This window comes from Rhinatrema bivittatum, chromosome 1 (genome assembly GCF_901001135.1).
Source record: "Rhinatrema bivittatum chromosome 1, aRhiBiv1.1, whole genome shotgun sequence".
NCBI lineage: Eukaryota > Metazoa > Chordata > Amphibia > Gymnophiona > Rhinatrematidae > Rhinatrema > Rhinatrema bivittatum.
In genome coordinates this window covers 434,921,635-434,993,723 of record NC_042615.1, presented here as the reverse complement: position 1 = coordinate 434,993,723, position 72,089 = coordinate 434,921,635, and the positions used below count along the sequence as shown (strand labels likewise).

The window sequence follows — 72,089 nt, the reverse complement described above, 5'->3', positions numbered from 1 at the left end:
TTTACATTCTCCAGAGTTTTATCAGCAATAATGATTTGATTAAATTATTTGCTTATCCATCAAACTGATTCTAATTGCTTAGTGGAACTTTACATTTTTTCTGGGATATATTCCATACACGTATCACCCCCAAAAATGTATCTGGTAACGTAGAGAGTTTATGTGTAATGGGATTGTTTGGCTTAAGTCTGACAAGCTTGGTTTAGGATATATAAGAACATAAGAAATTGCCATGCTGGGTCAGACCAAGGGTTCATCAAGCCCAGCATCCTGTTTCCAACAGAGGCTAATGCAGGTGACAAGTACCTGGCAATTGGAGACCACGTGATGTGGTGAACGGGGCCGGACGCATCTGGCAACGCTCCGGGGATAGGACCCCCCTAATCCCACTCCATCCGCCCTCCTGTATAGAATTACCGGGTTCTGTTTGCTCCAACTTGTGGCTTATGTCGATCACAAATTATATGCATAAGTCGCCGGTGATTATGCCGCCGAAAACCGCGAGGAAAGAAAAGGAAAAACCCGGAGGCCTTGGAGCTAAGATGGCGGCGGACACGGAGAAAACGAGTAGCGGAGAACGGAGCCCTAGTGTGCAGCAGGCGCACCCGACTACATTAGAACTGCAAGAGGCGATATTGCAGGCATTGGAAAGCAAGTTTACTGGGCTTTCTGAGCAACTGACGTCTGTACAATCGGCTTTATCCGAATTTGCTCCCCGGCTCGACCAGGTGGAAGGGCGCACAGGAGTCTTAGAGGATGACGTGCTTGCCCTCACAAACCGAGTCCATGTTCTAGAAAAAGAACTGGCTGAACAAAAGGATAAAACTGATGATTTGGAGAATCGATCAAGGAGGTCGAATCTGCGACTGCTCGGCTTCCCGGAGTCTATTTTGGATCAGAATTTACGTTCTACATTGATGGCTTGGATCCCTGAGGCCCTTGGGTTAAGCGAACTGCAGTCTCGCTTTGAAATAGAACGGGCACACAGGCTGGGCCCACGATCTTCGGAAGCCGGGCTAAACCCTCGCCCGAGGATAGTTATTATAAAAATCCTTAATTATTATCACAAGGAGAGTGTGCTGCAAGCGGCACGGAAACTGCCTAATCTGCAGTATCAAGGGCATCGCATTCGCATGGCGCCGGATTATTCGGCGCGGGTCACAGCGCAACGGAAGGCCTTCTCAACGGTGTGCAATATGCTTTTCGAAAAACAAGTCCGGTTCATGTTGCAATTTCCAGCGAAATTGAGAGTATACCGGGAGGGGAGCTGGACAGTGTACTCATCTCCGGAGGCCACGAAACAGCTACAGGAGGATTTAAATAAGTGATGTACCTTAATTTGACAGTTCTTCTTACTGTTTATTTGATTGAATACGTGTCAGGGAGTGGGGGAGGGGGGGTCCTATGCTCCCAACACATCCCTGCGTGCTCTCGTTCAGGCTTAGCCTGTGTAGGGTTAGCAGTTATGGGGGGGAAAGGGGGGGGTGGGGGTGGTGGGGGTTTTGTTTTTTCTTGTATTATGGGGGTATCGCACAGGGAATCGTGTTTGCTGGTCTTGTTTTAGAGGACAGGGTTGTGGCTTACTATACCACCACAGTGACATGGTTTTTGGCGGAGGGGGGGGCTAGGCTGGGGGCCTCCCTTTCCTTTCCCTTTTCATTGCGGTTACTTTGGAATGCAGATTCTGCGGTGACGCTGGATAATGGGCTCTGCATATAAAGTAGTTTCCTGGAATGTGGATGGCCTTGGCAGTCCTATTAAAAGGAAAAAGGTTTTTCAACATCTGGCCCGCCTTCACACGCATATAGCGTGCCTCCAGGAAACGCACCTCAATATTCTGGAAAATAAAAAGCTTTGTAGGGAATGGGTGACTACTTGTCACTTTGCTCCTGCAGTTGGTCGCAAGAGAGGGGTGGCGATACTAGTGAACAAGAATACTCCCTACCTTATCTCTAAAGAAGTGGCAGACCCGGAGGGCAGGTTTATTATCATTACAGGCATGCTGGAAGGGCAGCCTCTCACTATTTGTAATGTTTATGCACCTAACACCCCTGATAGAAAATTTTTTGGCCTTCTTCTCTCTCAGATCTTGGAGCACCTTCAAGGCTCTTTGATCCTGACTGGTGACTTTAATGGTGTATCCGATGCAACCTTAGACAAATCAAGTATCCCTAGTAGTTATAAAGTACCAAAAGAGTCAGACATTGCTTATCTATGCAGGCAGTTGGATTTATTAGATGTCTGGAGGGTTTTGAACCCCACGGCTAGGGAGTACACACATGTCTCCCGAGCGCACCAAACCATGTCTCGTCTTGATTATGTGCTTGTGGCTTCCTCTCTCTTCGCTAGGGTTGAGGAGGCTGATGTGGGTTCCATAGTCATATCAGACCATGCTCCAACGTGGGTGTGTTTAAAACTATCACGTGAGGCACGTACTTCAGGCTCATGGCGCTTTCCGAGCAGTCTGGGCACTGACAAACAATTCCATCAGTATTTGCGCCTAAAGTGGGAGGAATTTGAGAGGAATAATCAACAGCACATAGATCAACCAATTCTTTTTTGGGCTGCGGGGAAAGCTGTTCTACGTGGCGAAATTATTGCCTATACTGTTAAAAGGAGAAAGCAGATAGTGAGCTCCATCTTGCAGCTAGAAAAGGATTTAAAAAACCGGAAACGAATGTTAGCGCAAGCTCCGTCACCAGCTACTAAAGATGCCTATTGGGCATGTTTAAATCAACTAAATTCCCTCCTTCATATGCGAGCTCAGAAGGCTCTAACTCATGCAGAGCTTAACTACCATCGTTTTGGGAATAAAGCGGGAGGCTTACTTGCCAGATTAGTAGCCACTAAACGTAGGAAAAACTTTATTAGCAGTCTCCGCACCGACACTGGGCAATTGGTTACCAAAACTTCAGAGGTTTGTAAGGTTTTACGAGATTTTTATGGTCACTTGTACACAGAAGATAGAGTGGGTTCTTTTCGGGATGAGGAGGAATTTTTTCAAACTCTTTCATTGCCGCAATTGACTGCCTCTCAATTAGAGGCTTTAAATAAACCAATTTTAGAACAAGAGGTTCAGCATGTCATCCAGCAAAGTAAGCCCCATAAAGCACCGGGTCCAGACGGCTTCCCTTCAGACTTTTATAAGATTTTACAACCCCAACTGACCAAACCATTATGTCAGTTTTTCAGGGAAGCGGAGTCCGTGGGGGAATTTCCTAGTGACTTCAATACTGCTTATATTACTATCTTACCCAAACCTGGGAAAGATCCGTTAAACCCCGCCTCTTATCGTCCCATATCGTTATTAAATTGCGACCTAAAAATTTATGCCCGTATCTTAGCGAATCGTCTGAGTACGGTCCTTCCAGATATTATTTCTCCCTATCAAACTGGATTTGTTAAACACCGCAAGCCCAGTACAACAGTTATCAAATTATTGTCGGCAATTGAAGTCACTAGGCAACAGGGCCACCCCTCTATGGCGGTCGGATTCGATTCTGAAAAAGCCTTTGATAGGGTGGCCTGGGAATATATGTTTTCTGTTTTACGTAGATTTGGGATAACAGGGAACATTCATCACAGGATCACTATGTTATATCAGTCCCCTAACTCTCATCTCATGGTTAATGACATGCTCTCTGATACCATCTCTATTCAACGGGGTGTCAGACAAGGTTGCCCCTTGTCGCCTATTTTATATGTCCTTTCTCTGGATCCCTTACTGCGGAGGTTGGGTGAATCCCCGAGGATCTCTGGGTTTCACGGTATTTCCACTCCATTTACTATAGCAGCTTTTGCGGATGATATGTTGATCTTTCTTCGCAATCCAATGCAGGCCTTACCAGAGGTGCTTGACATTCAGAGAGCCTTTGGTACCTTTGCAGGCTTGAAAATTAACACCGATAAGTCGGAGGCCTTGGATATTACGGGGACCTTGCAAGGCTCATGGGCCGGGATGTTCCCTTTAAAGTGGGTCACCTCCGACCTCAAATATCTCGGTGTTCGGATTCCAGCGGACCCATCCCAGTTATACTCCCTAAATGTAAGCCCCTTAAAGCAAAAATTGATTCGTAATTTGAATCAGTGGAGGGACCTCCCCCTTTCTCTGTCAGGGAAGATACAATTAGTGAAAATGATGGAGATATCCCGCTGGATATATTTATTTCAAATGTTGCCTACATGGCTGTCTCGTTCAGATCTTAAAGAAATTAACCGAGCATTGAATATGTTTATTTGGGGGGGCAAGCGTGCTCGCATCCCTTTACAAATGTTAATGCAGTCAAAGCAGACTGGAGGTCTGAATTGCCCGGATTTGTCTTTGTATAACTGTGCTTGTTTGCTCCGCCATATTCGGGATTGGCTCTTTGATACAGACTATGTTACTCCATTGCAATTTTACAAAGATTGGGGGGCTCCCTGGTCTCTAAGCTCTATTTTACATATGCCAGCCGATATGCTACCCCTACACTTACGTCATAGTACAATGATCAAGCCTATGCGTCAAGCCTGGAAGTTCATCTGCAAGCAACTAGGTCATAGACCGGGCATCACCGCCTGTTTGCATATTACCGGCTGTCCACTGTTCCCCCCTGGGATGACTCGTTCACTTTTCACTACCTGGAAGGAGAAAGGATTGATTTGGATCTCGCAACTATTTAGTTCTGGTTTGGCTTCGGGACATTTACTCAGTTTTCAGGAGCTACAGTCTAAATACTCGCTGCCCAACCAAGACCATTATGGGTTTCTTCAGTTGAGACACTTCATCCAGGTACAATGCGGTAAACACCCCGGATTCCCGGTATATGCCTCTGTACATAATCTGTTGCTGGGGATGGATAACAAACGTTTGAAATGTGCCCAGTATTATAAGGGTTTATTAGACCTTAAACCTCAAACACATATTCAATCCCTATTGGCATCCTGGAACTCCAGCTTGGGCACTTCAATCCCCAGCGACTCCTTTTTATCCTGCTTTGTGAACATACCTAAAATGGTAGATAATGTAATTTTCAGAGACAAACAATTCAAGTTGTTACATTTCGCCTATTACTCTCAACAGCATGCGTATCATATGGGACTCGTATCTCAAGCTAGTTGCTTACGCTGCTCAGATCCCAAACCGGATTTATTGCATTGCTTCTGGTTTTGCCCATATGTACAATCGTTTTGGTCTTTGATTGCTAAGAAAGCTACCAATCTCTGGAACTCGGATATACCGCTAGTACCTGAAATTTGGCTACTGGGCCTATATGACTCTCATGTTGACTGGTTGTCTGTGCCTCAACGCTTGCTGCTTGATAAATTGGCTTTGATGGCAAAGTCGGCAATACTATCTTCCTGGACGGTCTCTGCTCCGGATTTATCAGCAGTATGGATTCAGAAACTTCACCACTTACTGCATCTGGAACATTTATTGGCCCACACGCTTACCTCTAAACGTTTGTCCTTCTTCCAAGAGATATGGGATCCCTACTTATCCCTGTTGCCCGATGCGCTTCAAAGACAATTGGTTCCCAAGAGGTTCTCTCTGCCCCAACCATCATCATCATCACGCACATGAGGATCTCCTTGTTACTGGTAGCTCCATTGCTCTTCTATCGTGGGAGCTTGGGTTTGGATGTTTCCACACCTTATTGGTCTATTGGACAGTGGATTATCAGTGGGACCGATTACATGAGTATGCCCCTCTGCAGACGCAATTGCAAATGCAATGGTGATTGCGATCTATGATGATTCACTTCTCATCTTTGTGTCTGCCGAATACAGTTTTGGTCCCCACTGAAGTATACTGCTCAGTCATGATAACATGCTTTTGGCTATGTCCCCTCATGTCACGATTGGTTTTTGGTTTGAGCTTTAACATTTGACCACTGTTCTCCAATTTCTCCTTATTTTCTCATTATTGTTCTCAGTATTCTGATTGTGTTCCTCTGTGCATCCCCATCCTTATGGACATTCTGTTGTTTGGGTGGGTGGGAGGGGAGGGGGGGGGGACGGGACAGGGGTATAAAACTGGGAGGCGATGTGACCCTCCTTAAAATGGGGTGTTCTGTTATAAGTGAATACGTTACTGTCATGTTGACAGGATGCAAAGTTGACGGTTATCTGCCGATTCAGTCTTCTCTGCTCTCTGATGCATATTTATACTGTTATGTGTGCTTCTAGTGTACTCAATATGACTGTTGTTATCTCTGGTTAACACTCAATAAATATTACTATTCAAAAAAAAAGTACCTGGCAATTACCCAAACATTAAATAGATCCCATGCTTCTAATGCCAGTAATAGAGGTTGTTATTCCCTAAAGGGTCGATTTTAAAAGGAGCGTGAGTGCTTCTATGTGTGTGCAGTTCCTGGCGCACGCGTTATAAAATCTGATGGCCGCACGTGCATGCGCGGGCAGTGTACGCGGGGGGGGGGGGGGCACATTTTCACTAAATACATGCGGCGACGCAATCAGGTCTCCCCCAGTTCCCTCCCTGACTGTTCCAATTAAGGAGCGGACTGGGAGGGAACTTCCCTAACCCCCTGCCTAACCTTCCTTCCCTTTTCCCTCTCCTCCCTACCCTCTAAACCTAACCTAATTTTCCCAAAATTTTTTATTTTATTACTTACTGCTCCTCTGGAGCAACAGTAATCTCCGCGCTCCGGCCATCTACTGGCACACACTTCCCTGGAGCAGCAGCTAATGGCCACTGTCGCGGGCGGTCTCTGTACCACCCCACCCACCCCTCCCCGGCCAGCCCCTTTGGAGAGGCCCGGCAATTGTGCACATACCAAGGTTTGCACGCAAGGCCCAGCCATGAGTGTAGGCCTTTGAAAATTCAGCCCTAAGACAACTTGATTAATAGCAGTTTATTGACTTCTTCTCCAGGAACTTATCCAAACCTTTTTTAATTGCAGCTACACTAACTGCCCTAACCACATTTTCCAGCAAACGATTTCCAGAGCTTAATTGTGCATTGAGTGAAAAATAATTTTTTCCATTTTGTTTTAAATGTCCTACTTGCTAACTTCATGGAGTGCTCCCTAGTACTTCTATTATCTGAAAGAGTAAATAACAGATTCACATTTACCCATTCTAGTCCTCATGATTTTATAGACCTCTATCATATCTTCCCTCAGCCATCTCTTCTCCAAGTTGAATAGCCCTTACCTCTTTAGCCTTTCCCCATAGGGGAGTCATTCCAGACCCTTTATCATTTTGGTCACCCTTTTCTGTACCTTCTCCATTGCAACTCTATCTTTCTTTGAGATGTAGCAACCAGAATTGTAGACTCACCTTGGAGCAATACAGACGCATTAAGACATTCTCCATTTTATTTACCATTCCCTTCTTAATAATTCCTAAAATTCTGATTGCTTTTTTGACTGCTGCAGCACACTGAGCCGACAATTTCAATGTGTTATCCACTATGACACCTTACTCTTTTTCCTGGATGATAATTCCTAATATGGAACCTAACATTGTGTAACTATAGCAAAGGTTATTTTTCCCTATATGCATTACCTTGCACTTATCCACATTAAATTTCATCTACCATTTGGATGCCCAATATTCCGGTCTCGCAAGGTCCTCCTGCAATTTATCACAATCCGCATTTGATTTAACTTCACTGAATTGATCATCTCACTCATCTTATCCCTTTCCAGATCATTTATAAATATATTGAAGTGCACCAGTCCAAGTATAGATCACTGAGGCACTCTTCTGTTTACATTTTTCCACTGAGAAAACTATTTAATCCTACTCTCTGTTTCCTGTCTTTTTACTAGTTTGCAGTCTATGAAAGGATATCACCTCCTATCCCATTACGTTTTGGTTTTCTTAGAAGTCTCTCATGGGGAACCTTGTCAAACGTATTCTGAAAATCCAAATCCATCACATCTACTGGTTTACCTTTATCCACATGTTTAACAACCCCTTCAAAAAAAAATGTAGCAGATTTGTGAGGAAAGACTTCCCTTAGGTAAATCAATGCTGTCTGTGTTCCATTAAACCATGTCTTTCTATATGTTCTGTGATTTTGTTCTTTAAAATAGTGGAAACTATTTGTCCCAGCACTGAAGTCAGGCTCACTGGCCTATCGTTTCCCTGATCACTCCTGGAGCCCTTTTTAAATATCAGGTTTAAGTTGGCTACCTTCCAGTCTTCAGGTACAAGGGATGATTTTAATGACAGGACACAAATTTTTACTAATATACCTAAAATTTAATTTTTTAGTTCTTTCAAAACCTTGGCATGTATACCATCCAGTCCAGGTGATTTACTACTCTTTAGTTTGTCAATCTGGCCTACTACATCTTCCAGGTTCACCATAATTTGGTTCTGTTATTCCAAACCATCACTCTTGAAAAACATTTCCAGAGCAGATATCCACCCAACATCCTCATTAGTAAACATGGAAGCAAATAATTAATTTAGTCTTTCCACAATGGCCTTATCTTCCCTAAGAGCCCCTTTAAATCCTTGCTTATCTAATGGTCCAACCGACATCTGCACAGATTTCCTGCTTCAGATACATTTTGTAAAGTTTTTATTATGAGTTTTTGCCTCTATGGCCAACTTAATTTCAAATTCTCTCTTAGCCTGTCTTATAAATGTTTTGCATTTAACTTGACAATGTCTCTCAGTAATATCCTTATTAATCTATTTCACCGCTGGTACCTTATATCTTTCTTCTTGTTATTAAATTTATTTTTATAGGACCTTAAAGTACTCAGAATGTACAAAACATCCTGTTTTTACTCACAAGTCCAATTTTATTTTATTTTAGTCATCATTCTCTTTTTTCAGTGCAGTACCGCGGTAAAAGTTTGATCGAGCAGTCTGAAGTTTGAGTGGATAAGAATAATCTTGAAAAGGTGAAAAATAGACCCCCTGAGGCAGGCATCGAAACTTAGATCCAGGTCGGGGAAGTAAATGGAATACTGAGATAAGTGATGTTTTACATTCATTCTTAAAATTAAAAAAAAAAGTTGATACGATAAACAGAGACTGCTTGTATGTGGGATCTTCAATATAGTACAAGTGTTTTTGATTATATAGTGAATCTCTGAAAATGGGGATTTTTAAGTGAGAAAAAAAGAAAATGATAAATAAAATAAAATTGGACTGGTGAGTAAAAACAGGATGTTTTGTACATTCTGAGTACTTGGAAGGTCCTACAAAAATAAAAATAAATGCAATAACAAGAAGAAAGATATAAGATACTAGCAGTGAAATAGAATAATAAGGATATTACTGAGAGATATTGTACATTGTGGTATCACTTGTTGGTCCCTCAGATTATGCTGATTTTGGGCTTTGGTGATTGCATTTAACTTGACCATATTTATGATTTTTTCCTATTTTCTTCAGATGGATCCTTCGTCCAATTTTTGAAGTATTTTTGGACATGGAATACATCTGAATTGAGCTTCGAAGATGGTATTTTTAAACATTGTCCATACCTGTTGTACACTTTTATCCTTTGCAGCTGCACTTTTCAGGTTTTTCTAACTATTCTCCCCATTTTATCAAAGTTTCCCAATTTGAAAGTTTAGTGTTAAAGCTGTACATTTATATATTGTCCCCCTTCCAGTCATTAGTTCAAATTTGACGTTATGATCACTATTGTCAAGTGGCCCCACTACCATTACCTTTCTCAACAAATCCTGCATTCTACTAAGCATTAGATCTAAAATAGCTCCCTCTTCTGTTCCTAAACCAGTTGGCTCCATGAAGCAGTCATTTATTCCATCCAGGAACTTTAGCTCTCTAGCATGACCTGATATTACACTTACCCAGTCAATATTGGGGGAATGGAAATCTCCCATTATTATTGCACTGCCAAATTGGTTAGCTTCCATGATTTTTCTTAACATTTCTTCGTCCATCTCATCTTTTTGGCCAGGTGGATGGTAGTATACTCCTATCATTATATTCTTATCCAACACACACGGGATTTCTACCCATAAAGAGTTGCTGTGCATTTAGTCTGTTGTATAACCATTATCCTGTTGGACTCTATGCCCTCCCTGATATAAAGCATACCCACCTCCCCCCGTATCATAATGATCCTTCCTATCATTGTGATATAATTTGTACCCTGGTATAGCACTGCCCCATTGGTTATCCTTCTTTCCCCAGATCTCAGATGCCATTTATATCTATCTCATTATTCACTGCTATATACTCAAATGCTCCCATCTTACTTCTTAGACTTCTGGTATTGGCATACAGACATTTCAAAGTGCGTTTTTTGTTTGTATTAACAACATGCTTTTCAGTTGATAGGGATAATTTGGAAGCCTTTAGCTCAGGGAATTCTTTACTTATAGACACATGGACTACCTGTTCTTATTATTGGAACGTCTCTGTTTGGATGACCTAACTCTCCTGTTTCATTAGTATCCTTTGAAGATACTTCCCTCCAAACCATGCACGGCTGAGCAACTGTCGGCTTTCCCTCTTGTTATAGTTTAAAAACTTCTTTATCTCCTTTTTAAAAGTTAGCGCTAGTAGCCTGGTTCTACTCCGATTGAGGTGGAGCCCATCTTTTCAGAAAATACTCCTCTTTCCCCACAGGTTGTGCAGTTCCTTAAAAAAGGGAATCCCTCTTCCCTCTACCATCGCCTCATCCACGCATTGAAACTCTGAAGCTCTGCCTGCCTCTGGGGACTTGCATGTGGAACAGGGAGCATGTCAGAGTATGCCACCCTGGAGGGCACATTCTCCAGAAGGTAGGCCTCATTGGACTCAGCGTTCTCACACAGACCCCACATCATGTGACTATAAAATAACTGTGGAAACAGGAGGAGTAAACACCTGGTGAGGGAGTTAGAATCCCAAGAGAAAGTCAGTATGTTTTCGGAAAGTGTATGCGATTCTCAAAACATGCCTCTAGGTGGGCAGACGATAAATGGTTTCACGAACAGAGGCACGCGAGGAAGATGGCAGAAGGTTAGACGGAGAGCAAGAATCCTGATTCTTCAGCCACCCTCCTAATAATCATAAGAAAAGTATTTGTACTAGCAGCTTGGGACCTTCCTACGTCCCTTGAAACATTCATTGCCCTGGCTATTCATATAGGCCTGAGATTCCAGGTACAAGTTCATAAAAGAAAGACCTCCCCATGGCCACTCTCACAGCCCATCCTAGAATTGCTGAAGGCTATTGTCTTTGAAGAACCCATGCAATTGAGTAATACTCAACTCTTGCCCAATGAAAAACAGAGTTGAAGACAGAATAACTTCTGCCTCTACTGTACAGCACAGGGACACTTCTATAGTTGGTGTCCTGAGAAACCGGAGAATTCCGTTATGATAAGTCTAGCTGAGAAGGCAGTTCTTCACCATCTTGTTTCTGCACCACAATTGATGGTACCAGTGTCCCTCACCTTCGGGAAATACACAGTTCAGACAAAAGCTTGAATAGATACTGGTGCTGGGGGAAGCTTTATTCAAGATTTGCTCTTATGCCAATGTGGTTGCCCTACTACTAGCTTGATGACTTCTCAAGTTATTTCTTCCATTTATGGAGAGCTGTTACCCAGTCACATGACTGTGGCCACTATTCATCACTATACAGATAGGGTCTCACCAATAGAGCCTTCAATTCTATGTGTTACCAAAGGCATCCAGTCTCCTTGAACTTGGATTACCCTGACTCAGACTCCATCAACCATCCTTTGACTGGAGTACCTTACAGATTGACTAATAGGGTCCGTTCTGCCAAGAGGGTCCGTTCTGCCAAGAGCATTGTGCTGTCTTGTCTTTATCTCCAGGTACCTCATTCCCAACCACCTTGCCTGAAGTAGCAGACCTACCACTCCAATGTACATTCTATACCTACTCGAGTTCTGATTTACATTGTTTTCTTGCCAAAGGATCCTTGCCGGCAGATCAAGATCAGCCCTAGTCTTCATCCAAGCCTTCAGCCTTAAATGGTTCTTTGATCCAGTCCCGAAACCAAAGAATTGCTGGGTCCCATGTCAAGACCCCTAAGCTCCCAGTTGATAAAGAGGTACCTTTGTCTCTTCAGAAGCTGAAGAAAAGAGGAGGGGAACTATTATATTTGTTACTCGTGGGAAGGTCCCGTGAGCAGCCTTGCTCACCACCAGCAAGCTCTTGCAGCTGACGCATGACAGACACTGCCGCTCCTGCAATGTCTTCCCCTAGACTCACATGCGTGCAACACAGTTCTAGTTAAAGGGCCCATAGCGGGAAAAGCCTGTAGCACCCTTGGATGATACCACTATCATTTGCCCTATAAAAGGGCTCTTCGGATGCTCCAGCCTTGCCTCAGCAAGAAGATCATTTCCTGTCAAGCCTTGTCCTGTTCCAGTCTTCAGCCTCGCCTCCACCAAGCCTTCAGCCTCAGCCTTGCCTCCGTCAATTCTCCAGTTTTAGCCTGTCTTCGTATAGACTCTTAGACTCTGTTATAATCTTGGCCCATGCCAAGACTTGTTCACATGCTATTGTCATAAACCTTAGGTCCCAGCCCACAAGGTTGATCAGTTGCGCCATGGCAAGCAGGGCTCATGCTCACGTCATTCACAACAGCTATGCTGGTTAGGGCTCTTCAGCTTAGAAAAGAGAAGGCTGAGAGAGGATATGATAGAAGTTTATAAAATCAGGAGTGGAGTGGAATGGTTAAATAAAGGAGGGCTATTTTCCCTTTCAAATAATACTAAAAATGGGGACACTCCATGAAATTTAACAACCCACAGATTACCCACACAGAACACCACTGCAGCAAAGGGCAACCCTAGTACCATTACAGGGTGATCATAGAGGTAGTGCACTCACAAATCAGGGCTGGCAGATTTTTCTCCCTGGCATCAATGGGTTGGATGAGCTGGGGTTTGGCCAAAGTTCTTTTGATACCAGTCCTTCTCCTCCTTGTAGAATCTCCTGACTAGAGATCATGTTAGGGTATGATTCAGCCATCCGGGGTGTGTGTGGCTGTGATGAACCAAGCATCTCACAAGGTCAGATAAATACGGCTAGAAATGGGAGAAACAATAATCAGCTAGAGCAGAAGAGGATGTTCTAGATGCGTTCTAGAGAAGTTAGAACAGGAATATGGAAAGTCCTTCTTGGAGAAGATGACTTGGAAAATAGGAGCTATCTGAGAAGTGGAGAGAGAGCAGAGCCAGGGAGAGACTGAAGGGGGAAATTACAACCAGGAGTAACAACAGGTGTGTCTGGATGCATATGAAGCTAGTAATGAAACTATTTAGAAAATGAAGAGACTCAGGTGTGTAACCTGGAGAGGGTTAAGCCTCCATCTGCCTTTAGAAAGAGAGTCAGAAGACAGTATGCAATCTGCAGAAGGGGTTGCAGCTTGATGTGGTATACTGTCTGGGTCTTACAGTATCTCCAAGAAGTGGGACACTAAGAGTAGGCAGGGAAAGACTGTTAAACGGGAGGCTGGAAGATTGATAGTAAGTCACCAGAAAAGGGGGGAGAGCAGCCCCTGCATGAAATGATGGAGTTTTGATTCCAGTTGTAAGATACTGTTTGAATTTTGTGAGTTGTTGCCCCCTGCTATGGTGATACAGTAGCTGATGGGGTGATGTGGGAACAGTCTGAGGGGGATCTGTCTCATGGGGGCAAGTTGTGATTCATATTGTAATGGATTGTTTTAGGGCTGGGAGTGATTTCATTGAGGTTTGTGAATATGCAGGATCCACGAGGGAACAGAATAAAGAATCAAATAAAACCCAGTTACTCTTTACAATGTGCATTTTAGTGATTACTTGTTGACTAGGAGCTGGCAAGATAGAAGGGAGACAAAGGGTTGTTCCTGAGTCAACATTGCTGGGCATTTTGTAAAGAGGGCAGCAGAGCCAAATTCCAGCCCTGAAAAACAGGAGACATGGCATGCAACAGATGCAGATATATCAGAGACCTAGGTGTCAAGGACCCAGGAAGTGACAATAGAATATCCTCCAAGATGATGATATATGCCTCCCTGATCCAATTCCTCTACCTTTATCTCCTCACCTGCCTCCTCTATGTCCTCCACCTCTTTGGAAGACTACCTACGATACATGTTTTTAATCTGATTTTCCCTTTCCTGCAAGTCCCTTCTTTTACCTCCTCTCCTGGGGTCCAGATGGTCTCCCACTTCTGAATTCAGCAGTAACAATCACTCCCACGTTATAGGCTTAATTTTATATAGGTTTGCAACAAGGGAGCTAAGCCAGATGGAAGAGAGGATTTTGCATGCTTGCGTTTAGCATATATGAACTATTTTGTGTAGTGTCCATGTTATTTAGGACACAGATGCTATTAGCATATAGACATTACAGTTTTGTGGGTTATCATGTGCATACCGTTAAGGATATTGTCAGTCTGTGCACTAAAAACTATAGTGCTTTACATGTGAATACTAAAAATGTTTTAGCATTGGTTTTAGTGCATAAGGATTTCTGTGGGATTTTTTAACGTTCTTACGATTAACATCCATAACAGAATATTTTAAATTGTTAGTTGGATAGAAGGATTGGTGTTTTAGCATGTAACTTTGCATTATTTATTGAAAGGTATCTTTACATACATATATGTTGGATGCATATTTCCCAATTTTCCAAGTCAATCTGTCCATTTTACTTGTGTTCGAAACTCAAGGAGGTTTGTATGTGTGTCACACAAATCTATAGCTGCATAGTAATATAATAGGTGATGGCATGTTTGGGTACTTGTGACTTGTTGGCCACTGTTGGTCACAAGATACTGGGCTTGATGGACCCTTGGTCTGACCCAGTATGGCATATCTTATGTTCAGAAAAAGACCAATTGGCCCATCCAGTCTACCCAGTTATTTTGGTCTGTACTGCTAAAGATGTGGCCCAGCTACCAGTCATAGAAGCTTGATAGGATATTACTGCTTATCCAAGTCAGTTTTGTTGTCTTCTTCTTTGGTTCTCTATCATTTCAGGCAGATGAGCATACAAGTTCCCAAACTCAATCCAGTACCCATCAGCTTGTTGCGACCCGGCCCATGGCTGGAGCCAAGAGCCACCTCTCACCTCCTCTTTCTTCTATTTCCCGCGGCGGGAGCCACAGTGCGACACCCTGCATGGCCCGGAGGCCGCCGATCCCACCCACTTCCCATGCGGCTTGAGCTGCGCTGCTCCGACGTGGCCCAGAGGCCGCCGATACTCTCTATGTGGTATGGAGCCGCGCTGCTTCACCCTGCGCGGCCTGGAGGCCCCAAGCCGCTCAGGTGTGCTCTCGCGGCCAGGAGACTGCCCACGTTGTCCTCAGCACGGCGGGCCTTGCCGTCATGCATCAGCGGGGCTGGAGCCAAGCTGTTTCAGCTTTTCCTGCAGCCCAGGCTGCCGACGCTCTCCTCACATGGCTGGAGACGCGCTTCTGCACATCCTGCGGCCCAGAGGCCGCAGACGCACCTCACACGTGGCTGGAGCTGCCCCTGGACTGCAGACAATCATCTCTGCCGCAACCCACGGCAGGGAACCACCGCCGCTGCTGTTCCTTCGCGGCAGGAGCCGCACTTGTGCAACCCCTGCACTCCAGAGCCCGCTGACTGCGTTCCCTTGCGGTCTGGAGACCGCCAACATTCCCTCCTACCTGCCTGGCGGCAAGGGATCGCCTGAGTGCAGCCCTGCGGCTAGGAGGCCGCCAACAGCACACCCATGCAGTCCGTAGGCTGCCAAACTTACCTCCGAGGGACAGGGCCTCATCTCCGGTCTTGCCGGTGGAGCCGTCCTCAGTTCAACCTTCACGGCAGGGAAGACACCTTCCATCTCTGGGCCTATCCTGCAGCCTAGCTTTCCTCCTGCAGTCTTCTCCAAGGTCACTATCCAAGGTCCTGCCCCTTCTTCCTAAAGGGTGAAGCCGCGCCTCCTCTTCCTTCTTAAAGGTACAGAAAGTGAGTGGTGCTCTTCTGACATCATCAAGGGAGTTTTCTCTTCAGCCCTATAAAAAGGGCCTGGCTTCACTTCTCCCTTGCCTTCGCAAGGAGTCAGTTCCTTAGTTGGACTGCTCCTGGATCCTCTGTTCCAGCTTTCGGTCCAGGAGTCTTCAATGATGTCCGAATAATGTTCTGTGATCCAGTCCTGAAGTCCGGAGCCAGTTCTCCTTTCGACTTCTCTGCAGTCCAGGTTCTCCTAGGCACTCCGTTCCATGTTCTTCGTTGGAATTCCATGTCTACGTCTTAATTTTCATATGGTCTCTTGTCTGACCCTGCGTCTTCGTCTCGTCAGTTCCAGTTGTCCTGATGTCTTCTCTTCTCCCCCGATCTGCTGATATTTTGTTCTTCAGATCTTCAGATGCTCTTTGTCTGGGCAGCACAATACTCCAGATGATCCAGACTTTTATTCTTCCCAGCAACAGCATCCATACTCCAAGGCCGCTCGAGCTTCATGCAGAGCCTCACTCCGAGCCCCTGCATCCTGAGGGCTTCCTAAGCCAGAACTCCACTTTTATTCTTCAAGCTTCAGGTCATCTTCCACTTTGTTGAGCTACTCTGAGCCGCTGGACTGAAGTCTTCTCCTAATCCTCAATCCATCTGGACCTTCAGAGCCTCTTGCATCTGCCTCCACTTGATGTGAACTCTGCTTTTCCTGTCTGTCCTGGCATGTCCGCCTTGCCTTGATTGGCCGGGTGGGTGCATCTCAGTTCAGGCCTCGCTGGAGTCTTCATGTCTTCATCCTGGATCTCAAGCAACCTGGCTTGGGAGACCTCAGAACGTGGTCTGCGACCTGTCTTGCTTGGTAGTGTAGGGCGCGTGATGTGGTAGTACCACTTCAGAATTCCACCGGATAACTTCAAACCTTGTGACTCCATCTGAGTCCTCCATGGCTCATTTTAGCCTACAAAACTCCATCCCTTCATTGGATACCTTGAGTCTCACCCTTACAAGTCTTCATCTCATCATGGATTACCCTTGAGTCTAGTCTCTTCCTTATAAGTCTTTGTCTCACCTTGAATACCTTGAAGTCTCATCTCATCCCTTCAAGTCTCCGTGAAGCCCTCACGTATCCTGAGTCTTCGTCTTCATTTGTTTTCCTTTGATGTCTTCGCCCTTCTGCCACTGTCCGTCCTGTCACATTTGCTGCTTCCATGCGGCAGGTCCGAAAGGGCTATCGAGTGGCCGGAGGGCTGCTCAAGAGACCAACATTGCATTGTTGGGTCTCCCTTTATGCGATCAGGTTCGGTAGTGGCCAGGGTTCAGCGTTCCTGAATCTTCAGCCCGTGCTTGGACACTCCTCGCCTGTCACGGCGCTTGCCGGAGCTCCTCTGTGGCAGTGTTGTGGCCCAAGGGTACACGAAATCCCAGAGCTGGGTCCGCCTCCAGCGTTCCCACAACACAGCTCTTCATCATCTTACCCCCAAGCCTTGCAACAAGCCAAGCAGCCACCAAAAACAATGAGGCAGGGAAGTCATGTGATGCGAGAGGAAGCAAATATGTTTTTGATTTGTTCAGGGGTTCTTTCTTTTTCCCTCTTAAAAACTGTAACTTTATGCTGCTTCTTGAGAGATAAAAGCCTATTTGAAGCATGGCGATTATTATCCAGAATTCTAAAAAAGATCTCCATCAATATGACTACAAAAACTACTAGCAAAGAAAAAGACAAAATCAAACCAGGTAAGTCTAAGATGACTGACCCAACACCAGAGGCTCCTGCTCTATCACGGAACTACTGATGAAAGCAACTGTGTCTATGGTAATTTGAGAAAATTTGTGTGAAAATAAACGAGATTCATGACCCGTTGGCGCACATCACTAAAAATTTGAAGGAAGCTGAGTTGAGATTTTCTAAAGTTGATCAAATCCAGATATTGGAAAATTAGGTTCAAGATCAGGGAAAAGGTCTGAGGGGAAAACTCTTCATAATACCATAACCTTCAATTTATTGGCTTACCTGAGGAGATCACGGACGCTAAACTTTCAGATGTGTTAGAATCATGGCTTATGCGTTAATTATAATTGGGAGATAAACATGATTGACAGAGTGGAAAGAACTCAGATTTGGTATGTGACTTTTTACAACCTCCCATCCTCGACCAATTATTGCAAAAATGTTTGCTTCTACACACAAAGTAGATATTCCTAGAGGCTTCAGGAAGAAAGGTAACAATGTATAAAGGTCATAAGATCTTGTTATTTTAAGATTATTCAACATGGGTGCAGTAGGGAGGAAAGTTTTTTCTCTTGTCTGTTTGCAGTCAGTGAAAAAGAAAATTCACCTCACCCTTCAACTTCCAGCAAGACTGTGGTTGATCTATAAGAGAAAACCTGTTATGTTTGAAACAAATAAGGTAGTGCACACTTTCGTTCATGACTGGGGCCCAGACAGAGATCCTATGATGCAAGATTTATTTTGGCAGGCCTCAATGGGCAACCGGAGTTCTGCCTTTGCCATATATACTAAATTAGATTAGACTATATACTAAATTAGACTATTACAACTCCCTCTTGCTTGGTCTCCCTGCAATAACAATAAAACCACTGCAGATGGTACAGAATGCCGCGGCGAGAATACTTACCAACTCAAACAAAAGAGAGCATATCTCTCCCATACTGCAGTCTTTCCACTGGTTACCAATCAAAGCCAGGATTTCGTTCAAAGTACTCATGATGATACATAAAGACATTCATAACATCGCCCCTCTCAAACTGAGCCATCAATTCCGTGCTCACACCTCTGAAAGACCAATCAGAAGAGCTTACAAAGGCTCTCTGCATGCCCCCCCTACTAAATCTTCTCTAAGCAAGAGAGCGTTATCTACATCTGGGCCGACTCTTTGGAACACTCTCCCTCCTGACCTCCGTCAAGAACATTGTTTCCTAACCTTCAAGAAAGACTTAAAAACTTGGCTGTTCAATCAAACTTTCCCTGAAAACCCAAGTTCTCTTTGATGCAGGTCCTAGAACATGACTCTAAGGCCTATGCTAACAGTTATTGGACTTACCGAACTATCTCTTCACAGCCCCTCGAGGATCCATCCTAGTTTTAAATAAAGTATTTTATTTATCTTATTTTATTATTATTTATCCACAATTTTATTTTATTTTTTGCTCTCGGTTTGTTATGGTTTGTTATAGTTCCTTGTTTCCAAATGTTTTTCTGAATGTTGTAATTGCTAATGTTCATTGTATCCCCTCCCAGCGAAAGTTCTGTTCCATTGTAAACCGGTGTGATCTATATTCTTTATAGGAATATCGGTATATAAAAATTCAAAATAAATAAATAAATATCATGGAGATGATTATTGGAAGGCTTGATTTTAACCTGATTGTGATTTTACTAGTTCAACTAATCTTTATGGAGTGTACAAAAGCAGTAAGATCACTGCCCAAACATCTGGCCACATAGATCCCAGAGGTCATTGCAGTCAGCATTAAGCCAGTTGATTTCTGGGGAGTTCTAGCATTCTGGTATCAGCCTGGCTACTCCATGATCTGCAGTGTTGCTTGCTCATGGTTTATCTGCTCATTGTTTTCTCCTAACCATCTTGCTGGATATTTAATGGCCACCACAAACCTACTGGCACTTTATCCAGTTAGTTCCTAGGGAGCTGTAGCCTACTGGTACCAAACTGGCTATGCTATGCCATGGTGTGCTGTGTCACCATATTAACATTTCCACTCTGTTTCTACCATTGCCTTTCATATCTGACGCAGGTTGCATGCACTACTGAAAATGTAGATTTTCATGTGTGAATAAAAGGTTATTACCTGGTGCTTGCTGCTTTTAATTGATTTTAATAATTACTTGTAAACTGCAAAATTATTGGGTACATTTATTGGAGCCAGGTGTACTCAGATAAGGCATGAAAAGTGTGAATGAATGAGAGATCTATTTGTAAGTCCTGAATAATAATAAATATTATCTGTGTGAAACATATTGAAGTGAGCTAAGTCCGATCTTTTAATAAATATATTTCAATTAAATTGTCATTTTTTTAAACTTTAAGTCTCACGAAATCATTTTTTTTTACACAATTCGATGGGAAAACACCTAAAAATACAAGATATTGATATCAGCCTCACTGATAATTTATTAAAATATATTACTGAATCAATAAGACAGTATCCTGTAAAATATGATTTCTTACAGAATATTTACCAGTCAATACATTTAAAACTTGCAAAATTTAAGAAAGCCCATGCAGAAAAACTCTTTGGTAGGTGTATCTAATCACTACACAGTTTGACACGACAGAAGGAGACCACCAGAGGGACAATAAAAAAAAAGTTTATATATGTATCTTGGGGAGAATGTAACAATCTGCATAAGAAAGTTGGCAAATATGCGCAGATGTTACACCAATTTTCAAAGCAAATTTACATGCACATGTTCACTTTGAAAATTATTCCCACCAAAACCACCCATAATTACACTTGCTAATTTGTATGCAGGAAATTTTTGTGAAAATTTACACACACAATTTTGAAAATGGAAAAAGTATGCAGATAGGCTTTAAACCTCTCTTCTACCCCACCCTCTGGAATATCTCCGCTTAGTCTGGGTAGACTTGCATATCAGCTGCACAGTTGTATAACAAGTCATTTCCATGGGTAAAGAGCCGTTTTTACTGCCGGAAATGGCTTGAAAATTACATTCAGTTCATTACGTTTTATATCACATATTGACATGTGCAGTTGTGTAGGGTTAACAATTTTTAACCCTATTCTCTGTAGGTTTATTGCCTGGGGATAGGAGAGAAAGTCTTTGGAGAACAGTATCTAATGTTTGACTGATCCAGTGGAATTACATTTGAGCACTCTGTTCAATTTCCACCACAGAACACAGAAAATGGTGCATATTTGGCTGGGACACTGAAGAGAGAGGCAGCATTCCACATACAAGGTCCTCTTTTTCAGTAATACAATCCTACCCACTAAAAAAAACCAAAAAAAACTTGACAACCACAAACCCCAGTCTCTTAATATATTTGAGATAAGTTGATCTCCTTCAATGGCTGATAAAAGGCTATTTCTGAAGCAGAGATACTCTCATGCCTTACTGTTTTACAACCTATCACCAACTTCTAGAGGCTAGGCAATCACTATGTTTTCCTTTGCCTTAGAAGCAGGTAAGCTACTTAATTTTATGGAGGGTAATTTTGTAACTGTGTGTGGTGTACAATCTGCATGTATGATTCACATGCCAACTTTACCCTGAATTTTCTAAGCAAACTTGGGCACACACGCTAGTTTTAAACATTTGCGCATCAGTGCCCAAGTACACGCATAGATTAGCTCACTTACACTTCCTCTTTGGAGGGCAAAACTTATGTGTATTAAGTTACTCACCTAGAGCCCAATTTTTTAAACCTATCTGTGGTACAGCATTCATGTGTGTAAGGGACGCACAGAGATTATTGGTGGTATTTTAAAACTGTGACAGGAGCTGCACAATATATAAAATTCCACGTATTTCAGCTCCAAAAGCACATGTGTATGTATCAGTACATACATTTCCCATGCAAGAAAACCCAGACTTTCTCTACCCATGTTATGCCCATATATTTTATGCGTAAAATAACTGACACTGCACAAATAAACAGCCAGAATTAAATGCAGAAGCGGGTATTTTATACAATGTGCGCAAGTACTTGGGAATCACCAGTTTGCTGCTACCTCACCCAGTCCTCCTCCAGTTCACTTAGTCCCTCTAGCACTTCACCCACCAGTTCTTCCAGACCTCCCCACATAAGACTGCTGCCAGCAGACAAGTCTGATTTCACTTGCATGAGTCATTCAGCAGGTGTAAAAGTGTATGAACAAGTTTGGTAATACATACACGTATCTCTCTTCCAAAATAGCAACAACCGCTTGTACTTCTGAATGCCCCCAACCCCACCATGGGAACACCACTAGACTATCCCATTTTTCCATGGTAAAATGTACATGCAAAACCGAATATACACGCCTACTCTCAACATTTATAAAATAGCACATGCATGCATACATGCTACTTTTGCATGTATAATGCTATTTTTATGCACAAACCCTTTTGAAAATTCATTCCATATTTTTTTTAAATCAAAGAGTATGCATGTAAGATACAACTCCACCCCCTCCCTTTCCCCACGAGACTGCCTCTCTGCAGTTTGCATAAACGTATGCATGTTACAAGATTATGCATTTACTTTTACAAGGAGCCCTGGGCTATTTTATAACAGCCAGTTACACACACATCCGGGTTTAATGCACACAAATGGCTTTGAAAATCAGGCCCTAACTATCCAGCTTTCAGAAGCTCTTGTTTAAATTCATAATTTCCCTGCCATTGGCTTGCCATAGGAGGAACTCAATAAGTGCGCTCACAGATCCTTCTCTCATTGCGGAATGGATCAGACCTTTTATTAAGCTAAAGCTCAGCAGCTCAGTATCCATTAGGCTTCTTTCACAAACCTGCAGGCAGAATGGGACAGGGTCTAGCACGGACAACATCAAGAACTGGCTTAAGTCACCATCCTCCACTTTTCCCAGCGTACAAACACACACAGATATAATCTAAAAGGAGTATCTGCAGCAGTGAAAAAGCATCATATCAACAGAACAAACATTAAACACAAGAATAACTAACATAAATAGATATATAAATACACTGATAAATAAAATTCACAAGTTATTAAGACAGGGGTGGCACTTTTAGCCAGCTACAGCCTCCTCACCGCTTCATTATGGTGAAGGAGAATCCTGCCAGAACTCAGTGTGGTTGCTGCTTGGCCCAGGAGAGGGGATGTCACAGTTTTCGATCACAGTCCAGGCTCTCATGCCCTGAAGGTGAGTATTTTGTTGGAATAATCCCAGAACAGTTCCTTGAGATGTCCCTTCTGCTTGCTGCAACCCTGATTCTCCAAGAACCCCGATGAGAAAGTTTATGTACTTCATGGCCAGGCGGAGCGTTTCATTCTTGCTTAGTTTTTTGTCCGGAGGATGAGTGGGAATGAGCCTCCTCAGCTCTGCAAAAGCACTATTGACGTTCTGCTGCCTCCACCGCTCCCTTGTGTTGGTAAAAACCTTCCGCGTCATTCTCTAATTTCTGAAAATAAATAAATAAATAAATAAATAAATAAATAAAACAAACTCTAGGCAGTGAGAGACAGTTATTGAGCTGGTGAAATGAAAGTGTTAGTTCAAAACCCCAGTTCACTAGAATATAGCTAATCTTATAGCGTTTTCAAGAAAGTTCTCAAAATATATTTAGGTACTGTAGCACTGGTGCCCTATTTTCATGTGCCTCTGATTCGTGTGTGGCAAGACCTCTAGGTTGTAAAACACTGCAGGAGGAAGTTGCAGAGAAAGCATCAGTTATGCTGTGATCCTGTTTTCAACATGAGAGGTTTCCAACTCATTTCATCGCTCCTGGGTTTTAGGCATCTTTTACCAATGTCACTACATTCAGATAACTCCATCTCTCAAGTCACTATGTTGGCTCCCTATCCCCTTCTGAATACAGTTCAAGCTCCTCTTCCTCACCTACAAGTGCACGGATTCTGCAGCTCCTCACTACCTCTCCTCTATAACCCTCTTCATGAACTCTGCTCATCAGGCGAGTCACTCCTATCTATGCCTTTCTCCACCATCAACTCCTGATTCCGTGCTTTCCATCTTGTTGTGCCATGCACTTGGAATAAACTTCCTGAAATGGAAGTCTAAAAACTCACCTAAATCTTAACCCCTGGTTTTTCCTGATCACAGCCAAAGTCCTAAAGTCTCTTATCTTCAGGGGTGCTCAAACCAGTCCTACAGACACCTCCTATCCCCCCCCCCCCCCCCCTCCCAGGCATTCAGGTTTTCAGGATATCTCTAATGAGTATGGACAAGATTTATTTGCATGCACTACCTCCTGTGTATGCAAATATTTCCATGCACATTCAATTAGGGATATCCTGAAAATCCGATTGGTGGGGGGGGGGGGGGGGGGAGGCCTGTAGGACCAGTTTGAGCATCCCTGCTCTATGTTTAGCTTTACTAGATTTTAAGTTCCAGAAAGCAGGGGCCGTCTCTTATGTGTATTTGCACAGTACTGTATACATCTGATAGTACTATAGAAATGATAATTAGTAGTAATAGTGGTCAGCCTTCTCCAGTGAAACATTCACCTTGCTGGTTCACTACTTCATCTGTTCAACTGTGACTGTAAAGAACCCAAACCCATGGTCAAATGTGTAATGGGTCAAGTAGGTCCCCTCACTAGCTTAAGCCCTGTCTGTACCTTGCATGAATCTCTCCAGAGGCTTGCCTGGATTGGTCAGCGGGTTGTGCATGTGAAGAAGTATGGAGTTGGTTTGGTTTTTGAGCTGGAGTTTTGAGAGGAGTTGTGTGACTTATGGTCCTTATCTTAGCCCCCCCCCCCCCCCCCTCCCCACCAAACTTGATCCAGGGGAAGAAACTATGCCCTGGCCAGCACCCTGCATTCTGGAAGGGACTGGCTCGAAGAGAGCGGAAGAGGAGTTGTTGAAAGAGCTGATTATCCTGTCTAAGAGTTGGGAGCCTGATCCTGATCCTGCCCTAAGGAGGATTTTCACCTCTGCCTTGGGAGGTCAGGATAAGGCGCTGTGATTCCCTGCCACTCAGCTAAGGAGAGGCAGCAGTGACCTGATAGAGAGGAAGAAAAGTATTTTTTTTTTTGCAGAGAGTTCTGTTCTTTGTGTTTTGGGGAGAAGTTTCTCTGCCACCAGTTCCTGCCTTCTGACAAGGAAAAGATTTTGGATTTTGAACACTTTTTGGGACTTTCTACTATCAGAGGTCCAGCTTATACCATCAGAGAGAGATATGAGATCCCAGTCCCCACTAGGAGCCCACTCTCTATCACTCAGAAGTGTTGGGTCTTTTCCTAGTGTCTGCCATCCTAAGGTACACTGACTCAGCTGATAGAACCGAGGAAAGAAGTACCTATGGATTGTTGATTTTTGAAAGAGGATCAAACGGAGAATTTTTTTTGTGAACTGGTTGCAGTAAATTTTAGTTTAACACCCCACCAGATTGTCCAGTGCCTTAAGAGTTAGAGGTGTCTAAAGCAAGAACATCCTGCCCACTGCCAACACCCGCAGAAAAATTATAGGAACCATTGGTCAGAACATCTCGTCTGTACAATAACACAATGGAGGATACAAATATTCAATCTCACAATGTTGTTATACACAAACCAAAAAGAGAAAGCCCTTACTTTTTTAAATAAATTTAATCATGTCATGAATTCCCTACTTACATAATATTCAAATTATAAATTCTATAATTTGCCAAATCCCACCCTGAGTAAAATCTATGATCACACACACACACACACACACACTAGCTGTACCCGGCCACGCGTTACCGTGGCTCAGTCTGGTTTAATTTCACAATGCGCATTAGCTCTGCTCCGGCCATCCCAACTCCCTCCCTCCCTTCCCCAGAGGTGGACGGACTGGCTCGGCGACTCTTCTACCCTTTCCTCCTTCTGTGTGCAAATGTCCGGCAGTCCCTACTCCCTCCCCCCTTCCCCAGCGGCGGAGGAACGGGCTGAGCCGTTTCTCGGAGCGGCGACTTGTCTGCCCTTTTCTTCTCCCCTCTGTGACACCCTGCATGTAGCGCAGAGCTCTATGGTCCGCACATACGCGGTAGAACTGCTCTCTACTGCGCATTTGTGGTCCGTCCGTCAGAGCCCATTTATATTGTAGATAGCGTGTGTTGCTTTTACGTCCAACAGATGGTGCTGTTTTTCCCAAAAAGCATGTTTTTACCTGTCACAGGTGTGACACTATATAATATAGGTATATAAAACACACGCGAAATCAAATGCAACGTTGTGTCAAAATTTCAAAGCAATCGGTGAAGAACTTTCGGAGATTTAAGATTTTGAACAAATGAACATTTACATTTTTATTTATATAGATATATATAGATATATATATATTTGTGATCAATAATGCTGGTCTTAATCATTCTTCTAGTGTGTCCAATGTATATGAGATCACATGGACAAACAATGGCATAAATTACATTACTAGTAGTACATGAAAACAAACCAGATAATCTGTAAGAATATTTTAGATTAGGATGTGTAAATACCCGTACTTGAAATACATGTGAACAAACTGAACACATACCACAACTTACTTGACCATTGGACTCATTAGAAAAAGATTTTCAGCATGGCTTTAAACAAGACTGCAAATGCTTCCTTTTATTTTATTTTTTTTTTTAAAGGCAAAAATAGGACTGTCCATATTCTTAAAAAGTGTGAACACAACAGGCCAAAGATGTTGAATAATTTTCTTAATGGCAGAAGCTTTAGAAGAATATGGATTCAAACACACAAACCTTTTCAGGGGATCCTTGGGGCTTTGAATTAACATTGTTAGCATATAAAGTTCATTCAAACGCCTTCTTTACGACAGATCTGCAATATCCCCGTTTCAAAAATCTATCCGACAAAATCTGAGCCTCAAGTTTGTAATCACTTAGAGAAGAACATAACCTTCGTAACCTCAGAAATTGTCCAATAGAAATGTTCTTAAATGCAGCGGATGAAAGTGTTGCAGTCTGAACTGCAGGCGAAGTAGTGGACCCTTGGGCCGGCCTACCTCGAGTGATAGGGTAGGCCGGGAGGCGGAGCCAGAGGCTCGAGGTGTTCACCCGGGAACCAGGAACCCCCCAGGAGGAGCCCGTAGGGTTCTGGCACCTTGGGACTTGGGCAATAGAGAGAGAGTCCAGTGACAGGGATGGCGATAAGCCGGGATGAGAGCAAGGAAGTCCCAAGGTACTTGGTAGGCAGGAGACCGGATACTGAGGCAGGCGGAGGATAGTAACAGAGTCTCTGTGGCAAGCGGGACAGGGGCAGGCGTAGCCTGAAACAAAAGTCCGTGACAAGCAGGAACTGGGGCAAACTGAAGACTGAAGCAGGACCAGAGATGAGCCGAGATCAGTGGCAGGCAGCAGGCTGAGCAAACAGGAACAGGCCAAGATCAGGGCAGGCGGCAGGCAAGCGTAGTCGGGAACAAACCAGGGTCAGAGGCAGGCAGCAGGCAAAGCGTAGTCAAGGCAATCCAAGGTCAGCGACAGGAACTCAACGAAGACAATGCGCAACTCAGAACTACAAGGCAGTAGTGAACCTCGTTGCAAGGCGATGAGACGGCGTCCAGGCACCGGTTATATCGCCCTGGGTGCGTGACGTCATCATCGCAGGCGGGGCTCGACTTCCGGGTGCTGGACGCACAAAGTGAGCGCACTCGCGCGAGGCCGCAGCGAAACAGACAGGAAATGGCGGACGCCACGTGGAGCCATCGGCATTTTGGGATCCTGGGGTCGCGGAGCGCAGCGTCTTTAGCCGCGAAGGTAGGCACTGGTCAGGCACAAGGGAGAGGAAGCGGTGCAGACCGCAACAGAAAGGTCGAATAATGCAACAATGTGGTTTTGTCCGTTGGTTTCCAGTATATAGTAGTATGTAATTTTCCATCCCAGTTATAAATATTCATATCTAAAAAAGATATACTATCCTTATATGTAAATGTAAATGTCAAATTTGGGTCTATAATATTAATCTAGCCTATAAACTCAAACTTCTGCATGATAATTAACCCCAGCTTTGAAGTCACGGATATTGGGGCCAAGAGACACTAAGGACTCATGAAGAGCAGACGATAGAGAACCTTAAAGCATAGTAAGCCCCATAACAGTGCCTTGAATTGGTAGAAATTGAAAAGCATCAAGTGTAGGCTGGGTTATGATTGATTGTGCAATAGTGCCAGATGGGAATGCTCTTATTGCACCATTCTGTTTCTTGCCCATACCACGACAGAAACTTGAAGAGAATTCAGCTGAAAAACTTTCTCTAGGGGCATGCCCCTTTGGCATGCTACTTCAGCAGCATGCTATAGGGTGCAAATCTTTATTGGGAGTGCTCGAACATCTACAGATGACATGAGTAGGGGTGTCCTCTCACCTTCCCCATACAAGCGGCAGCTGTCCCAAGAAGAAAAAACTGCCAGTGGTGGCAAGGTACAGTCTCTCTTCACTCCCCAAGTCAAATTTGATCATATTGCGAACAGTATTGCCAAGTAGCTGCAACATAATTACCTCTCACTCCAAATCTTGTGTTCCACTAAGGACTAGATCTAAAATAGTTTCCCTTCTCGTTGTTTATTGTACCAGCTGCTCCATTATGTAATCATTTTATTTCCTCTAGGGACTTTACCCGCTAAGCATGTGATATGATACAGACTTTCAGATATTTGAAAGGTTTTAATGATCCAAAGACAATGACAAACCTTTTCCGTCAGAAAAAAATCAGCAGAACCAGGGGTCACGATTTGAAACTCCAGGGAGGAAGACTCAGAACCAATGTCAGGAAGTATTTCTTCACGGAGAGGGTGGTGGATGCCTGGAATGCCCTTCCGGAGGAAGTGGTGAAGACAGGAACTGTGAAGGACTTCAAAGGGGCGTGGGATAAACACTGTGGATCCATAAAGTCTAGAGGACATGAATGAAGAGTGGGTGGCTCGCGGGAATGACGGCTACTGCCTGGAGATAATATCCTTATTCAATAAACATACACACGGTTAATGCGACTCCAACAATGCTCTAAGCTTCAATGGCAAGAGGAAATGTGTAAAAAGATTTGCATTCACAAAAAAGCAGGGAGTAGCTTGCTTGTTACGGCGGTTACTACCCCAAACCAAATAAGCCTGATACTTCACTTTCAATACATATCCAGCATAGCTCTCTGCTTCAACGGCAGGGGAGAAAGACCGATACTTCACGCATACCCAGCATAGCTCTCTGCTTCAACGGCAGGGGAGAAAGACTGATACTTCACGCATACCCAGCATAGCTCTCTGCTTCAACCGCAGGGGAGAAAGACAGATAATTCACGCATATCCAGCATAGCTCTCTGCTTCAACGGCAGGGGAAATGAAGAAAAGTGGATCTATATACAGACAACAACCAACAAGGACTGAATTACATAGTCTGGGTTAACAAATAAGCATGGGTGTAGCTTGCTTATTGCGGTGGTTACAACCCCTAACTAATTAAGCTAGATATTCACTTAGATGCAGTTCCAACACTGCTCTCTACATTAATGGTGGGGGTGCAAGGGAAATAGAACCAAAAGGTTACTAAAAGCCAAGACTAACAGAAGTATGAGAAAAAAATAAAAAGTGCAAAGCTTGCTGGGCAGACTGGATGAGCCGTTTGGTCTTCTTCTGCCGTCATTTCTATGTTTCATGTCTTGGTGTGACATTCACCCATTCAATAGTGGGATAACTGAAACCACCCATTACTGTGCTGCTGATTTTGTTAGCCTCCCTAATTTTTTTTAGCATGGTCTGTGTTCATTCTGGCCAGGTGGATGGTAATACACCCCCACTGCTATTTTATTCCCCTTTTCACCTGGAAATTCTATCCATAAAGATTCAACATTGCATTTTGATTCCTGCGGAACGTTTATCCTGTTTGACTCAATGCCCTCTTTAATGTATAGTGCCACCCCTCCAGCCATTTGATCTATCCTATCATTTCGATATAATCTGTACCCTGGTATCACAGTGAGTCATTGATTATCCTCCTTCCACCATGTCTCAGAAATACCAATTATATCTACCTCTTCATCAAGTGCTATACATTAACTCTCCCATCTTTTTTTTTTTTTTTTTAAGACTTTTAGCATTTGTATTCAGATATTTCAAAGTATGTTTTTTTCCTTTGTATTAACTAACTGCTTATAAATTTACAGGGGTAATTTGAATTATTTCTGCTCTGTCTGCTCTTTACTTAAGGCACCTTGTCTACTTTAGCATTTATTACATCCTCAGATGCCATAATTTCTCTGTTTTCTTGGTATCCTTCAAAGATACATTATTCCGAACCATGTGCTTCTGAGCAACTGTCAACTTTCCCCCATCATCTAGTTTAAAAGCTACGCTCTCCCCTTTTTAAAGGAGCCAGCAGCTTGGTTCCTTTCTGGTTAAAGTGGAGGCCCATCCTTTCAGAAAAGGCCTTCCCCCCTTCACCACTCAGAAGGTTCCCAGTTCTTAACAAACCTAAACCCCTCTTCCCTGCACGATTGTCTCCTTCACGCATTGAGACTCTGGAATTCTGCCTGCCTTTATTACGGAGGCACTTTTTTCCACAGATTTTGCACTCGTTCTCATAGGGAACGTATGCACATATTTTCCCCTTGAAAATTGCCTTGGGAAAAAGTACTGTTCCCCTGAAAAACAACATGCGCAACTGAAAATGCAAAACCGTATGTGTAGGTGCTTCCCCTGACCCAACCCCTTTCTGAACCTGCTTACTTTTCATGTGGGGTAAATATGTGGATTAATTTGGCAGTACAATATTAATGAAAGAAGTGGTGCTGTATTTGGATTAATATAGCAGCTACATGATAATCAAAGGTTTCCCTTTGAAATTGTTTTATCATTTTATATGTTTTATGCTATTTTATCATATGCTTTATTTTTTGTGTGCCAATTGTCATAGATATGTATCTTATCTATTATGAATGTTTATTGTTAACCACCTAGTAATTAGATAGGTGGTATATAAGTTTTCTAAATAAATATATGCACGCACATTCTTTCTACCTGCGTGCAAGGTGGCCAGTTTTTCTAACAGCTTATTTATTTAAGAAAATAGACATTCATCCAGAAAAAAATGGCTTTTGGAAAATGCCTTTTTAAAATTATTTATGCATTTCCAAAACAAAAATTTACAAGACCTAAGTCTTGAAAAGAAAATAGGAAATTGAGAGCACAAGTATACAAAGAAGAAAACCACAAAACTAATCACTGCCATACAAAATTTCCAATCTAAGTCCTCAAATAGTGAGGGATATAATACACAATCCAAGGAAACAGTATAGTATATATACTGACTGAGAAAATAGATCAATAATTAAAGAAGGCCTACTTCAGGGAGTCAAGATGGCGCCCTGACCGGTTGCACTGTTTGTTTGCTGCTGGCGTATTTCCCCGATTAAAGTGTTTTCCTGCATTCAGAATGCCGCCAAAAAGAAAAGGCAGGGTGAGGAATTACCCCTCCATTACCACCCTTCCTCCCAGGCAAAAAAAATCCAACAATGCACCAAATTACCCGCACAAGAAGGGAATAGCGTTCCGGCTGTTGGAACCCTAGGAGGAGAAGCGGCTCTAACTACAGACGAAATATCGCTAAGCCCACCTGATGAGAAGCCACCACCAGAGCATAGAGAAACCTCGACGCCACGCTCAAGGACAGACTCCGAAGTAGAGATCCAGCACTCGCAGGAGGAGGGAGTTTTGCCGCAGGATTCTCTTGCCATTAGCCTCCAGGAGACAGAGGCGTCTTTGCCCAGTGAGTTCGAACAGGAGGGTGGAGAAGTGCAGGCGGGAGGTAGAGGAGTGAGGACTGCAATCCCTCCTAATCCCTCCACCAGAGCATTGGTAGGCTTGGTAAAGCCTGAGGTGATAACTTTGGAAGCGCTTTGGCATTTAACATCAGCCATAGCGAAATCCTGTGGGGACTGTTTGGATAAAATCAATGTGCTTTCTCAACAAATGGATTTGCTGAATAAAAATTTTGAAATACAGAAGCAAGTGACGGGGAAATTTGAAAAGTTGGAAAATGAAATTAAACAGGTGAAATCTGTACAAAATGTTATTATCCAAGACTGTGGGAACATCAATGGAAAAATAGAAATAATTGAAAATGTGTTAAGACATCTCAACTTACGTATATTGAATTTTCCCAGGTTCATGGGGGAATTTCCTCGTAGTAAAATTAAAAAGGTACTTGCTGAAGTACTGTAATTTCCTTCTCAAAATACCCCACCCCTGGACAGAGTATATTTTCTGCCAAATAAGAACAGACAGAATATACAGGAAACGCCTAGAGACTTTGTTAACTTGACAGATTCTTAGAATCTTCGGGTTTCAAAATAATTGAAAGAAGCACATTATTGATTACATTCTACAATGAGAAAGATCTTGCAGATGTGATGAAAGCATATTTTTAAAAAATGAATGCACTATTTATGGGTGCAAAAATGAGAATATATCCAGATTTGACAAAAGCCACGCAGCTAAAAAGAAAAAGCTTTCTGGCGTTGAAGCAGGAGACACTGGCATTAGGAGCTTCATTTTTCCTGAGATTTCCCTGCAAGTGTGCAGTGAAATTTAATTGAGACAGTTATATTTTCTTTCAGCCCGAACAGTTAAAGGATTTTATACAATCAAAAAAAGCTCAGCTGATGCTTGAGAATTAATACTCATCATATTGAAAGTAAAGGGTAACCAGGGTAGCTTATTCTTTTTTTTTTTTTTTTAGATTTATTTCCTGTGTTTTCTCCTCTGTTCCCTCCACCCCCATATTGATAGTGGTCTAAAGGATAACAAGTAAGGGATTTACCTTTGTTATAATTTATTTCCAATTATATAAACTTATTGCGTATATGATGCCATGTTTTGTACAAAGTGTATACTTTGATGTTTATTTTGAAAATTCAATAAAATATAAATTAAAAAAAAATAAAAACCTACTTCATCATAAGAGAGAACAAAATTACTGAAATTTCAGAACAAAACTGTTCCAGAGAACCAGCAATAATTTTATCGCTTAAAAATTGTCAATTGCAAGGGGGCTCATAGAAAACATAAGAAATATCCTGATACTTGATCAAGCATTTACAACGAAACTTAAGAAAAAAAAAAGCTCCCAATTACTGAACCCTAGGACGAATAATGCGAAATTGCTTTTGTTTTTTCTGAGTCTGTTTAGTGACATGAGTAAATACTTTCACTTTTAATTGCAAGAAGGTGTCAGAACAATGTGGAAAGAAAAGTCTTAATAGCCAGTTCTGATCAGGCTCGAGAACCAAAGATAGCATCAATGTGGCTAGGGTAGCTATTTCAGCATCTGAATTCTCAAGCAAAGCAGAAACATCCAGACTGGAACCTTCGGCATGAATTAAAGATGCTTGAGCATCCCCAGAACATCCCCCAGCATCCACAGAGCTCCTTTTAAAGGGAGGAATATAGTAATCTTGGAAGCAGGAGGAATAGCATTCTCAGATATGTGCAAAATTTCTATTAAATATCTCCTAAACATTTCCTTTGGACATAATGATAGATTAGGAAAATTAATAAACCGGAGCTTTTTATTTCTATATTAATTTTCCATTTTAGAGGCCAAATAGGAATTATCTTTAATTGCCTCTTGGATTTGTTTAACTTCATTCATATCAGTTCATATTGACAGAATTTGCTGACCCAGGTCCAATGAAGTATTTTCTAAAACTTGGACTCGTTTTTCCAGATCCACACAATTTTTTTTACCAAAGGGAATAATTGTCTGGAAATAGAATTACCCAAGTCCACTATAGCATCCCAAATAGATTTAAGGGAAAAAGTAGGTGGTCTCACCACAGTCAAGGGCAGCTGAAACTGAAATAAAGACTCACTCGATGGTCCAACAACAAATCTTCCATTCCCTTCCCAGTCCTTTGGTTTCAGTAAGCATTCTGCCTGGGTGCATGGAGGTGCCTCACTGCTTAGCTGCTGCAATGCCTTCCTCACCACTCCCCACTAAGAGCGTCGAATCAGTATCTTCATCCAACACTCCACATGATGCCAGGGAGGCTCGAACTGCAACAGGATTCCTGGGCAACGTTCTCTCAGCCAGGCTCAAAGGTGAAAGCAAGCCTGGAGGAGATGGGAGCACATTTTTCCCTCCCACTCCCATAATAGGGATTAAAAGAATACAAGACAAAATATAATGGGAAAAAATGCCTGAGAGAGTTCTCATGCTGCTATCTATTGGTCGGCCATCTTGGATCACCCATTCCATGGAAATTGCCTTCTTTTTATGATATGGCCCCTAAAGCTTCAAGGCATTTCCCTTATTTAAACATTTCTTATGGGCATTCATCATCTAAACTCTGAAAATAACTTGTCAGATTTCCAGTATTTCAATAACTGATCAACAGATGGAAGCAGAGGAAGCCATCTGGTCAGAACATGCTATAGTACAGTGGTTCTCAACTTTTTTTCTGTCGGGACACACCTGACAGATGGTTCTCACATGCATGACACACTGACCCATGATCGTCACAGGGCTAGATGTAAAAGTACAGTTTGCATCCATGGGAACCTCCCTGACCTACAATAATGGATGTAAAGCAGAATTATGACTTTCCCCATACAACTCACCCTACAAAAAAGATATTCTGGTTCTGGTGTCATCTCAGTAACAGCAACTCAAACTCCTTCTACTTCCAGGCTCAATAGCCCTACTTATGAAAAGACAGCAGTTTACCACCAATGCATGTTCCTCTTGAGAAAACACAACAAAAATGACTGATACAAACGCTTACATGCTAGTAAAATATCTCATCTCGGTAACAGACACAGAAACGACCTAACATACTCCCCAGGATCTGTAGTAATGCACAAACTAATCCGCACACAGTTACATCTGTATTATGGAATACACTCAAACAGGAGCAACCCTATCTATGAAAAGGCAACACTACAAATATTAAATCAGGCCCTAAAAACCAATACACCTCTTATTAGGAAAACAGAACTAGCAAGCAACTATAGATCCCCACACAGAAATAATTGTAAAACTATACTAATAAGCAGAATAAATGTTTCAAAACAGCTATGAACAGAATAACATCCAACAATTAAAAACACATAAAAACTATTAAACATTCTCCAAACACCAATAAAATATTTCAGAAAAGCAGACATCACATAATATTAAATAATTAAAATGGCAGTCAATCAAGAAAAATAAACTTAAAAAGCCACCTTTTCTTACCCCCTCCAGCAGCTCTCCTATTCCCCCTTCCATGCAGGCCGTGGCACACACCAGAAGCAGCAGTAGAAGCTAAGCTCTATACTCATGGTCCTCTTCCTTAGTGCCCATGTCTCTCACACACACACACATCATACTAGTCATGCCCCCATGACCAGTTTCTGTCTCTCACACACCAATCATCTCCCAAACAGTCTGAGACACACACCAGTCACCTTCCTGAACAGTTTCTCTCATGCCATACACACACACAGACTTCCTACTCCCCCTTTCTACTTACATATATGGGCTTCTCACTCTCATAATCACTGTCTCTGTCACACACACACACACTCACCATTCTCTCCACATGCACAGGCTTCTCATTCCCATAATCATATTCTCTCTCTCACACACACAAACACACACCAGTCACCTGACCTCTCTCATGCATACACACACAGGCTTCCCACTCCCATGTTCTCTTTCAGATATACTGGCTTCTCCCTCCCATGCTGTGTCTCACACACACACACAGGTTTCTCACTCCCATGCTCACACTCTTCACATGCACAGGCTTCTCATTCCCATAATCATTTTCTCTCTCTTACACACACACACACACCAGTCTCATTTCCATGCTTGATCTCCACGTGCACAGGCTTCTCATTCCCTGAATCACATTCTTTCTCTCACATTCACACATACCAGTCTCTTTCACACACACCATCACCTTACCAACCAGTCTCTCTCTAATGCATGCACACACACACACAGAGGCTTCCCACTCCCATGCTTTCTTTCACACATCCCCACAACACCAGGCTTCTTATTCCCATGCTTTCTCACTTCCATGCTTTTTCTCTCTCTCTCTCACACACACCAGTCACCTCCCTGACTAATGTCTCACACTCTCACATACACATCAGTCATCTCCCTGAGCAGTCACTTTCATTGTCTCTCACATATACACACACACACATCAGCTCTCTGACCAGTTTCTCTCAATCACCACAGGCAGGCTGGCTGCTTCTCTCTCTTTCTTTCTCTCACTCACTTCCTCCCCCCCGAGCACAAATGGTAGTTGCAGCAGCCTCCTCCTCCAGCCCCCGCAGGCCAAGAAAGAAGAATCCCATCGGCCATGGGAGGCTCATGCTGCTGTCTCCTTTCCCGATTACCGGCTGCTTCGATTGCTCGGGGGCCGATGCTGCTGCTGCCGCTGCTATTTTTCCCACGCGGCACTGCTCTTTCTCCTTCCCGCGCACCTCATATCACTTCCTGTTCCGGGTCACGGGGGGGGGGGGGGTGCGGGAAGAAGAAAAGGCCAGCCGCAGGTGCCACTGCTTCTTCTACCACCGCTGCCGTTCTCACTGGGCTTGAATGTACTGATAGCCCGGTGGCAACGGCAGCAGGGAAGGAAGAGCAGCGGGAGAGACCGGGAGCACACAACACACTTGCCGATGCTTGGCGACACACTGGTGTGTTGCAACACACCGGTTGAGAAGCGCTGCCATAGTAGATTGTACTACTCTTCTTCAACAAAGTCATACGTCTTCAATTGCATTGTTCTGTTCACAGAAATACTGAAATAAGCATATACCTTGAGAATATTTTCTGTATCAGTATCAAGGTTTCCCGCAGTGTACTTTGTTATGTTATGTAAAACATGAGCCACAACAATACCCTTTGGAGTGTTTTCGGTCAACACTGGTGCCCTTTGTGTAATTAACATTTGCATTATGCAGAGGGTTTAGCCAGGCCAAAACTAAAAAACTGAAGTTTGAATAATAGATATGTGTGAGGGATACTATAGGAAACTCCCTCAGACTACCTTAAGGGATTGGGCACAGCTGTCTTGCCCAGTCTTCCTTAAGATCCATACCTACAAGGAATCCTGGGTGAAGAGAGAATCTCCTCATTAGAGTATAAGAACTCAGGACCTAGAAGGGGTAAAACAAGCCCCAGAGAGCAGAGGACTGTTGGTTAATTGAAGTTAATGTGAGCTGCACTGACCGTCTTGATTGTATTTTTCCACTGTAAATTAATTGCACCTAAGGAACAGCCAGAATCTGCCTCCCTATTTCTCTGGCTGTTTTCAAGACACTATCGTCCAAGTTACATATATGGTGATAACAGTGGGTTTTCTTGCCTAAGCAGGAAGCACAGGCAAAAGCCCACAGCTGCAGAAGTAGAAAAAAAAACAATCCTGCAGGGGGGGAGGGGTTCTTGTTATCCTGGGGCCTCCCAGTTCCACCCATCCAGCCTTCATACAATAGGCCAAAGGGGCTAGGCCCACCTGTGTAGTCAGAGATCAAGCAGTGAATAAGGACCGGACAGACTAACAGGTTTTGTTTTTTTGTTTCCTCCTCCTTTCTCCAGAGAGGTATGTAATTTGGAGGCAGCTCAGTAAGCAGGGAAGATGGAGCAAGTGATTCAGGTCCTTGCTTCAGGGCAACAACAACTACAGAACATCCTGGAAGTGCAAATTGAACAGCAACAGGCATTGCAAGAGCAGGTGGTGCAGTAGCATATGGTGCTAACCCAGACAGCACAAGCTGTGCAAACCGCCGTTACCAGTACCCTCCCATGTTATCGACACTACTTAAAGATGACCCCAGGAGAAGAATGCGATGGTTTCCTGAAAAACTTTGAACGCACAGCATAACTGGCAGGCTACCCATAGGACAGGTGGGCTACCTATCTGGGGAATCTACTCACCAGAAGTAGTCAAGATGCCTTCCAAACCGTCAATCTGGAAGGGAGGGCCACATACCAGGAAGTCAAGGCAGCTATTCCAGAGAGAGCGGGACTCATCCCAGAAGCCTACTGACTGCGATTTTGGCAGTGAGATCTGCAGGCAGGAGAAAACGCAAAGAATCTATTCCACAGACTTCAAGATGTCACTTGGAAGTGGCTGCACCTGGAAGGGAAGACCGGGGTGGAGGTAGCCAAAGTAATTCTGCAGGAACAGTTCCTAGACAGCCTAGAATGGTCTATGCAGAAGTGGGTCGGCCAACACCCAGAGGCGTTCCTAAGGTGTTCGGTACCCTGAGCAGATACTTCGTTGGCATTCCCCAATATAAAATTTTAAAATTTCCTTATCAACAATAAAATATTTCAAAACAGCAGACACATCAAACACCCAATAATTAAAACTAATAAGAGAGTGTGTGTGTGTGTGTGAGAGAGAGAGAGAGAGAGAGAGAGAGACACACACACAGACACACTTCCTCCATCTCTCTCTCACACATGCACACAAAAATTGAACTGGAAACCACAAGCCAGATTCTGTCTGCAGTGCAACAATGGAAAAGCAGAAAATCACTATTCCTCAAAACAATACAATTTAAAAAAAAAATCAATCAGAATAGTAAAACCATACTAAAAAATATACATTTCAAAACAGCTGATGAATTTCTCTATCAACTTTTCTACTACAATCCAAACCTCTATATAGTTGGCAATGCTCCACAGCATGGGAAACTCTGCAAAGTTAAGCAGCGGTAACTTTATCATCCTGAGGTGACACAGGATTTGAAACACAGGTCAAATATGATATATCTACACGTTGACTGTTCAGTTAATATATTACTGACAAAATGTGCTGATGCAGAGCTCCATTTCTTTGGCTGCTGCCATTATCACAGTGGCACAGGGTATAGAAAGTGTGATGCTCATCCTTTCTGCTTTTCGCTATGAAATTGTGTTCTTTCAACCATTCTGAGTTGAAAGGCATCTTTCACTTCAACACTTTGAAATAAGGGTGATATAGGGACTGGTGCAACAGACTGTGTGAACGGTGCATTGCACAGAGTGGCAGCTTTGGGGGGTGGTAAAGAGTAATTGCAATCCGCCAGACTCAAAACTCACTTCATCTTCACATGTCTTATTTACAGTTACATATCCATGCCAGCTACTTTTTCTTTTCTTTTTTTTTAATCATGGCTTTATGTTTCTGTTTTAGACTGTATGCATTTAAATTATTTGACCCACTTTGGGGAAGATTTTAAAAGAAGCACGTGTGCGCGGTTCCCAGAGCGTGCACATGGATGCAGCTATTTTATAACGTGCACGCATGTTATAAAATATGGTTCCCGTGCGTGTGTGTGTGGGTCAGGACTCATGCGCACGGGAGAGGCAATTTAAAAAAAACGCAGTGACGCAATCGGGCCTAGACCAGTTCCCTCCCAGTCTGCTACAAGGAGCAGACTGGGAGGGAACTTTCCTATCCCCCTTACTACTCTGCCTCCCTTTTCCCCTCTCCTCCCCAATCCCTAAAACCCCTTTCCCTACCTATATTTTTTTTTTTCTTGGAATTTATTGAATAGATGAAGTAGGTTCCGCGCGCCGGTCGGCTGCTAGCATGCACTTCCCCAGGACAGGGGCCCTTGCCCAGTCCCCTCCCTTCAACCCGTCCCTTTTCGTTGGCCCGGCACTTCTGCACATATCGTGGGTTACGCACGTGTGCATTCTAAAATGCACTCTGTGCGCGCACAACCTGTCCACATGCATAACCCCTGGTATTTGCATGCGCGGGCTATCAAAACTTCAGGTGTTAAGAGTGCTAAAAGATATGTAGAGACAGAGCTGCTAGATTTTGGTTCCATACAGTCATTAGAAAGCATGACAAATTTAATATAGTTTAATTTAATTTAAAACACTTATGACCCACCTATCCACACCTTAAGTGAGTTACAATAAAAAAAACAATAAAAAATGACTTAAAACAAATTACAAACAAAATAAAAATAACTGAATCCTCATTGTTTCTAAACTCTGGTGGTACTATTAAACAACCAATGCATTATAATCAACAGAGTCTCTCCATTTTTATATTATCACTATTGCCATATTTTTAGGTCCTGGTCACTTTTATACCTATCGTTACAACTTGACTTCTAAGAAAAGTTACCTGGTCCTTGACACTGCTAGTTTATACTAACAATAAGGCCACTCTCTGTTACTTTATAAGATCGTTTTATGCTCCAGTGAACAAATGTGTTTGAAATTATTTCCTAAACTTCTAAATCAAACATAGCCCTCAAACTCTCCGGAAGATAATTCCACTTCTCAGGCCCTGCCACCAAAACAATTCTCTCGTGTTTCATTCGGTCATAGCATCTTGGTAGTGAGCACCTCCGAGAGTTTCTTATTGTGAGTGTAACTTTCAGATAGGTATATAAATCTTTATTAGGGAACTAATGCTGTGAGCTAGCTGTAAGTTTATTACCTTAAAATTCAAAGTAAGAATCTTACTGGGAGCCAATGCAAATTATGCAACAAAGGAGTAATATGCGCAAAATGATTAATGCCTATTAGTACTCTCGCAGCTGTATTCTGGACTGCCTGTAAGGCATGAATGGTGCAAACAGGTAGACCAACATATACTTCATTACAAAAGTCAAGGCCCAAGATAATCGATGCCTGAAGCACAATACAAAAAGAAACAGAAACGGACATGGTTTAGGTCTCCGCAAAATTTAAAGTTTATGGAATGAGTGCTTTATGATGTTCTCAACTTGTGATTTAAAAGATAATGCAGAATCACAAACTACCCCCTAGGTTCCTGGCTTTGGCATCAGAAATCCATCCAAAAGTTAAAAAAAAAAAAAAGGGATATTTGAATGTGGAAATCTGGACAGATACAGAATTTCTGTTTTCACCAAATTTAACTTTAACTTTTTAAGGAATAGCCAGAGTTGAGTTGTCTTAAGACTTTAAGATATTTCATCACGTGCATCTTCAACTGAATTGACTCTTGGGATCGAAAACAAAGTCATCAGCATAGATATGACAAGGATCACCCAAATCAGCTAATAATCTACAAATTGGTGTTAAGCAGATGTTGGAAAACATGGCAGAAAGATTTGATCCATGTGGGACTCCAGTTTCCAGTGAGAGCCATGAAGAGAAAACATCCTGTTTCACTACTCTTTGTACTCTTATCAGATAAATAGGACTGAAACCATGAGAAAACTGCTCCATTAATACTCAAATCAGGAGGTGCATTAATAACCAACTATTAAGGGTATCAAAAGCATAAGATGTGTCTAAAAATATTAATAGAAATTGTTTTCCAGGTTCAAAACCTCTCTGATTCTAGACCACCTACAAACAGTCTCAGTCGGTATTATGATTCTCTCTAAACCCAAACTGTTGATGATTAAGTACTTTATGTTCATCCAAAAATCTTTCAGTTGAACATAGACCATTTTTCCAATAATCTTAGGAAGAAACTAGTCTGAAATTAGAAAGATCATGTTGCTCACCTGTATCTTTCTTAGGGACAAGTCATAAACTAACTCATTTTAAAGATGATGGAAGATACCCCTCTGAGAGCGTGATTAATAAGATTCACTAAGGGGGCAGCTAACTCCTCTTAGTCCTTTCTTATTTATAGTAGAACATGGGTTCAGTGGACAACCTAAACTATTCATAGAAGTTAAATGGCTCTCGATCTCTATTTTAGTGACAGGAGCAAAATTATCCCAACAAACAGTCTCTAGCTGAAACCTGTTTTTTTCCAAAGTGTAAGTCAGAATCAAACTCTTTACTCAGATTAACCATTTTCTTATGAAAGTACAACACTAGTTTTTCACAATCTGAGGTATTATCTTTCAAGGTATCCAACGGAGAAAAGTGCACGAGTTAAATATTTTACTGTATTGAAGATTCTCAGAGAATTTTCCAACTTCTTGAATCTTTTTTATCATAATAGGCCTTTTTCTTTGTATCTACCAAACTCAGAAAGCCCGACGTTAAATAAGTATAGATTCTTATTGTTCTTTAATCTATGCCAAGTTGGAGTGGAGCTCTCTTTTTATTTCTAAATCTTGCATAAAACAAGAGACCTTATGAAGTTTCTTGGCAACTATAGATTTTATAGGTGCCACTTGATTTAGACTTTTAGTTAATGTATTATTCCAAATGTCTACAAATTGGTTAGCACCGACTACTTTAAAAGATCTTCTGATTCAGTTCTGGACATCGTCATTTGAGATTGTTTCTTAAATCAACATGTGCCCTCTTATTGTTGATCAATTCGGACCTATGGCTCTCTTGTTATGTAATAACTCCCCCTCACAATACTCCCTTTTCTTCCCATCTCTTCTCCATTCCTGATTCCTCTTCCCTCTTCTCTCATTTCCTTTCCTTATCCTCCGTGAATCTCTCAGCCTCTTTCCTCCTCCACCTCTTATCACTCTACTCCTCCTGCCTAAGATTCCTTCTTCATATCTGACCTCTGAGATCTCCTTTCCCTCATCTGTTTCCTCTCTCCCCCATTCCCAGATCCCTTCCTCTCCTCCTTTCCCAGCCTTCATCATTAAGATCCCTTTTTCTCTAATAAAGAATCAAGTAAATTAAATGGACACAGAAATGTCAGAAAATGACTAAAACAAAACAATTAAATTGCAAATATATGCAAAATTATGCAAATTTCCCACATAAATTGCTGCAGACATTTGAAAAATCTGTCACATAATTTGCCAACTCTTACCACAGAATCTTGAAAAATCTGCTGCAGGAAACCGGAGGCTCTGGTGGAGATGCACAAGACCATCAGGATTTCTCATTATATTTACAAATCCTATCCAAAATCCAGGTAAATACCCATGAGAGGTGTTTTGGTGATCATAATCCAAAACCACAAGGAGAAATGACAGACCATAGAAGTGACAGATAATGTACCAAATCTCTCTATTAAGAAAATATTTCAGCTCCATAGACTAATTAGACTTCCATCTTACCCTATATGTAAATATCAAAATTAGGGACCAGACCGCAGTGCTGTGCACTGCAAACCAGGAGATGCCAGTCTGAGTGGGACTGGCAGGTCTTAGGCGCATGGCAGAGATGATCCCTACAGGAATAACCCGTGTGTGTGTGTGGAGAGGGGAACTGAAGGCATGGGGGATGTACAGCTGTGTGCTAGCATATAGACGTGTACATGTTTAAATGTACTGTGTGTTTAGATGTTTCTGTGTGTGTGTATGTATAGTGTATAGATGTATGTGTAAAGCTTGTATATATATGTGTATATATATATATATATATATATATATATATATATATGTGTAGTCAAACAAAAAAAAGACAGAAGAAATATTTAGATAAATATTCCCCACTCAATATAAAGTATATTCCTATTAAAGAGGGAACATATAATAAAATTCTATTGCAGTGACAAAGAACTTTTTATTATAACAAATTACAGAATGTTCACGACCATATCCATTTCATGTGTGTGTACACACCCAATATAGTGACAATAGATCCCCCTTCCTAGCATTCTTCATTTTGCTGTGCTGGTAAAAGAACAATCAGAACAAACCTGATAATGTTTCTCGTTTATGGGGCTTTTCATTGTGCTGAGCTATCAAATCGGGTTTTCTGTTTCACTGTGGTAAGTAATGTGCTCGGAGACGGTTTTCTGAAAGAGCTCAGAATAAATGAAGAAATTGATTTCTTAGCAGGACATAGCATGCTTACATAGCTAAACAAGCTCAGCCAATTACTTAACCCCATTACCACAGTTGCCAAGTTACATCAGCATATTTCTGTCACATATCATTAATAAAAAAAAGTACTTATTTTGCTTTGTCCATCCGTCCATGACACTGATGCCCCAGTTGGGGAGCAGCAGTACGCAGGTGGAAAAATTCAAGCAGTAAATGTCGGAGCAGTGGGGTTTTTCCAGGCCCCACCAGTGAAAGAGAAAGAAGAGGTGCCCAGCAGTAGCAGATGAGTGGCTAGCGGGGATCCTATTTGTGTGCAGCCCTTCTGCTGCCGTGGTGCCAATGGCAGCATGGAGCTAGGTAGGTACGAGAGAAAAGGCAAAAGCAGAGCAGAGGAGAGAGAATGGAGAAAGTGAGTGAGGGGAAAGGTCTGAGAGAGTATGGGGCGGTATGAGTATGGGGGGGGGAGGAGTGTGGAGAGAGTTGGGGGCAAGAAAGCATGGGGAACAGGAAAGGAGCAAGGAGACGGGGGAATGAAGTGGATATAGAAGAGCATGGGGGAGGGGGAATGGAGAAAGAGGGAGAAATAGTGCAGTATGTGGAGAATGGATAGGGGGGCCGGAGTGGAGAGGTTGCACAAGATTGTGGGACCTCTTGTAACAACTCTTCCCCACACACACCCACTCATATACCCCTGACCCAATTCACACATACCACCTATACCCATCATACCCCGAGCAACTGAGACACACACAAACACATGCAGAGAGCAAATGCAACCCACATGAAAGGCATAGAATCGTAAAATGCATTCTTGTAAGTTACCATGCAATTCTAGACTTGTTAAATATAGCTCTCTCTGGAACTCTGTATCCCATTATTAAATGGCATTTTTTAGAAAGGTAATGATTGCAGCTTTCAATGCTGTCAGAAAAAATCATTTGAAATGTATTCTTACAGAGACTTAAGGCCAGATTTACGGGTCGATGGAGCGCACTGTTAACCCGCCATTGGATGCGCATTTTCGACACGCTAGCGTTACCCCTTATTCAGTAAGGGGCCGAAAACGCGCATCCAACCCCCCGAACCTAATAGCGCCCACAACACGCAAATGCATGTTGATGGCTCTATTAGGTATTCCCGCGCGATTCAGAAAACAAAATGTGCAGCAGCAGGCAACGGGAAAGTGCACAGAAAGCCTGTGGCTGTCAGTGGGCTCAAGAACAGACGCCGGCAAAATTGAGCGTCGGCTGTCAAACCTGCTAACAGCCGCCGCTCCAGTCCAAAAGGAGGCGCTAGGGATGCGCTAGTGTCCCTAGCGCCTCCTTTTGCCTGTTTTTACCGCTGGGCTTCATTTGAATAGAGAATCACGCGCACAGGAGTGTGGCTTGTGCGCGCGCCAGGAGAGCGGGCATTCGCCCGCTTTCCCGCGGACTTTACTATATCGGCCCGTTAGTTGGGGAAAAATAGTGCAAACAAAAAAAAAGTTTCAAGTCAGTTTGAACAATTCAGTAAAAGCACATCTTCTGCACGAGCATTTAATGACTTGCAATATAGAAAAAGTTGTCAGTAAAACATTTTCAAAAACCATGACAGGATTTTTGCCTGAAAGGGCTAAATTTAAGAAATCAGCCAAAAGTACCACAGTGTTTTTCCACTAAGCTATTGTTTGCAGGAACTTTCTGTGGCTGCTTTTTTTTCCCCCCCTTCCAGAAGCTACAGGAAATGAAATCCTAGAGCAAAAGGTGTATGTGTCCACTTCAAAACTTTGCAAACAAATATCCTGCAGCACAACAGGAAGAATAAACTATGTAACTGAGAGGATCACGGACCTCAGCACTGCGTCAAACCCATCACACATCTGTACAGCAATGTTTCCCAACCTTTTCATGCCCAAGGCACACCTACATTAATAAAAATGTCGTGTGGCACACCAGCCTCCATGGAGAAGGCAATGTGGACATGGAGAGGACTTACTGTTTATGGACAAAAGAAGAGCTAAGGAAGCACGGAAAGCCCCACCAGTCTCTCTTCTAAATTTTAAAACAATGGGAGAGGGGGGCGAAGACACGCATGAACCCGTCACAATGCACCAACTCCTGCAAGAGAAGGGAGAAGTCAATTCAAAGCAAGCTACCAGCTCAGTTTGTTACCTTGACTACTGCATATGGCTGCCAGAGCTTCTCCGCTGCTTCCAGTATTCAGAGTGAGTCACATCCAACGCTCAGTGAACGTTCTCTCCCGTCTCACTCAGCCCGGAGATGGGACAGAGGCTTGAAGGGCTCAGAGACAGGAAAGATGAGGAGTTGCTGTGTGCTGCATAAGACAGGTCCCTCTCCTCTCTGTGCTGCCCATTAATTACCACCCTCCAGGGATCACGCTGTAGCCAGGAAGAGGCAGCACGCATGATCTCACAGGCTCTCAGAAAGGAGCTCCTGCACATTTAAAGATCCACCCCTGCTGCAAGGGGCTGAGAGCAGAGCCCAGCTGCTGGTCTGGATCTGAGCATCAAGCAGGGGTGACTGTTCTGCGGCAGCCCTGAAGGCACACTGGTTGGGAAACACTGCTGTACAGCATGCTTAGGTGATGTTGCCATGAGTATAATGTTCTTCTAACTGGCTTAAGTACATGGTGGTATACAAGACATCTAAACTGTTCACCTGTCTTCAGATTAGCCTGTCCAGCTCTCATCTGGTTCTGGTAAATGTTATCTTGAATTTAATTGTAATTCCTGCCCTGCAGCACATAAAGTATCCTTAGGTGAAGGTATGGGAGCAGTTATTTTGCATTCATTCATATGCTATTTCCAATTGCGTATTGCACGTTACTAAAGAAGTCCAGGCGACCCCACGTTATATTAATATGGGCTGTGTAGGCTAGCATGTACGGATTTGTTAGACTAACATTTTGTATTCTTCAGTGTTTACATTTGGATGTGGTTGGGATTTAAGCTAAATAAAAATTGGCATTGAAAAGTACATTTTTAAGAGTTACTTTTGTTTCTGTCATGTAACTGTGTTCAGGAATCATACTGGAGTTGCAGGCTGTATAAAGTGCCTTCAGTTTTTCATCAGTTAGGTGGGTGATCAAATGTAATAAAAAAGTAAAATAAATAAGATCAAACAGTGCCTTTCTGATGTTTGGGCTGGCCTGCCTAGATACAGCTGATCCTTTCAAAACTATTCGTGGTAGAGCCTGTATGCGCATAAGTGGATGCATGGAGATTCACCCTAGGATTTTATAAACTGAGTGCTGGAAGCTGCACACTTTCATAAAATACCACGTAGTTCAACTCTGAAAATACATGCCTTTATCTCAGTATGCACAAAGATTTCCAGTGCGAGGATAGCACAATCTTTCTCTACCTCTTTTATAAACATACGGATGTATACATTACGTGTCAAAAAATATAATACGTATTCGTAAAACCCTGATTTATAGGCGGAGACAGGTATATTTTAAAATGTGCACGTGGACTTGAAGTCACCAGTTTGCCGATACCAGCGCCAGTTCACCCAGTCCATTTCCAGTTCTCCTAGACCCCCCGCTAGCTCCAGTTCACCCAGACTTCTCACCCAAACATAGCAGGCAACAGACTATTCCGATACCAATTGCACAGGTGATAAATTGCACAAATAAGCTGCCTAACGAAGTCGTGTAAACCTCTTATAAAACAGCTACTTCTACGTTTGCCTCTTGGCCCAGGACGCCCACAGACCATCTCTTTTCTCTGCAAGTAAATGTGCGCGAAAAACCAAAATTACGTGCGGACTTCTGACATTTATAAAATAGCAGGTACGCAAATGAAGGCTCATTTTCCACATGTAAACCCTTTTGGAAATGTACTCGATAGCTAGGAGCAAGACTAAAAAAAATCTGTCTACTAGGAAAAAAGTCACAGCCCACAGAAATCTGAGAAAGTCTTGCCCTGTAGTTGATGCTGTAACTTGAGAGAAAAACGTCTTCTAATCACAGCCATGCCTTCAGGTATGTTCATACCACACTTCACAGCTAATAGAAGGTACAGGATCCATTTCAAAATGGTGGTTATAGGGAAAGTCATTTTAGAAGGGACTTCTGCAGGTTGTGTGTATAAATTCTGGTGCATGCAAACTGTAGTGCAAATTTTACATGCATAGAGGAAAGGCGTTGTAAGGGGGTGAAGTCTGTTCAAATTTTTTTTATTTTAAAAAGTCTGCACAAATTCTCTTAGGAAAATTGTGGGCACTGAACTGCAGGTTTAATTGTGTGTGCATAGCTTTGCGAGATGATTTCCAAAGCAAACCTACATGCATAAGTTCAACTTTGAAAACTGGTGTACCTTGGGTGCAGAATAGCCTGCAAATGTATGCAACCTATTATAAGATTATCCCCAAAATATGTAAAACATAAGTAGTAGCAACTTTGCCATTTCAGGCAGATTGATGTATGCCAAACGATTTAGGAGCATAGACGCACATGCTTTGTGTGTCATTGCTCCTCTGGGAATTTTTTTTCCATTTCTAGACTTTCCATAAACCTTAAAAATCAACCTGCAGCTATTCTGACTTCCAGAAAACTGAAACCTTCCTACAGTTGGACCCATTTCTTAATGCATGGCATACTGTGTAGCTTCAGGACCGATCAGGTGCGCCATGGAAGAGTCACCGCTGCTTGATACTCAGATCCAGACCAGCAACTGGGCTCTTCCCTTAGCACTTTGCAGCAATGAAAGACACGCGTGCTGGCTCTCTTTCTGAGAAAAAAAAAACGTGTAATCATGCATGCCTCTCCTTCCTAGCCACAGCATGAACTTTGCAGGGTTATATAATTAATGGGCAGCACGCGGAGCATGGAGAGGAGGGACTTGCTTTATGCACACAGCACCTCCTCACCTTTCCCCATCTTTTAGCCCTTCAAGCCTCTGTCCCCATCCCCAGGCCGGGTGAGATATGGAGAGCATTCACCGAGCACTGGATGCGACTCCCTTTGGGAGCAGCAGCGGTGGAGGCGCTCTGGCAGCCGAGGTAACTGAGCCGGCTGCCTGCACCACACACTGACTTCTCCCTTCTCCCCCAGGACCTGGTGCCCTGTGATGCGTTCATGCGTGTCTTTGCCTCCTCTCCCATTGTTTTAAACTTTGGAAGAGAGACTGGTGAGGCATTCAGTGCTTCCTTGGCTCTCCTTTTGTCCGTATGAGTTATTTCCATGTTCTGGGCAGGCTGGTGTGCCACCCAACAATTTTGTTAATTTAGGTGTGAAAAGGCTGGGAAACACTGTCTTAATGAACCATCTGTATTAATTCCCTTGGGACACGTGAAAGAAAAATTTTATATATATGTATAGCCTCAGTTGCAAAGCTCATGTCCTGTGAAAATTGGAGAGTGCAAAACCCTAGCCCCAAAAGCTCCATTGGATGGAGTCAAATAGCCTGTGAGCCAGCCTGAATATATTTATTTTTACTATGGAAAAAATGTCAAATACCATGAGATATTCATCTCCTAGTTTCATCTCACAAAGTTTATTTTTAATGCAACACAAATTAGAAAGCATTCACTATGCCTCTCCCTTGGAATTAATTTATTTTGACTCCTTTCACTGTGGCATTACGGACTGATCGCTGAAACTACAGAATGAACAAATTATGGTTACATCCTTAACTCTGCCGAAAGATGCCACACATACACAAGTATTTGTGTCGGTAGTAGGCACAGTTGTCTCTGTAACGTAAGTAGAACATGTGAAGTGAATGTCTGATGCTACCCGCAAACATATGGAGCCTTAAAGCACCAGTGCTAGTAAAAGTTTCTTACACAATTCAGCTAGTGGTGAAAAATAAATCAGTCACCAAGATCCTTTTTTCTTTCTGATTTATGTTCCCTTCTCAGGATGATGTCAGCCACTCTAGCCATTATGAATCTAAGAAAATTGAGGGGTTACCATGGTACCCCCTTTAACAAGAACACTGGGCAGATGTGTGTGCAATCTGAGGAGCGGGATCAGGGTGGAGCGAGACCTCTCTCAGGGTGTACCTGAGAGAGGTCTCGTTCCACCCATCCGCTCCTCAGATTAGATGGAGTGGAACGAGACCTCTCTCAGTAAGGGATGTGGCCCCAAAACCTTATTCTTCTTCACACTTCGCACCAACACACACACACACACAGAACGAAAAACCTAAGGGAAAAAAAAAGGCTAACAATGAAAAGCGATCTAGGACTAAGAACCAAAAGCAGAAGGAATAGAGCTGTGCCTCAGGAATTTGGTTAGCACTGCTGCTTAAACCACCCAAAGCCCGACAAGAGATGCCGCAGCGTGCCTGGAAGTCTCGCGCTCTCTGATGTCTGTGCCTACCTGGAAGCAAGCAGGTGCGGGGGGCTAGGGGCCTGTGGTTACGCAGCCCCCCCGGCAGTTCCAGGAGCGCCCACCTTTCCAAGCCAGCGCTGGTGCTGCAGCGGCGCCTGGGAAGTGGCAGGGGCGTCTCGCTGATGCTGACAGCCGTGCCTGGCACCCGCCGCCTCCGAGCACGCACCGCTCGGCTGCTCTCATTGCAGTCAGCCAGGCTGCTGCCAAACTGGCTCATTTATACACTGCCTGCTCTTTTGTCTGGCGCGTGTCCCCAGTAGTCCCGCAAAGCCAGGGAGCTTGTTTTGCATCTCCTGGGAGATTCCTTTCTGTCCTCCATACCCTTTTCTCCTCCTCCTGTGCTCCCTGAAGGTTTTTTTTTTTTTTCCTTTTGCCCGTTTAAAATCATGATAGAGGATAGGGTAGCACAGCTCCCTGGGGTCGGGGTAATCAGAGTTTGTGAGATTTGTAAAAACGAAAGGTCAACCAAAAAAAAGCTGTAGGCAAAAGCTTTTTATGGGGACTAACAACGCATTTGTGACTACTAGCTTTCAAGAGCAGTGCTTTCTTCATCAGTTCATGGCAAATCTAGCTAAGAATGATGTTGCCTGAATAGACAAATGAACCTAAGGGGATTAGCACGGCAACCACACTATGTTATAAGGTCTGAAAGGTTTGAGGGAAAGCCAGAGGTCTGAAAAACATAGTAATGTCCTTTTAAAATAGAAAACCTAAGAAGAAATTGAATGGTTCATGAAATGATTTTTGTATTGCTTCAATCCAGTCACATTATTTCCCCTCTCTCCCCTCCTAAAAATGACACAATAAATGCTTCCAGTTCTGGAGGTGTCCAGTGCCAGTGCTACTTTAAGTGGGCTACGGTTGTGATCTAGAAGCTGGGCTAATCTAAGCCTGGTCAGTGCTCCCAGGAAAAAAAAAAAAGCTGACATTGCAAATTCACTGCTCTTGCTACAGCACTAATTTTAGGGTTCTAAAGCTTGTACATAAGTTCATGAATGCAATACAAAATGTACTTGAGCGTCACTGTAACCTTACAGAGAAAAAGTACAGAAAGAATATATGAGACACCCGGGGGCATGCACACACAAGTGTGAGATGTGTGCAGTGACACCTTTGCGCTAGTGCAGTTCTGAAACCTGAACACAGTTCCGCCAATTCAACTATTTGTCGAACTTTACTAGGAGAGTAAAGGGGAGGCCCTATCCTAGAGAACTGCTGCCTGGAAGGGCAAAGCAATAACTCTGCTGGCCAAGGTATCTGCCTTTCTCTTTCAACCTGCCAACCCCTCAACTGGAAATAACTGTGATGTATACAATAGCTTAAAGCGTGGAGAGATGACCATCTACTGTATCTGAATTTGCTGATGCCCTCTGCTGACAGGGGGGCAGCAGAGGAGCTGCCTCAGACAACACAGTACTCCATTTCATAAGCACCATACTTAGAAATGCTACAAAGAAGGCTGACATAACCTATTCTACTCACTTCAGAATCTGTCTTCCTACTTCTAAACTTATCATCATCATCTGTTGCTCTTTTTTCCAAATGCTATTCTTTATTTTTTAATCCAAAACACTTTAACTGCTATATATTTTAAATAAAGAACTTTTTGAAATGATGGCTCTTTGGAAGGAGCGGTGATTCCCACAGGCCTGGAGACAAACTAGTCTGATTCCAGCCTTGCTTGAAACAGTATATCTTTATTACAGCATCACACATACACAACAGTAGACTGTCTTCCCTTCAGAACAGTGTACTCTTTACTTACAGTTCAGTACTGCTTCCCTCAGTACTCACAGTTCAGCTTCATCTCAGCTCAGTGTTTGGTCAGTATTACGTTACAGGAGCTGCCTTCCTCCTGGAGACCTGGCTTGGTCTGGTTATCCCCACCTGGATCCCAGCTCTTATTCCCCAGGATCTGGTTATGCCCTCTGAGCTCCATCTGCCCTGCAGGATTCAACCCACATAGCATACTCTCCTTATTTGATTTAAGGTAGACCAGTTGTCTAGCCTGGTTCTGCATAGGTAAATAGGGGAACACTAGGGGCACTGCTTCACATATCCCTCCTCTCAGCTTGACCTATCGGGCCAAGCTTTCATACTTCCTCCTGGATTCCATCCAGAAGACTCCAAGTCATCCCATTCCCCTTCCTCTGGCTTCCCACCAGCTATGCTTAAGAATGGGGACCTAGTGACATGCTTACACCCATCTCTTAGGGTTATCCTTGATTGTGTCATGACCACCACCCAGTGTGCCGTTTGGTGCACATCCCCAGTCCTTTAACTAAGTCCTTTGCTGGCTCTGGGTTCAAATTCCACCTCGATGGAGCTTTATGGACAGACTGAGGAACCACTTGTGATGGTTCCTCTATAACCAGCTGTGTCCGCTTCTTGGCATCTGGTATCTCTGGATATAGAGCCCCTCCTTGGCTCCTCTGTATCCTCAGTTGCTGTAATCTCCACGCCGCCATTCTCTGGGTTCTCCCTGAACTCTTCCTCCAGGTTCAGCACAGCACCTCCCCCCTCTGGGTTCTCCAGTTTACACCTCTGTACACTCGGGCCACTCACACCGATTGCTGGCTCCTCTGCAGCCTCACTTGCAGGAAGTCTATGTAGTGCCACCGCTCACTTGCCTTTCTGTGAACTCTTACTCTGGGCTTCTCAAGGGAGTTGTCTCTGGGCTCCCAGTAGTGTTTGGGCACCCTACAGGGTCTTCCTAGGGACTTCCTGTAGTGCCGACTTCCACCCTCTCAATACTGCCTCCATCTGGCCAGTCTGTATTGCCCTCTCCAAGGATTCTTTACCAATCCCTTCTCAGAGCTTCTCACAGGAGCAGTCTCTGGACTCCCAATAATGTTTGGGCACCTTACAGGGTCTTCTTCAGGACTATCTATAGCGCCATCCTTGGCCAATCAGTGGTATATCCCGTTGGCCACTCTGTAGCCACTTCTTGACGAGGCTATGAGGTTCTACTCCAAACAGAAGTTGACCATGGCCCAGTGTGCTTTCTGGTTCCGTTTTTGCTCATCCCAGGCCTGCTAACTCCTTGCAAGGCAAGGCTTTCTTGTAACTTCCTATCTCCCTCCTGGAGATTCTGGATCAGTACTTGCCTCCTTCCATCAGTCATACTCTCAGACTGCTGCATTCTGGTGCTGCAGTACTCTGGGCTGCTCCATTCCATGTTTTCCTGTGGCTGCACACCTCAAACTGCAAAGTAGCTTGCTTGCTGGAACAGAGCCCCACCCTGTTCCCATTCACCGCACTCACAGCCCACTCTGGCAGCTTTTCCAGGGCCTCACCCTGTTAAGCACAGCCCTGCTGCACTAGTACTCCTTCCTCTTTTCTTTTTTCAAGTAAAAAAAAAAAAAAGCCTGCATAACCAGCATTGACTAAATCACTATTAATTCCTATCTATCTTTAGCCAGGCTTTTCCTGTTAGCCAGAACAAACCTACCACTTCCTGGCTGTTCCTGCAACCAGGGCCACTCCCAGATTCCTCTCTACCTGAATTTTTAAACTTTGGGTTTTTTCTCTTCAGTGCAGCTTCTGAGCCACATCGCTCTGTGTACCCATGAGCTCTGTACGTTTAGAGCCACAGGCCCCCTGGTGTTCTGTACTATGTTTAGAACCACAGGCCCTCTTCACAACTCTTTCTGTACTCCAAACAGACGATTTCTTGGACACTGGAGGTTTTTTTTATCTGTTCAAAGCTTTAGAAAAAATTCTCAAGCATGACACCATATGTGGGAACAAGCAGTGATTCCCACAGGTCTGGGGACAAACTGGTCTGATTCCAGCCTTGCTTGAAACAGTATATCTTTATTACAGCATCACATATGCATAACAGTAGACTGTCTTCCCTTCAGAACAGTGTACTCTTTTACTTACAGTTCAGTACTGCTTCCTTCAGTACTCAGTTCAGCTTCATCACAGCTCAGTGCTTGGACAATGTTATGTTACAGGAGTTGCCGTCCTCCTGGAGATCCAGGCCTGGTCTGGTTATCCTCACCTGGATCCCAGCTCTTATTCCCTATTCTCTGGTTACACCCTCTGAACTCCAGCTGCCCTGCAGGATCCCACCCACAGAGCATACTCTTAGTTCAAAAACTGATTCAGGAAAGATTGGGGCCATTTATTCCAGCAGGAAAACTGGCAGAAGCACATCCCACCACTGCTGACCACTCTATCTCAGTATCGAGGGCATGTTAAAAAATCATGGACTAGTAATTCCCAGTGGTCTTCCTGCTGGCATAGTGGTGGGGGCTGAGAGGTGAGGATTAAATGAGGGAAGCAGAGGAAAGAGGAGTTAAAAAAAAAAGAGAGACAGGTGGCAGATACGTGGGAAGAAGCAGGAAAGTAGATAGTGGGGAAGATGAGGAAGAGGGAGATAGAATGAGAAATTACTACTTACCTGATAATTTCCTTTTCCTTAGGACAGACAGATGAATCCAGAATCAGTGGGTTATGCATCTCTACCAGCAGATGGAGACAGAGCAGAGAATATACTCCTGCGGTGACATCAACCTGCCAGTATTCTCTTCAAAAGCTAATTGTGGACAGACTAGCAAAAACTTGATTAATAACAGATGACCATTCCAGTACTCAGCCAACAGGAAACACTGAGCTCAGACAAAGAATGTTATCATTCTTGAGCATCAGTATATTAAAAGAATCTAAATAAATAAATAAATACATACTAGTCTGGGGGACTGGACTAACACTTACCAGTAATCCCTGGAACACGTAGCCACGCAGGAGGGCCATAGCACGATCATTCAGCAGCCAAGGGGCAGGAAGCTGAATTCATCTGTCTTTCCTTAAAAAAAAAAAAAAAAAGAAAATTATTAGGCAAGTATTAATTTCTCATTTCTCAGCATCCAGACAGATGAATTCAGAACCAGTAGGATGTATCAAAGCTACTCCGGAATAGGGCGAGCGGCTTCCCGCGGTCCTGTCAAAACCTCACATGCAAAGGCCGTGTCCTCCTGGGCCAGCACATCCAGATGATAATACCTGGAAAAAGGCCTGAAAGGAGGACCACATCGCAGCTTGGCAAATATAGACAGGAGACAACAGACTAACTTCCACCCATGACACTGCCTGAGCCCTAGTGGAATGAGCCCTAACCTGACTAGGTAACGGCTGCTCAGCATTCACATATAGGGTCATGACTACCTCCTTAATCCAGCGAGGTATTGTAGCCCACAAAGCCAACTCGCCCTGTTTACCTCCACCGTGGAGGACAAACAGGTGATCCATCTTCCAGATACCTCACAATATTTTTATTTATTTATTTATTTGTGTTTTTCTATACCGGCATTCACGGGAGTACGTATCATGTCGGTTTACATAAAACAAGGGGTGATCAATACATTATAACATACATAACTAAAACATAAGAGTATACATTACAGTAGTATAAAACAAGTGCACGGAAGAGAAAGTTACAATAAACAGGGGTTATTCTAACTGGGATTAGAGTTAAAGGAAAGATAAACAAGTTTAATAAGAATTAAAACATTGTAGTGATTGGTTTGTAGTGATTGATTCCGTTTGGAAGGGAATGTTCAATTAAGTAATTGTTCTTTTAAATAAATATTTTATTTGATAGAAAATGTTCAGTATTGCTGTATTAGATTTTGCTGCAATTGCTGGAAGTGTCTCTTGATATCCAAGGGTCGCAACATGTCTCTTGATATCCAAGGGACGCAACAGGCGATATTTCTCTGCATCTCTTTCCCTATCCAGAGACGGCAAGGAAATGGACTGATTCAAGTAAAAATCCGAGACCACTTTTGGAAAGAAGGAAGGAGCAGTATGCAGCTGTATCACCGCTGGAGTCACTCGAAGGAACTTGCTCCCAGCAAGACAAGGCCTGCAGCTCGGATATTCTACACGCAGAACAAATTGCCACAAGAAACACTTTTCAATGTCAGCAATCGCAAGGAAAGTTTATGCATCGGTCAAAACGCAGGGCCCGCTAAGAAATCCAAAACCAGATTTAGACTCCACAAGGGCACTGGTAACCGCAAGGAAGGATGAAGATGTTTCACTCCTTTCAAGCAGGCCACATCTGGATGAGCTGACAAGGGTCCACCATTCACCTGACCTCTGAAACAGGCAAAAGCTGCTACCTGTACCTTCAAGGAATTAAGAGCCAACCCTTTATTCAATCCATCCTGCAAAAATTCCAAAATGAGAGGAATCTTAACCGAATGAGGAAGCACCCCTCAATCTTCACACCAAACTTCAAACATTCGCCAAACCCGAACATAGGCTGAGGAAGTAAAGAACTTTCTTGCTCGTAGCAAAATGGCCATCACCCCGCAGCAGAATACCCACGCTTCAGCAAACGAGCCCTCTCAAGAGCCATACCATTAGACAAAATCAGCTGAAACATCTCGTCTGACAATACCCATTCTCCTGGGTCCAGACTGCCTGCTGAGAAAGTCTGCTCTTACACTGTCTTTTCCAGCAATGTGCGAGACTCAGATCTTCTGAAAATGCATTTCCACCCATTCCATAAGTTGGTCTATTTCCTGTGACACTTGCTGGCTCTTAGTTCCTCCCTGCTGACTGATGTAAGCCACTTTCGTTGCATTGTCCAAAGTTATCCAGATATCTTGACCCTGCAATCTGTCGCCAAACTATAAGCATGCCATGCCATGTTCCAGAGAAACTTTTCTGCACTTCAGTACCCTTGTGCTTTCAATTCCTGACAGTGAGCTTCTCAAACCTGGAGGCTTGCATCTGTTGTGAGAACTAGCCAGCACGGTGATTTTAGGGAAAACCCTTTTCTTAGATCCGCTTGTAACCACCACTGTAGTTAAGAGCAGACCACCATCGGCAGGTGGAGCTGAATCGAATAGTCCAGAGACTGTGGGCTCCAAAGAGACAGCAGGGAGCGCTGAAGAGGACACATATGTGCCCTTGCCCATGGCACCACTTCCAGGGTCGCTGCCATCAAACAGAGCACCTGGAGATAGGACCATACTGTTAGGCATATTGTGTTCAACAGACGCACCTGCGCCAACAACTTCTGAATACAACCCTCTGGCAAGAAAATCCTGCTCTGTTTCATGTCAAACTGAACACCGAGATACTCTAGCAACTGGAATGGCTGAAGACTGCTCTTTGCCAGGTTCACCACCTAACAGAGCTTCTGCAACAAGGAGATCTTGCACGTCACCAGGAGGCGCTTTTCCAGAGACTTGGCCCAAATCAGCTAGTCGTCCAAATGTGGGTGGTACCAGGATCCCATCCTCTCTCAACTCTGCTTCCACCACCACCATAACCTTAGAAAAAGTTCTGGGCATGGTGGCCAGACCAAAAGGCAGTGCTCGAAACAGACAACGACCCAAAACGGTGAAGCGCAGAAAATGTTGGTGCTCTAGCCGGATAGATATGCAGGTATGCTGTGCACAGATTCAAGGAGGTCATGAACTCCCCTGACTTCACAGCCATTATCACTGAGTGCAATGGCTCCATAAAAAATGAGTCGCTCACAAATAACTGTTGACTCTTGAGATCCAGGATGGGACGAAAAGAGCCCTCCTTCTTGGGCACAATGAAATAAATGGAATATCAGGCCGTATTTTCTTGAGATGTGAGCACTGGAACAACAGCCCTCAGACTGAGGAGCTTTGACAATGTATATTCTACTGACTGTCACTTCTGTGGGAAGTGGCAAGGAGAAACCATGAACACACCTTGAGGAACACTGAGAAACTCCAGCGCATATCCATCTCATATCATCTCCAAGTCCCACTGGTCTGATATGATTTCAACCCACCTCTGATAAAAGAGAGAAGTGACCCCCTATCTCCTATTCCCAGGGATGGGTCAGCACACCTTCATTGGAAGGCTCAGGAGGTTCCGCTACCCGAGCCTGCACCCCATCCTGCACCCCATCTGGGACGAAAGGACTAAGATTTACTGAAAGGTCAAGACTTCTGAAAGGTCGCTCCTCTTAGGATGGAAAACGCTTGGATCCCCTAGCACAACCTCTCATGCCAAAAGGGTGCGGCAACTGCTTCTTATTCTCCAGCAACCAGGGAGTCGCTCCACTTATTGGCCATTTTCTCCAACTCCCTCCTAAACAAGAGCGAGCCTTTAAAGAGCAATTTCATAAGGTTAGCCTTGGATGTTGCATCAGCAGACCAATTTCTCAGCCATAACTGACACTTGGCCGATATTAGCGAAGCCACCCGTCTGGCTGAGCTCCAGACCAAATTGCAGCCTGCATCTACCAAAAAGACGGTTTGTGGTTCCATAACTACTCTGGAATTCACTCAGAGTCCTCGACCTCCTGACAGAGAAGTAAACAGGAGAGAGCCACCAGGGAACAACAAGAAGCTGTATGCAAGGTCATTGCTACTGCTTGAAATGCTTAAGGATTGCCTCAATTCTTCTATCATGTGCATAACAAGGCTGTTCCTCCCTCCACGGGGATAAGTTGTCCACTTGGAAACAACACACACAAGCGTGTCCACTTTCAGAAAACGTAATCACTCTCTTACCACTGGATCTAGTGGGTATAGGCCTTCCAAGACTCAACCCCCTTTGAAATTAGCTTCAGGGCACCCCACACAAGATCAATTCTTGAATGGCCTCCATAACAGGGGGGGGAAAGACTTTACGCAAAGAAACCAAAATGGGATTGTTCTTTGGCTCAGACATGGAATCAGCCCCAGGTACTCCCAGCATCTTTAATGTCTGGGAAATCAGAGCTGGTAACTCATCTCCATGAAAGAACCATAACACAGTCCTATACAGTGCCAGTCTTGGAGGAATTTCCCAATACTCCAGAAAGTAAGGATCAGCCTCATTATCCATGCCATCCAGATCCCTATCGGGAAGACTGGCTGCCAATCTAGGTGTACTTTGGTGCTTAACAGCCAGCCATGGTACAATGGTAACATTAAAAAAGCAAAAACACAATTAAGAAAACTAGAAAAATTGGAGAAAACATAAAAATACACAAACGCTAGGGATATACAGATCACAGCTCAATAAATATAAAAACCTCATAAACTTAACAAAAAAGGAATATTTTAAACATAAAATACAGAGCTTTAATCACAACCCAAGAACCCTATTTACTCTAGTCAAGAACTTAACAAAAACCCCCAATACAGAAATGAATCCTTTGAATGAATCAAAATGTAATGAAATAGCTCAATTTTTTAAAGATAAAATTGACAACTTGTCAACTTGACCCCTAATATTCAAACTCAAGAAATTAAAATGTTAAAAGAAATACCTGAATGGTCCTGTTTCGAAGAGATATCCTCCTCAGAAATTGAAGCAACAATCAAAAAATTAAATCCCGCCAACCACCCCTTAGATCCCCATCACTACATCCACGCTTAAACCAACTGCCCAATTAATCACCCCAATAAACTTATCACTAAATATATAAACTTATATAAATATATTAAAAACTGCCATTATCAAGCCTATTCTAAAAAAAAACCAATTTAGACAGATTTATTGAACAACTACAGACCAATATCAAACCTCCCATTTTTATCAAAAATAACTGAAAAAGTAGTTTATAAACAATTAGTTGAACATCTTGAACTTAATAAACTTTATCCAAATCATTTTGGTTTTCGACAACACCTTAGCACAGAAACCTTGCTGATGTCACTCACTGATACTGTTCTGAAAGGTTTCGATACTGGCCAAAAATACATACTCATACTACTTGACTTGACTGCAGCATTTGATTCGGTGAACCATGACATCTTATTAATGAGACTGAAATCGGTTTAACACATAACACAATCAATTGGTTTACTTCATTTCTCATTTCAGGTTAAAATGGGCAACACGCTCTCTGATAAGATTGAGCTAAATACCGATGTACCCCAAGGCTCTGCTTTGTCAGCAACCTTGTTCAACATATACTTATTGCCAGTTTGTCATCTTCTGGCTGGCCTTAGCCTGAATTTCTATATTTATGCCGATGATATACAGATACTTGTCCCTATCACAACACACTAGAACAAACTTTCAAACTAATCACTATATATCTGTCCTCAATTAAACAACTTCTTGGCCATATGAAGCTTGCACTAAATATGGAAAAAACTGAGATCATACTTCTGGATAGAAAACAAAAAAAAGAACTCAAATAATACATTAAATATGCCAAATAACATCAAACTAGAACTTGCAGATCTAGGAATAACTATAGACTGTGAATTGAATTTTAAAAAACATATCTCCTCAAAATTAAGAGAAGGTTATTACAAACTGCTAGTGCTCAGACTAATAAAACCACTACTAGAATTTAATGATTTCCGCTCAATGCTACAGGCTCTCATATTTTCCTCACTGGGCTACTGCAATGCTCTGCTATTAGGCCTCCCACAATCCACTTTACAGCCACTTCAGGTCTTGCAAAACTCCACAGCCAGAGTCCTAACCAATTGTAAGAAACGAGAACATATTACACCAATTTTGATAAATCTACATTGGCTCCCTATCACACAGAGAATATGGTAGAAAACCTTTTGTATCCTTCATAAGGCAATCCATGGACAGAAAACAGACTGGTTGAACTTCTCAATCCGCTTACATATTCCACATAGGTCATTGAGATCTGCTAACAAAGGTTTACTACATGCCCCTTCAGTTAATACAGCATATTTGGCTCTAGTTCGAGAAAGAGTTATTTCTATTGCAGGACAGAGTCTCTGGAACACTATGCCTGTAGAGCTAAGAGTAGAAACATAAAATATTTTTTAAAAAACGACCTAAAGACTTGGCTCTTTGAACTAGCCTACTCAGACCACCTTAAGAACGATCATTAACATCAAGAGTCCAGAAAATATATCCCCTCTTTTCTTGTGATATCTATTTCCTTTCAAGCTACGCTATCGTATTTTTAGACCAAGAATGTACAATTGTATACCTAATGATGCATTTACTTGCTTTATATCTTTGAAGTAACTTTTTCTCTGTAAACCATTGTGATGTAAATACGAACGACGGTATATAAAATATTTTTAAATAAATAAATGCCAGACATGTGGGAGGTCACCACCTGTGACTCTGGTCTGGCAGGATTGGTCAGGGCTGAGGGCTGGGCCTGGGCCTGAAGAAAGGATTGCAATCCTTGAAAAAAAGTTCCACTTAAGAAAAGGCAGAAGGATCCATGCCAAAACCAGAAGGCACCTGTGCTGTGCCCACTGAGCTACCTTCCCCTGCTGACAAACCAGTTTAGGGAGCTCCAAGGTCAGGCACCCCTTCTGGCATGTCTTTACCCAGGCCCACATCAGGCTGGGAAGAACTGGGCGTAGTAAAATCAGACGAAAGTAACTCCTCCTGAAGCCTCTAAGCAGCATTAGAACAAGTTAGAGGGAATGCCAGGCTGAGATGCCTGAATATGACAGGCAGCACAGAGAGAAGGCGATTAGGTTTCTTAGCTATAGGCACCAGTCTGTCAATATGAACAGGTGACTGAAAGGTGTGCATCCAGCTGAATTTGTGCTGTAAAATATATGCGTCCAAAGTTTAGGCATTCAAAATTTAAGTGTACAAAATTTAGGAGTACCAAAGTTAGGAGTCCCAAAAGTAAAGCGCACAACCTTGTGCATGACGAGCGCCCAAAAGGTAAGTGCCCTAGCCCAGATCATACAATCAGGCAAGCTTGTGCCAAAAACAGATGCTGTACCAACTGGACACCAAAACAGGCATCCAAAAACTGGGTGCACAATTTGAGCGCACAGCCGGGTACACTTGCATGAACCAACGGTCCTGAAGAGGGCAGCCTAACGCGCAGGAAAAATGCACAAAAATGGCTGCCACAGCCTACCACGCGGCGCACAGAGAAAAGCCTAAGAGGGGGTCTAGCCCGAAAAGGCTGCTCATCCCGCCAGGCTGCCCACATCCACTAACCTCCCTCAGGGGCGGGAACGAATGTCTGATCGGCGCACCGAGCACGGACACCAGAGAAAGGAGGAAGCCCTACAAAAAACCCTCCTCTTCTGTTCTCTGGGGGTTTTTTTAAGCTTTACCTGAGATCAGCCTGTCCTAACGGAATACAGAGTCGGTCTCTGGCTGCAGGGAAGAGGGCATATACAGTCATCACCACGCTTGGCTTCCTGCACCTGCTGCCTTTCTGCTGTTTCAACAGCTAAGTCCACAGCAGCTGAAAAAAAATAGCTACCGGACCAAGGCACTTATATGAGGGACCATGGAAACCACATCAGGAATTCTTAACTGGGGAGGGGCCATTTGGAATCACCGAAGGAGAACGGTGTTAGGATCCTGCCCATGACAGCCGTGGGCAGTCCCCTACCTTCCTTGAGCAAGGCCGCTGCCGCCGCCCCTCATGGCAGGCCGAGCTGCAACGTTCCTGGCCTTCCCGCAGTCCTAGTGCCACCGCCAGGAGCCTCTTCACCATGGCATGGTGCCACTGCTGCCGCTATCTCCATCTTCGTGGCCTGTGCGCTGCTGCCAGGGCCTCTCACAGGATGTGGGAGCTGCTTCCAGCTTTGCTCCTTCGCGGTAGGACACCGCCAATGCTATTCCTTCCTCTGGATGTCCCATAGGCACGGGAGCACGCCTCTCCTGCATATTTAAAGGGCTAGTGGTGAGAAAAGCCCCGTGGCCCTCAGGGGAGACATCAGCCTGTTCCTGAATCAGCCCTATAAAAGGGCCCTGCTTTTTTTCCTTCAGTGCCTTTGGATAGTCTTCACAGCGTCTGTGGTCTTCTTTGGATTCAGGTCCTCCGTGGTCTTCCTGTGCCTTGATGGATCTTCTTTCCGTGTTCTTCATGTTCCTGAACTTCATCTCCTTGATGTTCCTGGTCTCGTCCCTCGTCGCCTGTCTCCTGGTTCCTGATGTTCTAGATGTCCAGTTCTCCTGAAGTCTCGTGTCCTGAGGTGCCATGTTCCATGTTCCTGATGTCCGAAGTTCCTATCCTGACTCCATCTGCCTCATCTTCAGCTCTTCGTCCAGTTCCCAGGTCCCTCGTCGGTCCACCTCTCCTGGCGTACCACCGTCGTGGTCCATGACCAGCCTTTGGGGGGCTGTGTAGGGCGCCTCGTGGTACAAGGCCTTCTTCTCGTCTGCAGCGCAAGCCTCCGGAAGACTCCTGTTTTTAATGCCTTGCTTCTGAAAATCCTGAGTCTTGAATCCTGTCCCGGTCTTCGGAGTCCCTTGTGCCTGCATCCGTCCATGCCTAAGACTCTGCAAGAACCTGCTCCGCTTCAGAGTGGTCCGCGACAAGCCACAAGCGGCTGTGTAGGGCTAGCCCTGGTGCAGGCCTCTACTGAATCTTCGTCATGTTCCAGTCTCAAGTTCCACTTCTTCACCTGGAGTCTGCTTCTCGTTCAGCATGGGCCGCGACCAGCCATGGGCGGCTGTGTAGGGCGCGCTGCGATGCAGTTCTCACCCAGTACTTTCGTCTGAGTCCTGAATCTTTGCCTGAGACCTCCAAGTAACCTGAATCCTTGTCTGAGTCTTCTGAGTAACCTGAATCCTTGTCAGTCTTCTGATTATCCATGTCTTCGTCTGAGTCTCTTGAGTATCCTGAGTCTTCGTGTTCCTGCCCTCAGCCTCCATCTGGCCTCACGCACTCGTCGTTCCCAAGTGGCAGGTCTGGAAGGCTATCGAGTGGCCAGAGGGCTACTCTTGAGACCAGCAGTGCGTTGCTGGGTCTCATTGGTGCGTGTAGGTCCAGTGGTGGGCTGAACCTGCCTTGTTCCTGTTCCGGATATTCCTCGCCTTGTCTTCAGTCCAGCGTTGCTCCCGCTCCACCCGTGCTCGTACCTGCTCACCTCTCGCGGTGTGTCTTGGGGCTCCTCCCTGAACCGTGCCATGATCCAAGGGCTCACATCCTCCCTTGAGATGGGACCGTGGTTCTGCGCTCCTAACAGGGCTTGAAGGGCACGCTCCCTAACAAGCGGGGCAAACTACATTTTTCTTTCTTACTCCTTCTAAAACTTGAAGCAGTCCCCAGTAGGGAGATTCATGTCCACCATCTGCTGGAGATGGAGAATACTGGTGGGCTGATGTCACTGTAGGGGAATATATACTGTAATGTCAGCTTAGCTCAGTCTCCATCTGCTGGTAGAGGTACATAACCTACTGGTTCTGAATTCATCTGTCTGGACGCTAAGAAAATGGAAGACTGGTGGAGGCAAGGGGTAAGAAATATGGAGAGTTCGGAAAGGACGCATTATGGGAATGAGAAATAATGGGTAGACGACCAAACGGGATCCAAATGAAGAAAATAGGCAACAGTATAAATTCTGGCAAGTTAGATATAAAATGTTACTAAGAGAAGAGATTTTGAGAAGCATCTTGCCATAGAGGCAAAACCTAATAAAAACTTTATCAAGTACATTCAAAGCAAAGAGACTGTGAGGGAATCAGTTGGGCTGCTAGATGACCAAGGAGTAAAAAAAAAGGGTGCTCAGGGAGGAGAAGGAAATAGAAAAACTGAATTAATTCTTTGCCTTGGTCTTTACTGAGGAGGGTGCTGGGAACATACCCACACCAGAAATATTCTTTGATGGTGATTATTTTGAGCAACTAAAACATCTCTGTAATAATGGAGGATGTACTAGATCAAATTGACATACTAAAGAGTAACAAATTACCAGGACCAGATAGTATCCACACCAGAGTCCCGAAAGAACTCAACCGGGAAACTGCAAACCTGTTACTAGTAATCTGTAACTTATCATTTGAAATAGTCACAATACCTTAAGACTGAAGGGTAGGCAATGTAATGCCAATTTTAAAAAAAGGGTCCAGGGATGATTCAAGAAACTATAGACAGGTGAGCATGAGGTAAGTGCTGGGCAAAATGGTAAAAGCTATTCTTAAAAATAAAATGACTCTCCATATAGACAGATCTAGATTAATGGAGAAGAGTCAACAGTTTTAGCAAAGAGAAGTCTTGGCTTTGAAAACTATTAGATTGTTTTGAAGGTGTAGATCGGGGCTTCCCAAACCTGTCCTGGGGACCCCACAAGCCTGTCAGGTTTTCATGATATCCACAATGAATAATATGTATGAGATAAATCTGCATATCATGGAGACTCAGTGTATGCAAATTTATCTCATGCATATTCATTATGAATATCCTGAAAACCGACTAGCTGTGGGGTCCCCAGGACAGATTTGGGAAGCCCTGGAATAGATAAAGGTGAGCCGGTTGATACAGTGTATTGGGATTTTCAGAAGGCTTTTGACAAAGACCCCATGAGCAATTCCTCAAGAAATTAAAAGGGATAGGAGGACTGAGGATGGTCCTGGGGGAAACAAGATGGCTGCCCTGACTCGCCGTTTGTGAGGCATCTGACGGAGCCCAGCAGTTTTTGCCTCTAAAATGCCCCACTCTGGTAGAAAAAGAAGAGCCAGAGAGTGGGGTTTACCTGTTCAGTTGTCGGCTGTGGAGGCTCGGGGTCCGATGGACTTCCATGTCCAACGTGGAGGAGTTAATCCGGGAGCGGGCTCGCTGGAGGAGAGCTGGCAAGTAGAGGAAGCCGGTTCACTCCCTAAGCTGTCAATCTCTCTCTCTCCAGAGAAGCGGTGTGCCCCCTCCAACCCTGCTGAAGCACATGCACTGGGCCGGCCTAAGGGAGAGCTGGCTGAGAGAGACCTTGGAGACGCTGCAGTGCCTTCTGACTCGGTGTTTTTTCAAACAGCGCCGAATAAGGACTCAGGAAAGGAGGGGGTTTCATCTGTTGACGAAGTAAAAAGGCAAGGGGAAGATTCAGCATTTCCAGAGGCAGCTTGCCAGCCAGTGGAACTGGTAAGACCTACATCTATAACTTTAGACTCTCCATGGGACGCTATCCAGGCTTTAAATTTGGATCTGGCTCATCAAATTAATTCTGTATTCAATTCCTTTTCTAACCTGGATACTCGTATTAAATATGTGGAGGCAGAAGCGGTTGAAATAAAGAATTGTGATTTAAATAAGTCTCAGATGGGAAACATGATGAGTTTGCAACAAAATGTTATAAAGGAAAATCAAATGCTCGCCTTTCAGCTGGAAAATTTAGAAAATCAATATGGGGGGAAAATTTACGCTTTATTAAATTTCCCCAAGGATTCTACTGTGGCCCCAAAAGAAATGTGGAAGAGATTTTATGGAAAACTTGAAAATTCCTGAGAAAGCTTTGCCACATATTTCACATATATATTATATACCTTCATTTAAGAAGGGCCCTGAAAATATGAATGAAGCATCGGAGCTATCACCTATAATTAAATCACCCTTGGATGTTACAGCACTTTTGGAAACCACCCAAAAAGATCTGGTTAAACCTTGCCACATTAATAGTTTCCTTTCTGATGGAGTCTGATAAGGACTGGGTCCTTAGAATGTTTTTTCGCCATAGGTTGGAGCTTTTCCTAAATATGAAGATTCATGTTTCCAGATTTTTCAAAACAAACTCAAAAAAGAAGAAAGCAATTTTTGCTACTCAAACCGAAAGTCCTGGAGTTGAGTGCTTTCTTTTTATATTAAAGTTCCCATGTAAATGTTTGATAAAATTTCAGAATGCCTCAGGTCTTTTTTCAACATCCTCAATTGTCGAGTAAGATAACATCTACTCCATTGCCTAATAACCGTCCTGGACAGAATGAAGAATCGCTCAACATATAGGTCCCCAATATAGTCAGCATTACCCTATATTTAGTAACAAGTTTACTTTTCTTGAAATTGTGACCTTGATATCCCCTAAATAGTGGGCTTGGATGTGGTGATTTATGTTGTCATTGTTACCTTTTGAGAGCTTTTTTTTTTTTTGTATGTGATATGTAAAAAAAAATTTGCGCCACATATTTTCTAATGAAGTATATTGTCTTGAGGTGTAATTGAAAATGCATAAATTAAAAATTTTTTAAAAATTTAAAAGGGATAGGAGGCGCTTTCCTATTTTGGATTGGTAACTGGTTAAGTAACAGCAAACAGAGGATAGGACTAAATGATCAGTTTTCCAAATGGAGAAATATCATTAGTGAAGTAGCACAGTGATCTGTAATGGGACCTGTGCTGTTGAACATATGCATAAATGATCTGGAGAAGAGAAAAAAAAAGTGAAGTGATCAAACTGCAGATGTCAATTATTCAAAATTGTTAAAATAGCAGTAGATTGTGAAGAACTGCAGAAGGACCATGTATGATTAGAAGACTGGGCATCTGAATGGCAGATGAAACTAACGCACATAAAGAAAAATAATCCCAACTATAGGGACACAATGCCGGGTTCTCTATTAGGAGTCACCACCCAGGAAAAAGGCCTTGGAGTCCTCATGGACAAATCTTCAGTTCAGTGCACAGCAGTGGTCAAAAAAACAAATAGAATGTTAAGAATGATCCAAAACAAAATGAAGAATAAAATCATATTGCTTGTACATTGAGCCATGGTGTGACCGCACCTTGAACACTGTGTGCAATTATGGTCTCCCCATCTCAAAAAAAGACAAAGCAGAACTAGAAAAGTAGCAGAGGAAGGTGACAAAAATAATAAAGGGAGTGGAACTGCTCCCCTTTGATGTGAGGTTATACAGGCTAGGGCTCTTCAGCTTGGAAAAGACAGATGAGAGAGGACATTATTGAAATGTATAAAATCACAAGTGGGGTGTGGAATGGAAGGGCTGACAATTGTCCTTTTCCATCTGCAGATAAAAGGAACAGGGTTGAGTGAGGGTTAAACTACAGTTTTTAAAATCTGACGCATCTAGGCCTGTTACTTTTAAGCGGTGTCTGAGTTATGCATTTGGGGTACAGCAATTCACAGGAGCTGTATACAATGAATGGTGAAAGACTAATGTCCACCAACCTTGAGAAAGTCTTCGCGGGGTGATCGTGTCCAATGATCTGAAGGTCGAAAAGCAATGCGACAAGGCAGTGGCTAATGTCAGACATATGCTGGGCTGCATAGAGAGAGGCATAACCAGCAAGAAATAGATAGTGATAACTCCCCTTTACAGATATTTGGACGAGACCTCACCTGGGGTACTGTGCTCAGTTCTGGAGACCTCATCTCAAAAAGAATAAGGAAGCAAACTAGAGAAAGGCAACCAAAATAATGTGGGGTCTGCATTGAAAGACTTATGAGAGAAGACTGAAGGACCTAAATATGTCTAACTCTGGAGAAGAGCAGAGTCAGGGAAGATATGATACAGACTTTCAAACACCCACAAGGAATTCACTCTCTAGTTTGAATTCCTAGACAGTCAGTTAAAGCTTGTCTTCCCAACTTTCATTTATCAGAAAACTCCGTTCTTAACGCCAAACAATGTTTACTAAAATGAAGAGAAACAGTTTCAGCACTCACAGTGACATGCAAGGAGAGAAGAGAAGCTGAACTACTTGGTTAGCTGTTACGAGTTCTGGAGCTCAGCAGACGAAGACCACTGCAGCTTGGGGTAGAAGTTGTAGCTACTAGCAATTAAGCAGACTAGTAGCATATTGGAAAAAGACGAGGAAAGTAAGAGGTGAAAGGATGCTGGCTTTCTAGGAGCCTGAAGAAGATGGAGAGCTATTAGCTTGTAAGAGCCCTCCTTCTAACTGAAATTTAGCAGGAGATTAGACAGTTCCAGACATTCCTTGGAGCAAGGAAACAATAGAAATAAGAGAGAAAACAAAAATAGAGATCAACAGGAACAGATTCAACCAGAGTTCAGCAACATTCAAACAATATTCAGTAAGAAAAAGGAACTCTGCAGTAGTAGTTCCCAGCCTTTTTTGTGTCATGGCACACCTGGCATCGAGCTCGCTTCATCATGGTACACCAGCACCTTCCCTGGCATTTTCATTCCCTTTTCTTATTCCCCTTCCCCCCCCCCCCCCCCCCCCCGCATCATCACCTTTTCTCTTCCCCATCTCCCACCCACTCACATCACCATCTTTCCACTCTCTTCACTCCACTGCAATCTTCATCTTCTCTCCACCACCCTTGGCATTATCACCTTCTCTTCTTCATCTTCTCCCCCCCACCACCACCTCTGGTATTTTCACACTCTCCTCCCATCCTCACCTTCTCTTCCCTTTTCTCTCCCCTCACCCCTTGGTATTATTGCCTTCCCCTCCCTTCACCTTGCTGTAATCATCACCATGACCTTTCCCTTCCTACCCACTCCTTCTACCTCCTGGCATCATCACAATCACCTTCCTCTTCCTTCCCTCCCCCTATATAATCTCCATCAACCTCTCTCCTAACCCTCTCACTTCACACCCCCTCCTCCCCTTCCTTGACATCTGTACTTTCTCTTTCCTTCCCTCATCCAACACCCTCAAGCCGCCTCTTTCAGCAGCACTTACCTGGTGCTGCTTCTTTCTTCTGTGCCCATTTCCCTCTATAATCGGAACTGCATGGGGCCAGCAGGATTTGTGAGACTACAGTGTCCACCATGTTGTTTCAGCTGCAGGGGAGAACCAGCAGAGGAGAAAACAGAAGCAGCAGCAGCAGATAAGCGCTGTTCTCTGACTCCCCCTGCTGGCGGGAGGATGTCCTGCAGGCCAGCTGTCGGGGAAAGAGAAACTGAAGATTGCTGCAGCACACCAGTTGGGAAACACTGCTCTACAGCGTGCAGAGCTGAACACTATCACAAATGGCAGCACAATAAGAAAACATATAATGTATACATACACATTTAAATATACCATGAAGGCAGAACAATTAATGATGAAGAAAAATCTTACCTTTTCCAAAGGAAAGGAAGTTGTAAAACTAAAGGGTCATAATATGAAACTCCAGGGAGGAAAACTCAAGAACAATGTCAGGATATATTTCTTCAGGAGAAGGATGATGGATGCATAGAATGCCCTCTTGGTGGTGAAGACAAGAAGGGTAAGGAATTCAAAAGAGCTTGGGACAAACACAGAGGATCCCTACTGACTAGAGAATGGAAATGAAGAAATGGGATAAGCTCTATTACATCTAAAGTCAACATTTCTGCATGAGAGTATCTGCATGGAGCGGCAGTTTCTACCCTAACCAACTTGTTGGACAGACTGTATGGACCATTTTGATCTTTATCTGCTGTCATCAGGGCCGGTGCTGTTTTGCTGCCCCGTGCAAACAATTACAGTGCTGTCCCCTCCCCCTCCCCAACCTGGAAATTCTAATGGAGCCATTCATGGACCTTTCTTTTTTCCTAACAGTATCTTTGTGCCTGAACATTGCTTACAGGTGATGTAAGGTTAGAGTAAGGTTCCAAGATTTCTGGTGGGCAAATTGGGCTACCTCTTCCCTATAGTACCAATAGTGAGCAAACAGTTCATTTGCAGGGAGGCATGGTTATCTTTGAATTTTGAAACCACTAAATATTTCAACCCCAATACCAAGTCTCAGGGCTGATAGGTATGTTCCGTACAAGTGAAATAATTATGTACCTGAAAAACCAGCCAACAAAATCCTGTTATCAATATGTAAATTATAAAACAAATGAAAGAATAAGTGACAAAAATCCCCACTTATCTGTCAGAGACTTTGAACTGGGTCCCAGGATATTTCATACCAAGGCCAATTCACCCTAGATGAATCTTATGGCCTTGTGCCCCACCCTCTCCATACACAATTAAAAATTACACATTTATAATAAACGATTTTACATGACAAAGAATATTTAAAGTTCAGTCTTTTGAGGTAAAAATATCACTTATAACAACACATATATATTATATGTATAAGCACTGTTGTGGTACCAACCAGAAAGCCCTGCAAAAGAAAGCAGAAAAGATACTTGGAACTTATGTGGCATTAGGCCTACTGTACTACGTGTTGGATGTAGGCTTGGCCCTCAGAAAGCCATGAGTAAACAATTACAGTTACTATATAGTAAACCTCCCATACCAAAACACTCAAACAGTAACAACCCTACCTATGAAAAGGCAACACTGCAAATATTACGCCAGGCTCTAAAACACCAACACAACTATTAGGAAAACAAAACAATCCAGGCTGCTAAGGATCCCTACACAGAAACAACAAATGAGCAGAATTCTTCATCTCATTCACACACGCAAAACACAGTCAGTTCCTCACTAAATATAGAACAAGACTAGGTGGAGTGGAGGAATAACCTAGTGGTTATAGCAGCAGGTTATAAGCCAAGGTTCAAATCCCACTAGTGCTCCATGTGACCTTGGGCAATCCACTCTACTCTCAGTTTCCTCAGAGGTACAAAACATAGATGGTAAGCTCTCTCAGGAAAGGGAAATACCTACAGTACTTTTGGCAACCTGCGGGACGTCCCTGCAGGCTACCACACACACACACACACACCCCCGATGCCCTGAACCGCTGAGCCTCTCCCTCTGTGGAGGGAGCTGCAGGACGCCGCTGGGACCACTGCCTCTGCCTTTCTCCGTAGGCGCATGATTGCCCAACATCTGCTGATTTAAAAGGCTTGTGGAGGGAAAAGGCCACAGTACCCTGAGATGACATCACAAGCCGCTGTCCTATATAAAAGGGCCCTTTGGACATTCCTACTTCGCCTCAGCAATGGGTTTCCTGCATCATTGTGAGTAGTGTGTGCTGCTGCTTCCTGCGTTCCTGTTTCTTGCCTCATCTTTCCAGCCTGTCCTGCTTTCGTCTTATTCAGTTCCTTCTGCCTACCTGCTTGCCCTGCTCCTCATCTCCCCTTCGGACTGACTTCTGACCTTTGCCTAGACACTGACCACTCCTGTTTGCCACCTGCCTCTGACCCTAGCCTGGCCCCTAGATAAATGCCTGTGCTTTTTCCACTGACTCTCGCCAGCTGTTGGTGAGAGCCTATGGGGCAGGCCCACACATTTTACACTTTGAAGCACCATATAGTAAAAAAAAAATGTGCAGATGGAAACTGCAACAAGCCATGCAAAGTCTTGCTTGTTACTGTTGCATTCGGCAGTCCACAAGACAGGCCCATGGACCGCAGCACTAACCTTCAGCCCTGAGCCTGGTGGAGGGAGTGCTAACGCCAGGGAAGGCCCCGAAGCAACACATGGCAGGGCGCACGCTCAACTAGCTCTGCAAACGTCACCTTTGAGCGCAGGTGACATCTTAGGGAATTTAAAGGGACCAGGGCAGGAAAGTCCCGCAGCCCCTAGTGCTGAGGTCATCAAGAGGCAGCTCTCCTGCTGCAAGATGACTCGGCAAAAGGTCGACTACTGTACAGTAGAGCAAGTTGCCTCAGCGCTCCTGGCCTTCGATCCTGTGCTTCCTGCTCCTTATCTTTGTCAGGTCTTCATCTCATGGTCAGCCTTCAGTTTTTCAGTTGTCTTCTGTGCTATCGCCTGCCCATCTGTGCTGTCCCTTGCCTCCCTGCCTACCTATCCATCCTACCTTCCCTCGGACGGATCGCTGGTTCTGACTTTGGCTTGCTTGACCAACAACCATGCCTAAATTCCACCCGCCTCTGACAACTGCCTGCCCAACGACCATGCCTGACCTCCGACAGCCACTGACCACTGCCTGCCTCTTGACCACATCTGAACGCAGCCTGCCCTGGACCCTGGCCTGTGACCCAACCAGCTCGCTACAGAGGCCCCCACCTAAGAACTGCCGGCCCTGGGACCCGAGGGTTCAATCT

At 43.6% G+C, this 72,089-nt stretch overlaps 1 protein-coding gene across 6 annotated transcripts; it reads right to left on the bottom strand.

Annotated features, from left to right (window-relative positions):
* Positions 1 to 19,997: 19,997 nt before the first annotated feature.
* TAL2 (TAL bHLH transcription factor 2) lies at positions 19,998 to 68,951 on the bottom strand. 6 transcript variants are annotated; one of them, XM_029604731.1, is made up of 5 exons: positions 68,836 to 68,951; positions 54,261 to 54,351; positions 43,073 to 43,171; positions 37,459 to 37,591; positions 19,998 to 23,017 (listed from the first exon to the last, which is right to left on the bottom strand). In XM_029604731.1, the coding sequence occupies exon 5, from the start codon at positions 23,005 to 23,007 to the stop codon at positions 22,654 to 22,656; it is 354 nt and encodes a 117-aa protein (XP_029460591.1). In that variant the 5' UTR covers positions 23,008 to 23,017; positions 37,459 to 37,591; positions 43,073 to 43,171; positions 54,261 to 54,351; positions 68,836 to 68,951; the 3' UTR covers positions 19,998 to 22,653. The 6 variants fall into 6 exon arrangements, with proteins under 6 accessions (XP_029460591.1, XP_029460597.1, XP_029460606.1 ...); XM_029604737.1 differs by lacking the exon at positions 37,459 to 37,591; XM_029604746.1 differs by lacking the exons at positions 54,261 to 54,351; positions 68,836 to 68,951 and adding an exon at positions 45,350 to 45,708.
* Positions 68,952 to 72,089: the final 3,138 nt, after the last annotated feature.

Excerpts from the sequence above, each read along its gene's own strand:
- TAL2 (XM_029604731.1), bottom strand. The coding sequence starts at position 23,007 with ATGACGCGGAAGGTTTTTACCAACACAAGGGAGCGGTGGAGGCAGCAG.